Consider the following 72,089-nt stretch of genomic DNA (forward strand, 5'->3'; position numbering starts at 1 on the left):
TTGTGCTGCTCGGAAGTTTCACCTTGAGGGGCGTCAGTTGTAGACTCATCTTCGTAGATGTTGTCGATTTGTGCTAATCTCCTAGGGGTTCTGTTCTGGCTAGTACCCGGGTTGTTATTCTGAGTAATAACAAGTATCTCCCTATCCGGGTAGTAGCTTCCGGAGCTTGATGTTGCAATCTCTGTGTAACTTTCTTCGCGGTTGGAAGTGAGTGGAACGCCTTCTTGATATGGTAGGTTGTCTATATGGGCGACAAGGCGTGAGTCATAGTCGCGGTCGAGAACAGAGGGTCGCAATCCCAGCCAGTGGATGAATCTACCTTGAGATGTCGAAGTTATTAACAACCCTTGGGATGGACCAGATAATGGTATCTCTGGTGAGTAGGATAAGTCGGAGTTGACATCTTCGTCATGCCCGAGTTCGACTCGGGTTTGAGCAAGAAAACCTTGGTGGACTTTGGTTGCATTGCGGAGTCCGTACGGGAACCGCTTTGAAGTCGAAACCGATTTGGATGTTGACTGGGGCCGTCGAATCCGAAGCGAGTCTGACCCTGAGACCTGGGGTCGGCTAAGCCTGACCCTTTGGAGGAGTAGCTCCGCCTCGCCCGACCCCGAGTGAAGCTCCGCCTCGCCCGACCTTGAGTCCTAGGGTCGGGAGTGCCCGACCTCTGAGCGGAAGGTTGGAGTAGTCCGAGGCGAAGTCGAATCCGACGTGTAGTCGAACTCGAGCTCGTTGACTTTGAAATATTGATTTTTTCTACTCATCTTCTGGTTTCTTTTCCTGAACATCGATGATCTGGCGTCGGAACGATCCTGAGTATTCAGCGACACAAAGCCAGGATCCAAAAACGAAGGTGGCGCCGGCTTCGATGAAGAAGACAGGCCTGATGATGATCTTTGCCATTGAGTTCACGCTGAGAAACTCAATGAGCTCCCCTACCTGGCACGCCAGCTGTCGGTGTTTTAGACCGGCAACCTGCCTAGGGGGTACCCTAGGTGGTCTTTTATGTGGTAAGGGTCATCGAGAATCAAGGAATCAATGGTGACGCAAGGAACACGATTTAGACAGGTTCGGGCCACTAGATCGCGTAATACCCTACGTCCTGTGTGTTGGTTTGTATTGATGTTTGCTTTGATCTTGAGAGAGATGTCTTAAGGGGGGTCCCTGCCCAGGCTTATATACACGGGAGGGCAGGGTTACAAGTCTGATTCCTAGTCGAGTACTATTACAGAGTTCTACTCGGTATTGGCCCGAGTAGTTTTCCATAAACATACAAGATTAATCCGAGAAGGATACGCCCATCCTTGTTCTGATCTTGTCTGAGTACGTCCCTTGGTGGGCTGTCCTTTCCTCACCACTCCTCCCATCATGACAGCCCCAGCCAACCAAGAAACTCTATACCTCTATATCTATGCAACGATGCATGTTGTCAGCACTGTGCTAGTTGTGGAGCACCAAGAGCCCGGCCGTGCTTACATGGTGCAATGACTGGTGTATTACGTCAGCGAAGTCCTCAGTGATTCCAAGACCCGCTACACACAAGTTTAGAGATTGCTCTACGCAGTTCTGATAACATCAAGAAAGCTGCACCATTACTTCCAAGTGCACAAGATTTGTGTAGTATCCTCATTTCCTATCAGCGAAATCCTTCATAACAAGGATGTCAACGGCCGAGTTGTCAACTGGTCCATGGAACTCGGCGAGTTCGACCTCAACTTCTGCCCGCGTCATGCGATCAAGTCGCAGATCCTAGCCGACTTTGTGGCCGAGTGGATGGAGATTCAGAATCCACCTTCCCTGGAGAGGCCAGAACACTGGACCATGTACTTTGATGGCACCCTTAACCTTGAAGGAGTCGGCGCAGGGGTCCTCTTCATATCCCCCAAAGGCTAGCAGCTTAAGTATGTGCTCCAGATCCACTACAAGGCCACTAATAATAGTGCCAAGTATGAAGCTCTCATCCATGGCCTATGCATCGTTGTTTCTCTGAGAATCAAACGCATCCTTGCTTATGTCGACTCCAAGGTTGTCATCGAGCAAATTAATAAAAACTTGGATTGCACCAAGGAATCCATGGACACTTACTGCACGGAAATCCACAAGCTTGAGGCCCACTTTGATGGTCTTGAGTTCCATCATGTCCCTAGGGACCACAACGTCAACACCAATATTCTGTCTAAGCTCGGCTCCAAACGAGTGTAGGTTCCGGCCAGCGTATTCGTACAAGATCTTTGGAAACCTCCCATCAAAATCCTAGACCCAGACCAGGACAATGATGCTGGCGCTCAGGCTCCAGCCGACCCAAAATCCACTAACGTCATGATGATTGAGGAAGAAGAAGACTGGCGTGCCACGTTTGTAGCCTTGATCACCGACCAGATGGCGCCAGAGGACAAGATAAAGCATGAAAAATTAGCTCGGCGTAGTGCAAACTACGTCGTCATCGGCAAGGAGCTCTATAGGAAAGTTGCATCCATAGGGATACTGATGAAGTGCATTCTACATAGCGAGGGCATTGAACTCCTACATTGGGATTATGTGGCAATCACGCCGCTTCAAGTACTTTGGTCAATAAAGCCTTCCGCTCTAGTTTCTACTAGCCAACATCGGTAGCTAACGCAAAGGAACTCATCTAAAGGTGCAAAGGGTGTCAATTCTTCTCGAAGCAACAACACCTTTCGACTCAGGCCCTGCGCACCATCCCACTATCCTGGCCTTTCTCATGCTAGGGGATGGACATGGTCAGACCCATCAAGACTGCTCCAGGCGGCTATACACACATCTTCGTGGCAGTCGACAAATTCAATAAGTGGATTGACGTCAAGGCTGTTACCAGCATTAAGTCGGCTAAAGCCTCTCAGTTTGTGGAGAAAACTATGCACCGCTTTGGAGTGCCAAACAGGATCATAACCGACCTTGGCATGCAACTCATAGGCTCTGAGTTTTGGGATTTCTGCTAGGACAATCTCATTGACGTGTACTACTCCTCAATAGCCCACCCTCGTTGCAATGGTCAGGTTGAACGTGCAAACGGGATGGTCCTCCAGTCCCTCAAGTCACGCATCTTCGATGATGCATACACCACCAAGTGGCTACGCGAGCTACGCGATGTCATCTAGGGCCTACGAACATAGAAGAGCCGGGCTACCTGCTACACCCCTTTCTTTATGGTATACGGCTCAAAGGCTGTCCTACCATCCAACGTGGCCTTTGGCAGCCCGCGCATCCAGTACTACGAGGAAGGGCGAGGTAGAAAAAAGTCAGCAGGTCGACATTGATAGCCTTGAAGAGCATCGCGTGGCGGCCCTCATCCAGCATGCATGCCACGAGCAGCAGATACGACACTACCACGATCGGAATGTTAGGGAACGCTCCTTCAACATTGGTGACTTCGTGGGTCCAGTCCACCAAGGACATGCACAAGTTGGCTGTTGCCTGGAAGGGCCCCTTCATCATCAAAGAAGTCATCCAGCCACGCACTTACCGACTCCAATGGTCAGACGGCTCCAATGTCCCCAATTCGTGGAACATCGAGCATCTACGGCGCTACCTCTATATCTAAAAAGCTACACACTCTATTTGCCCTCTATATTGAATAAATAAAACCTCTATGGTCCTTTTGTGTACCTACTGCCTTACTGTTCTCCTTCCTGAGCTATCCCTGATGCTTGGGGGCTATCTGACCTCTTCAAACAGCTCGCTCACTCACAAGCTCAGGGGCTTCCTCCAGGCGCCGACCTTTGGGTCCCACATCTCTCTCCTTCCCCTCTCAAGGCTATACGACTAACTCGTGTGGTCGGTGTCCTAGCTCGCAAAACCTAGACAACCTTGTGTTCACACCTCCTACAAGCTTGAGATCCGATCTCAGCAGGACACTAGTCAGGCAAGGCTAGGTGCTTAGTGGCTATAGGCCTCAGCTACACACTGTCTCGTCGTATACACCAAGGGAGGGATGGAGTTTTCTTTCACCACATATGATTAAGAATATTACATTAAATGTTTCATCGCACAATTTGATACATCTTAAAGTTTTTTCCTACAGGTCCAAGTCATTCACAATGCCCTCTACAACATCGTGGTACTAGTTAGCCACCTTTGGAATCAAGTCTGCGTTGAAGTCGGTCGCGACTCCTGTCGCAGCGCGCTCCAAGCCTAGCTTCGGGAAGCGCGATGCCACCAGAGCGAAGGCGTTCTTGATGCATTCTACTGCAGTATCCTTCAGCAGTGCCTTAAGTTGACATGGTGTGGCCTTGAGGCAATCCAGCAGTGGCATTGTCATGGCTAGGTTGGCGTTTGGTTGGACCATGTCCATCACATAGCCGGCCACCTTTCACAGCTCCTCCAACTCTACCTCCAGCCCTGCAATTACATGTTGGTCATTCTGAAGATTACTTATAGCAGCTTCTAAGCAGAACTCAGTTTCCTTGTGCACTTTGGCTTCATATGTTAGCTTCTGTGATACCACATACTCACACTTGACCGTTGTGTCATACTCTTGCTAAAGGCGAGCATTGGAGTTCTCGCACTAGTTGAGGTACCGCTGGAGTCTCTGCTCCTTCATCGCGGCATCTGCGTACTCAAATAGGCTCATATCAGCATCAAGGTTGCAAAGACAAAACTGATTAAAACAGGTCGACATAGCATACCTTTCATGTGCGCAGCCAGCACATCCTTCTCTAGGTTCCACTACAGAAGCTGGTCGGTGGCATCCTCTTTGGCCTTCTTGAGCTTGGCCCCAAGGCGCTCCGACTTTAGACGGCAATACTCAGCCCGCCGAGTCCCTTTCACCCTCTTCCACGCGCGGCCCGTCAAATTCTATTTACACTTCAACATTTAGAGTTCTGCAAGAAAACTTAAATTTAAACTCAAGTTGGCAAATGCACTTACAAACAATAGCTCACCAGCGTTTAGGGACATTTTTCGCAGCTTGTAAAGGTCTTTCTTATCGCGCGCCACGTCCTCTACCAAATCCTCATCGGAGAAGTCCTTAGGGTCAGACTCTTCATGAACCACACCAAGGTCAACCCCCTCGGTGGACCTCTCTGGTAGCAGGTCATCCCTGGGCAGCTCCCCTTGCTGAGGCTCGGTTCTAGCCTCCTCATCAACCTTCTTCTCGACCTTGGGGTCGACCATGGCGACGTGTGCAGCCCTGGAGCCAGCTTCACCCTATTGCGGCGTTGGAGTCAATGCAACTTCTCCGGTGTGACCATCTTCACCAGCTTTGACTTCCATGGGCAGTGGCTACTCCTTAGTGCGACTACTGGTCACCTCGGTCTTGAGCAAGCAGCTGGTCATCTGCACACCACCATCATTGGATAGAACGGCAGTCCTGCATTGAAAGCACAACAAGCAATTCATACAAGTTAGTCAGCAACCATGATTGCAACATGGACAGTATAAGCAGGCGGCACTTACAGGGTGCTCTTCTTCTTCACTTGGTACTTGGGGCGCAATGGTGGAGGCGGATCTTCACCTTCAGCGCCTCCTTGATGCGCGCCGCATCGGCCATGGTGGTCTCCTAGAGCTCCAACTTGCTCTTCTTCACCAGTGGGCTTGGTGTGTTGGACTCTGCTTCACTGACCGACCTGGGAGTGGAGGTCATGCTCGAGGTAGCCTTCTCCTTCTCCTTCTCCTTCCCCTTCTCCTTCTTCTCCTTGCTAACCATCTTCCTCTTCGTGAACCTCAGCTTTTGCAATTTGGAGGTGGGCTGCTTGCGCAGGCTTGCCATGTCTGACATCCAGCCAGCTCGGAACCTTGGACTTGGCCAGTTCACCCCGTTACGCCCTCCTCCGACCCAAAGGAAGAATTCGAATCCCACTAAAGGTCGGTGGGCGGCGCAACAGGTTCGTCGATCCGGCAGATCTTGGTTCTTCTCGCTTCGACCCCTCTGGGCAGTGGCGCCGGGCAAAAGTATACAAATGCATCATCCTGGTCAATTGGCTTCTTTACTCAGAAACATTACAAATAAATATGCGATACATAAAATCAATGCTGAGGACAATCTTACTGGTTGGATGGCGACCTCTTCAATGAGAAAGCCTTGGGGACATTCCTGTTGCTAATCAAGCCCTTGAAGAACTCGGCCACCCTCTTGGCGATCTCCTCGTGCACCTCGCACTGGACCTCTTGGGTCGGATCTTCTGGCCCCGAGTATTCATACCCTAGGTGCACTCGATGCTTAATCGGTTGAGTCATCCTCTTACAGAAGTTGACACTAATGGCCCCAGTTGTCAATCCCTGTGCTTTTAAGTTGGCAATCTTTGTCAAAAGCTCATCCACCTGGACCTGCTCCTCCGAGGTTGGCTGGTTTGACCACTTAGGCATCGCCACTAGCCTATACCCTATGCGTGGTAGCAGCGTGGCAGCAGCTTGGGCTGCTGATTGGCAATAATGAACCACTCACTGTGCCAACCTTTGTTGGACTCCTTCAACTACCGATCAAAATATTCTTGGAATTTTTTGGGCCGCAATACGAATCCACAAGCCCCAACAACCCGACCCTATTTACCCTTACTAATCACGAGCTTCAGATGGTACAGATACCTCCAGAGGTCAAAATGTGGGGGGATGCTCAAGTATGCCTCACACAGATGGTTGAACATAGCAATATCCAAGATTGAGTTTGGATTCAGATGTACTAGTTCAATCTTGTAGTAGTGCAGAAGACCCCCGAAGAAGTCTCCACACGGGATCCCGAATCTGTGCTTGAAGAACGGTGCGAAGACCACCGCCTCCACCGTGCCCTCCGACGGGAAATCTTGGCCAGTGGTGGGCTTCCACTCCAGCAACACCTGCGGCCCGAGGGGGCCTCAGTCGACGAGGGCTTGGATGCATTCTTGCATCATCATGGACTTCATTCAGATGGAAGATGGATCCAGGGCGTTTGCCTACAGCATTTCTTCAAGCTCCACACCTTGAGATTTAGATCTAATGGTGATTAGGGTTTTGATGCACATACGGCGGTGCGGCGCCTTAGGCGGAGGTGGCGAAGTGTGCGCGAGCGGAATGAGGATCGCAGTAGCGCAGCCTAGGGTTTGCAAGCATGGCAATAAAATGCTCAGTGGGCTCGAGGCGGCGGCGCTGAGAGTGTTCAAGATAGAAGTGAAATGGCTTTGTGACCCCTCGTGCTTTTGAGGGGGGTGACGGTGTAACCTACGGATGAAAATTGCGGGCCTCCCGTTATCGTGGCGCAACATGCCAGGCAGAATCTACGAGTTCTACGTTGTGCTTTTAATGGTGCACTTCCATAGCTCTGCCAGTCCTCGTCCTTGGGGGTTGGGCGCCTAATTCAAGTTGACGTGCCTCCGCGGCTCCGCCAATCCTCGTCCTCAAGGGCTGGGAGCCTAATTCTACTCGAAGTGCCTCCGTGGATCTAACAGTCCTAGACCTCGGGGACTGGGCAGCTAATTCTACTCGGTGCACCTCCATGGCTCCGCCGGTCCTCATCCTCAGGAGCTGCACGCCTAATTCTGGTCGGCGTCCCTCCGCGGCTTCGCTAGTCCTCATCCTTAGGGGCTAGGCGCCTAATTCTGGTCGGCGTTCCTCCGTGGCTTTGCCAATCCTTGATGATGACATCACCTGCTTGGATATAACCACATTAGTACTTTTGATTCATAGGTGGAACAATTCTTTACCATGATTGTATTTGATACATTTAATGAATTGATGTTGCACCATGATGTGTGTTCGTTGTCAATTTCAGAAATACATATGTGGATCAAAAATAGTATTAAACACACATGGAAGGTATGGAGGACTAAAGAAGTAGATTGGGAGCTAATTCCAAGTATTCCCAACGTTCTCCACAAGGCCACCACGTCACTTTTGGAGCAAGGAAAGAAAGAGATCCAATCCAACACGTTTTGGCGCTGGATTTAGACTGCAGCTCTACCCCAACTTGCAATAGCCGCCACGACCTCATCCAGACTCCGTATTGGGTGTTTAAATACTCCTTGGAATCCTTATGAAGTCTATTTTCATATGGATCTAGACTCATATCCATATCTGTTCTGAGACGGCCGCAATCACCAAAATACTACTGAGAGGTTTTCTGTCCACAGGTGCTGCGTCGCCTTATTTTGACCCAATGGGCCGTGTATAAGGTTGGGTCCATTAGGGACATGTCCTAGAGTTGGAGCATGACCCCAAAACCACCTAGTTATCCTCCTAGGTATTAATAAGGATTAGAGCTGCCAAAAATAGATTGGGTTTTGTTTAGATCAAGTTTAGCTCTTGCTACTTGCTTGTAAGCGCGCATGCTGGATCAGCCGCCCATCTTCCTATCTTCGGAACCCCAACTTATTGAGATTGAGTTGGAAACCTTCATCTTTATCTAGTAAATTCAGTACTTGTTATACTTGTTCTTGCTAGTTCTTCAATTGCTTGAAGGACGAATGCCCTAGTGGCCGGGTGACGCGCTCCACAAGATCGCAGCAGCCATTGGAGGTGGTGTATTGATTGCTAAGGCGCAGCTTGGAAGGCTGTAGTCGGGCTGTGAACATCATCTCCATTAACCAATCGAGTTATCCCATGCCTCTCATCGAAAGATCGGGAATCAACCCAGCGGGTTCATATCAGTCCTCGACCTCGAGGGCTGCATGCCTAATCTTGGTCGGCGTGCCTCCATGGCTCCACTAGTCCTCGACCTTGGGATCTAGGCATCTAATCCTGGTCCACGTGCCTCCGTAGCTCCACCAGTCCTCATCCTTAGGGGCTGGGTGCCTAATTATGGTTGGCGTGCCTCCGTGGCTCCGCCAGTTCTCTTCCTTGGGGGCTGGGCACCTAATTCTGGTTGTCATGCCTCCGTGGCTCCGCCAGTCCTCATCCTCAGGGGCTGGGTGCCTAATTCTACTCGGCGTGCCTCTGCGGTTCTACCAATCCTCACCCTCGGGGGCTGGGTGTCTAATTCTGCTCACGTGCCTTCATGGCTCTGCCGGTCCTCATCCTCGGGGGCTGGGCGACTAATTCTGCTTGGCGTGCCTACGTGGCTCTGCCAGTCCTCATCCTCAGGGACTAGACGTCTAGTTTCAAGTCAGTATGCCTCCGTGGCCCCATAAATCCCCAAAACCAGATGGAGGAACATATTTTTTCTTAGCTACAATTCCTTTCCCTAGAAATATTACTAGCATTACATATTACAAGCGACTATGAATAGCTCTGGGATAGCTGACATCCTAGGATAAGAAGCTACAATGCAGAAAAAGAAAAAAGCTCAATACAAGAAAGCTGCACAAAACACTTCCCCTAGTGGTGTCCTGAACAAAATGGCAGGGTTCACGATACAGCCTCCTCATGAGGATTCTTCTAGCATCGTTACCTCCCAGCTTCATCGAATAGACTGCGAAGGGAAGGAGCATCTAGGTTTTCTTCACGAGAATTCTTCTAGCATCAGGCTTTCGAGCGGGTGTTACTCCTATTAAAAACAACAAGCTTCAAGCCTATGAGTGCTATTATTTGGGCCATGACTCTCCACGCTGAACGCTGGTCTATTTATAGCCGGATCGCAAGATAACATCCAAAGTGCTATAGTGGACTCGTGAGGGTGCACGACAAGGCTTTCCCATGCCAATATGGCTCTACAGTATTCACATGATGCTCGGACTAGTCTTCAAGTACTAATGAGAATCCTAACGTTGCTTAGACGGCGCAGTACTCCCGTGAGTATACATTTTTGTCACTTATCTATCATTGCATGAGTCCTTATCTCCAGAAATTTGGACGTGTATTTTTAGTTGGCAGGCCTTCGTGGCTACGCCTATCCTCATGCTTGGACACTGGGATCTGCTTCAAGGGAGAACTTCTTCTTCTTTGACCATTGGATTGATTATCCTAATCACTTCTATGCTTAGGGGCTACTCCTATGGAGTGCATCTTGCGACGCCCTCCGTAACCTTCGCTTTGACTTGCCAGGTGCTAGCATCAATCAACTTGGCACTTGTCTTCGCTCTATGCGTTGGCTCTGCATTCGCTCGGATTTTCTTCTTTTTTGAGCACTGCGTAGCCTCTCCGTCACTATTATGCCATTGCAGCTTCAGCCGACATCATCTCAAGCTTTGCTGTGATGACCTCAAAATTCCTGTTCGCCTACACATCGCTCGGGGGATTGAGGGATATGGGTACCCCATGGGTCCCCACCGACTAGGATACTGGCCAAACCTGACAAGTGGGCCCACCTGATCGGGGCGTGCGGGCCAAGTACATGAAGTTACTTGGAGTAAATGTCAAGGCAACAAGACAGTCCAAATCTACTCGAATATTACAGAACACATATTGTAGTCTGACTCAGATTACCTTCCATGTAACTACCGAGTAGATTAGATTCAAAATGACTTGTAGCTCTTGGTCACCAGCCTTTATAAGGCGGCCAAGGGAGCCTCCGAGGGCAATCGAATCCTAGATCCGAACATCAGATCAACCCCAAGCAATACAATCCACGCACACAAGACATAGGGTATTACTCTCTGGAGGTCCGAACCTATCTAAAACCCTCATGTCCCCTTTGTGTCCTCGCAATCACCTTCGAGTTCTTGGTTTTGCAATCGCCCTCACTTACAAATCAACCACTTGGGTAACCACCAGGTGGACTGCCGGGCTACTAAATCCAATAGGCTTTATTTACTTTTGCATAGCCGTTGTCTCTTTTGCAAGGATACTTTTGGAGAGACAGGTCACACCACATATGGAGCTTTATTTTGTGGATGGATCGATGTGATGTTACTACCTTCTAGTGTAGAAGTCTAGTATGCGGAAGTGAAGTGTACGTGATCTTAATCATGATAGTATGAAAAATATTCCACAAGGGTCACAACAATTTGGCAAAGCTCGACATGATAGCAAGCAGCATATGTGTATAGGTTTTTCAATAAGATCAACATATGGCTTGGGAAGGACGAAGGCATATCATTGAGGAGCTAGCTAGGTCATTATTTTTCAAGATAAATTTCCCAAGTACTTTGGACAGAATAGAGCAAGGTTCATTTTATCATGCCATATCTCAAACACCAATAACCTAGGTAGCATGCTTTCCTAATGATATAGGTTCACAAGCAGACAGGTGCAAGCAAGGAACATAGAACATGTATGCCAACCATAAGGAGCATGTTTCCTGACAAGGTTCATTTTAATTCTCATTTTAATTTTAATGATCAGGGATGAGACTCATTTAAACTCATGAACGATGGAGTAAAGAGGTAGAGTGCACATACCATCGCTTCTCGAAGAAGAAGGGGATTGAGGTGGACTAGTGGTGACTTGGCCAAACCACGGGGGTGGTCGACTAATTCTGGTGCCCTCGCCTTGTCCCTTGTCATGTTGGTGCAGTCGATGTTGTGCGACACCTTTGTGGGAGATCTCGAGTGTGTGTGTATTGATGAGGTTGAGAGATCTCCCCCACACTTGTGCCTGTACCTATTTCTTTATTCAAACAAAAGATGGAAACAAAAGAGGGACTCTACTGGTTCGAGAACCAGGGAGCATTACTTTATTCTAACTCAAATATTTTTTGGGGATTTTTTTATTTTATTTTCACCATAAGACCTAAATCAAATAAGGTTGAATTAAAACTACATCAACATAAGTAAAAGAGGGTATACTCATGGTGTACTTTCTTTGTATGTGGTGCAACATGACTACGATGTCTTGGTATGTCTTCCCATTTGAATCAACCTCAACGACTTACCCGTTTGGATTTGAAGACTTTCCTGCAGGGGTTAGTCCACATATATAACCAAGATCTATGAAAGTATTAACTCCTAGGTTCATCAATCATACTCGACACCATGTGTTGTTTGACTGAAGAAGACATTTTAACCTAAGCGCCATGCTTAATTTAAAAGGCCTATGGATGTATGCTGTAGCATAAATTCAAACAAGAGCAGCGAGCATAGATAAAGGAAGCATGAAAGCATGATCAAGCTATATTCAAAGGTAGATATAAACATGAGTATAAGACTGGTGAACATTGTGCAACCTCCCGGAAGGGCTTTGTTTAAAGTCAAAAGCAGGACATACCTGAAGGTACTTACCATGGTGTCTGGGTGATGAAGATTTCTGAATCGCCGCCGTGGTAATTCCTCTTTTTATTTTTATTTTATTTCTCTTTTTTTTAGTGGGGCAAGATGCAAGAACCAACACCATCTCCAAACCAAGATAAGATTTAGTGAGAAAGGAACTTTACTCGGGATACTCACATACCTTCCCCACACTTGGAGTTTGGATTGCTAAGCAACATGACTCAAGTGTGTAGAGTTCAAGGTTCCTTTCATAATCGTTTCCTCACCAAGACTTACCAAGGTGTTGTAGTTGGTGTAGCTCCCATGTTCTAAGGCATCACCTGTCCGTCGTTCTTTTTAATCTCCACCTGAAATGGTTAGCAACCAAAAATACCCAAAGGAAAATTTATCCTAAGTCATGCTCTTGATTTTATTTGAACGGGAAAAATCTATGATAATCCGGGCTATTTCCCGGCAGTGCTTTGTTTATGGTCAAAAGCTCGACCATGGGAACTTCCTCTTGCAGCTATCATTGGCGATGCTGTTCCCTTCTCACCACCAATTGTTGATGTGTCATTGAATCTCTAGCTGCAAAGATAGCGCCACAATGCATCCATGAAATTTGCAATGTTTATGATAAACATATGCATCTACAACCAACCTTCTAAACTTTTTGCAAGAGAGGACATTAAGGTGTTTGTAGTCCTCGTACATGCTCGGGGCACAAAGCGTGGCTGACTCTAGGGAGGCATTAGATGAGCATGGTTCTTTGGTATTTCAAGAATGAAGCACCCATGCTCATCTATGGAATCCTTTCCTTTGGACTCCAGAGTCAACGCCTCACAAATTCCATGGCCCATGAATTCTCCATCTCAAGAGATTCATCATGAGAGATCAATGTTGATTCTCTATCATGGTCAAAAACAACATAGTACGGGCTGGCGGGAAGAGGCTCAAACTCGATCGAGGGTGATGATGATCATTTTGTTGAGATACGAGGTAGGCTACACTAGCGCAAATCAAACTTTTCTACCGCGTAAACCAGGAAAACTGTCGTATAAGGATCACGGGATTACCACTCGACGCACTACTGGTGCAGAAGATGTAGATTCGCGTCGATGCAGCGAAGTCGATCAACGTAGTCGTACGTAGTCAATCACGTCGACGTCCAGCAGCTCCTCAGCAGCTCGTCCACATGCAGCAAGATCGCCCTCATGCCGCGGCTCGTCGTCGGCTCGTCGTGGCTCGTCGGCGGCTCGTCGTGGCTCGTCGGCGGCTCGTCCAAGTGCTGCAGGCACAACACCTCCAAGGTATCCACACATGCAGGGAGGAAGCGTCGCAAGCCAGACTGCTAGATCTGTGAGTTGCAACAGGCAAGGGCGTGGGAGGCACGGCAGATGTGTTTCGCCAAAAGGTGTAAACCCTAGGGCACCTTGACCCCTCTATTTATAGAGGTTCCTAACGGGCCTCTGGGTCTGAGGCCCATTAGTACTTCTAAACCTAATCCAACTCAGATCACATCCGAATTGGGCTTCCAGCCCCTTAAGTGTGTGACCCTATGGGTTCAGATACATATGGACATGGCCCGAGTACTCCTACTCGACCCAATAGTCGGTAGCGGCCTCTAGCAAGACATGCCAACTCCTATATGCACACGAAGATCATATCAGACGAACCATCACAACATTATATACATGCTATTCCCTTTGCCTCACGATATTTGGTCTAGCTTCAAGCTGACCGCTCTTTCTCGATCCTGTGATTCGGAATCCCTTTGTAGGTCAACTCTTAACCGTACGTAGCATGGCCATGCATTTTCGAATCCGATCACTCGAGGGGCCCAGAGATATCACTCTCAATCAAAGAGGGGCAAATCCCATCTTGATTAACCATGTCTCACAGCATGCTTCTTGACAAACCCGAAAGCTACCTTTATAACTACCCTGTTACGGCGTAGCGTTTGATAGTCCCTAAGTAGGTCGATCCACATCTTGAATACATGCTACAATCTCAGGTCTAAGGACAAAGCGTATATGTTGTTTAAAGAGAGAACTACTTCTCGTGTTGGGTCAATCCAAGCACATGTCTCCACATGTGCCCACATTATTAGTTCAACATCTCCATGTCCATGACTTGTGAAACATAGTCATCAACTAATACATGTGCTAGTCTAATATTCATGTGTGTCCTCACATGAACTCCGACTAGGGACAACTTTAGAATAACCATACAAGTAAAGAGTTTCACACACAATTCACATAATTGCAAATCAATTCAAGTAGCCTTTAATGGATATTCAAGGAACACAATATAAATCATGGATACAAATGGAATATCATCATCTCTATGATTGCCTCTAGGGCATACCTCCAACACATTTGTCTTCACAAAGGTGAAGGGTTTCTTCCGATGAGATGAATAGAGATGCACCCATCACCTTCTTGAGCGGGTTTTTCTCAGGAAGAGGCTTCGCCATAGGATTTTCTAAATAAGAGGTAGAAGTGGCAAAAGCAGTTTCCCTAAGGTTTTCATCTAGGCTCCCTTGAGAAGCATCTAGAAGTTTTTCTAGTGGGTAGCCTAGGAGGAGATCAAAATCGATGATGGCATAGATATGGAAATCTAAGTTCACCTTAATTTTTTCTATGATGATCGGCATGTCCCTCGCCATCCCGCGACATTCAAAGAACAGTCCCGAAGGAATTCTGAAGTATTTGTCGATCGGAGTTAAAGGCTTGTAACCCACAAGAATGTCCAAGAGATACTCGGATATGATACAAGCCTCGGCAGTAGGGTCATGAAGGGCTTCTATGGCATTTTCCCTCATAGAACACGGGATGGTCATGGATGAGCTATCTGAATTGGTTCAAAAGTACGCTTTACCTCGTTCAACCCATCCACTATAGTTGCATGGTGGAAAACTTCATCGAGGGCCTCATAAGGACACAATGATGTCGTAGGCTTCTCGTGCCCAAGATAATCTTGAGGTGTTTCTAATGTTTTGAGAAGGGTCATCCTCGAATCGGAAAGAGAACTTGGAAGGTTAAAATTCTTCTTCCTTCGATATTCGTGGTTCGGGAGAGGGCTCAACAGATGAATCTTGGGATGTAGAAGGTATAAGCTCGGATTTGGCTGTGGAGGGACTCTCATGGCTCGACTCGGATTCCTGTTGGTGAGGTTCGTTATGGTCGGTAGGGAAGGAAGAGTTTTCTAAGAGGCAATCTAGGATCTCTCTTCCTTCCATCGGATCTTTGTGTGCAAACAAACCTCCGGCAGCAATTTCAAGGTCTAGGGCTGATTTCTTGTCTAAAGACAAGCAAAACATGTTCAATGATACACCATTGGGTATAGACAAGTCTAGGCTAGATGCCAAAAGGCATAAGAATCTAGCCTATGCTGCACCTATGGACTCCTTCTCTACTTGCTCAAAGCCGAGGACGTCAACCAGAAGGGAGTCTATCCGTTCCGTAAGGGAGAATGAGTAACAAAAGTCAACTCGAAGTTCTTCCCAATTATCGCTCACACTCCCTATCGTGCGGGTGTACCATTGCTCCGCCCTCTCTGTGAGAGAGAAAGGAAACAACTTCCACCTCAAGGGAGGCTTTGACAGGAAGGCTTCACCATGGGTAGTGGGGGTAAAGGTAGAAGGAAAGAAAAGCAAAAGATACAAGGATGACGAGGTATGAAGAAAGATACACCAACCATTCCCCAACAATGGCGACAGAAAGCTTATTGGTATAATTAGCGATGTGGAATAAATCCGCAAGTGCACGGATATCGTTGTAGCTTTCACCTCAGAGTATTCCAAGGGTATCGAATCAAAGGGAACGTGTGTGCACTAACTTTTATTCTAGTCGGTCTAAGGACACACCAAGATAGGTGCGTCAGGGTAGAGAGGATTCCTAAGGATAGCACTTAAGATAAGTTACAGGTCGATGTCTCGAGTCAAATACTCGCTTCGAGCACCGGCTTACCTTGAATTAGTCAGGTGCCTCCGACCAATGGCTCTACGCTATATCTGAATGTGGAGGATTATGAAGGACCAATAGGGCCATCACCACCTATGGGCTACCTCTGCGGCCTGTGGGATATAAGGCAAATGAAAGATAACTCTTAGTCTAGACACCACGACTACACTAATGATTACTACTACAGTCTAACTACATCTAAGCTCCTATAGCAGACATACAACACTCTATATAAATACAGAGTGATGGACCCGCAAGTAAGACAACTGATCTCACTAATATAAGTCCTACTAGTGTATATTGTATCTAGGTCTCAAGGCATACATAAGAGCATACAAGCCTATACTATGATAGCAAGGGTATATGACTAACATACGAGCATATAAGCCAAGCATATAAACATAGCAAGGATCATATACTACTCATGCATATAAGAACCAAGTATAACACTATAAGAAGGAATCATGAATACGAACTTACTTTACTGAAAGGAAGCCAGCATCCGTAGAGGTACAAGCTTGGAGGAGAGTACCAACACCCTAGCACTCCTCCCAAACCGCCCCTCACTCTCTCCCTATTCTAAGCACAAGCTAGGCAAGGCTTTGCCTTTGGAGTGGAGCTCTACTTCCCCCTTGGATGGTGTGTCCTCAAGTAAGGACCTCCCCCTCTAGTATTTATAGAGTGGAGGTGCCTTGGGAGAGTGGAGATGCTCCAAGCATCTCAAGGAAATATTCTTCATCCAACCTCTCTCCTTGTGCCACCTAGGAGGATCCGAGGCTTTGAGGCGGTAACTCCCGGGACAACAGCCATAACCGCCTTTAGGAAGTCATCAGGAGTTGACACGTGGAAGATGGACTCGAGGGGTGCCAGGGCTAGTTCGACCAAACCCTGGGCACCGCCTCTCACGCCGCCCTTTTTCTGGGACGCTGCTTGGTGGGCCCTCAAGTCAGTTCTAGGGTGTGCTTTCTCCTAATTGGCCGGAGTTGTGTTTCTTTGCCTCTTGGGTGTGCTTTCTCCTCCTTTCTAAGGATAAGTCACCTTCATACAAATACTCATCAACACTTATGGAAATGGTCAGTAATAAACTCCTAATACTAGGTTGATGCTCATCTTTCTTGTGTTTATTCAAGAGTTGACGGCTAGAATTGGCACTTAAGAGCTGTCAATACTAAGGAAGGAACCGACTTGTAAAGTAAACCCTAGGAAGGAAAGGGGGGCCGATATTTATAATCCTAGGGGGACCCAGGCAGTTGCGCAAGGACCTGAGTGGTAGGCAGGACCAAGGCGACCTGACCACATGGACCAACAGGGGAATGACGTGTGTCCACTAACTCACGCAGCGCTACCAATAGGCACCCGCCCCCTCGCATGCTGCGCCCAGTGTGGTTCCTCAGGTTTCACCCACCTCGACCCCCGTGCCCGCACCAGGTGGCCTGTGGGAAAACGAGAATGCACCACCCAAGTAGGTTGCGAGCTCAGGAGTAGGTAAGAGAAACTGTTCCACCCCTCCAGATCGCTCTTCTATCCTATTCCTCCACCGGCTGTCTTCCCAACCAGCCGGAAAGGTCTCAGAGCCCATCGTCTGGAAGCTCGGATGACGATCCCCAAGAAAGGGCTGTTGTTGGGGAAGTGGTCCAAGATTGCGGGCTAGAGGGATCGTCCCTGCCAAAGCACTTCCGAAGATTTGGAAGCTCCGATTTCCCCCGCGGAGAGCTCATACCTTTTCTCCCTTATCCTCCCCGGCTGTAAGGAATCGAAGGGCGAGGAGCCAGGCAGGGGAGAGGGGGCCCCGAAGTCTTCGGAGGTCCTCTGAAGCTGGTGTCCAAGAGATTGTCGCCAGCTCCAGAGTCCCCAATGGAACGCAATGGAAACAGGATAATCGGCACTACCGTAGGGAGGGTAAAGAACACAGACGAACGTTTCGGGACCCCTCCAGAGGTCTTCGACTCCTCTGGGAGCACCACCCTTCCGGGAAGAGTAGATGGGGGGGCTCTTAGGAAGAATGTGGCAGAACCACCCAAATTAACCTGGCTAAAGTGCTCTTAACTCTACCTCACATGCGAATCAATACTTTAATCAAGTTAACCCGGTAGTCTGTCAAATCATACCCGATAAACCACTTAACTTGGATTGCCATAAAGCATACTCACTCGACGGTGAGTCCAGAGATCACAACATTCCAGTTGAATTAAACATAGGTCTCACTTTAATTTATTACAACACAAGTTTGAAAAACAAACATAGTTTTAAGAGTGTTCTTGCAGCGGAAAAGTTCATGTGGAAGCTACTCGTCGATACAAAATATCATGGTGAAGCCAACCATGATATTAATAACCGCAATCCTCGTCGTCCGAGGATGGGTCTCACTTGACCGTCCAACTCGGAGGGAGCTGGGTCGGCCAAGTCAAGCTAGCAGCACAATTATTAACATCTATCATAATACCTGAAAAGATAAGCCACAAGCAAGGCTGAGTATACTAATACTCAGCAAGACTTAACCATTGGGTGATAACTACTCTACCAACTTCTAGACATGCAAGGCTTTTTGGCTGAGGGGTTTGTTTTGCCAAACGCATCTAGGTGGGTCCTTACTTTCAAGTTTTAGCATCAGGTTCTAGTTGATTATCCATTCTAGGTAAGCACCTATTCTAAGCAATCATGTGATCAAGCAATTTAATTCAAGCATCAGTATTATTCATCACCATTTGTTCCTCTTCTTACTCGGTGCAGAAGTGCAGTCAAGTAGTCTCAAACTATGAGCGGCAGACGATTCAAATCGAGATTTAAAAACCTTGCAAGGTGAACCTAACCCCATGACATCCGCGTACCACGACGGGTTCGGTTCGCTTCAATTGTCATCCATCCCCATCAATCCCCAAGCACGTGGTCGGGCCCACTTCCCTTGGATATAAGGCCCCACGATCCCGGACGATGTCGTACCATGGTAGCACTTGTACCCACATGTGGTCGCAGGGGAGTAGTTTTCTTCTAGACAAACGGGGCAATCCACCATCCACCAAAATAGAACATATAGCCCAGCCCCGCCTATCAATCCTTATGGTTGCAACATAAATAAACAGGCAACTCCTATAGCTCGTGAGTGATAGGAAATCACTCAACTTTTACCGTATCCCTATTTAGCATTGCAACTACTTGCCTTAACATACTAGTATTCAACACATAGGTACCTAGGATCATGCAACTAGGGTTTCAAGCAACTCCTATGAACGTAAATGCACAAATATAATTAACATAGATATTGCATGAATTTAGAAAACTAGGTTATGCTCCGGGGCTTGCCTTCCTGGACTAGGTTAGTAAGCGGGTCATTGGAAGCTTCAGGAATCTCCTGCTCGGCCTCGGTGTGGTGCAGCTCAGCAGATCCTTCCTCCTCAGCAGGCATCAGCTCGTACGTTCCGTCTGCAAGGTTCGTTTCTACACGAGATGCATATGCAATGTTCAAGTTTCATGAGTTTATGAGCAAGATGCATTTCAAGTTAAATAGACGCATTAAGTGCAATGACCACTACACTTGGATAAACATTAAACTTTATATACTAGATGAGTAATTTCGTGTTTTAATCCTCGGGTGTATTTGATGGTGGTTGTGTACACATATATTAGGTTTGTTATTACTAACTGCCAAAGAGAAAAGGTACCAGCCTAGGATTGATCAAGCTTAGATCGGAAAGTTATCCTATTTCTGAATGTTTTTCTGTACCTCTTCCTATATTTCCCATATTACCCTTATTATTACATAATTTGTTTTCATTCATTTCTTTTGGGTTTAACTTCCATAATTTGTTTCTACATGCAAACAGTGAGATATGGCAATGAAAATTTAATAGGAACTTAACCATGTCAATGCTAAGCTACTGTAAAAAGTTGGTGCTCGGTAGACTTCTACAAAAATAATTAAAATTAATTTAAGATCCTATGGTTGATTGCACTTAACCATTTTTATCTCCAGTTTCATGGAGAGTTTGGCTCTAAAATTTTAACAGTGAGTTATAGTGAGTTATACTAGTGCAATAGATGTTCCTGAAATGTTTCCATGATTTACAGTGAAGGACATCTATTTCCCATATTTTTCCTTCATTTAAACTTGTACAAAATGTTAAGCATGTTTCATCAAGTTTCATACAGTGACCCTTATTTTTTCTAGTGAGTGTTTTGCATCCATGATCAAACAAAAGCGGTTTCATATTTTCTCTGTCTTATTTAGTTTATTATGCAAAAAGTCAAATTCCACCTAAGGTTTCAAAGTTTATTCTCAAACAGTGTGTTAAACATCTAACTAGGGTTACAACTATTTTATTTAGCACAAGCTTAACATAATAGAGCTATCAGAAGTGGATTTGTCATTTTACCATTTTTAAGTGATTTATGGTGCATTTATTGGCTTGAACACAAAATAAATCCTAGAGAAATAAATACTACAGTGACATGCACAAAATTATTTTTCTATGAAACTATTCAGCTCAGAGAGTCTAACAAAGTTGGTTTTGTGTTTTTCCCATTTGTATATGATTTTCTACACATTTTCAAAATTTGCAGCCATTGAATCTAGGAAATAAAAGAAAACTATGACCAACTTGCAAAACAGCCCCCAGATCTAAAGTTTCTTCGCATATAAGTCCCTAAAATATTCCCCATACCCCCTACTCTTCTTTTCCTTCTCCCTTTAACACCCTCACGCATCATATTCAGGAAGACAGAAACACAGCACAGTAGACTTGGCATGGCCATGGCCAGGGGGATGGCACGGCTGGGAGGGGGATAGCGGCGCAACGGCGCCTTGGGGACCAGGAGCTTCACCAGCAGGGGCACAGCACAGGGAGGAGGCAGGCAGCGCAGGTTCCAGGAGGCTTCACGACAACTATAAAGGGGACGGATGGGCTCACCGTGGGGAGGACCGTCCGGCGAGGGAGAGAGCTCGGGAAGCGGCAAAACGGATGCACGGCGGCTTGAGGAAGGTGTGGCTGCGAGGAATCGAGCCAAGGCTCGCTCACGGTGACGAATTTTGCTGGTGAAGGATGGGAAAAGATGGAGCTCGGGTCACTGGTAACGGAGGTGTGGGGTGTGGGGGAAGCCAGCGCTTGGCTTTATACGCGGGGAGCGGCAAGGATAAGGTCAGCATGAAGATAAGGATGCCACGGCGATGCAGGATGGCCATTGGTGGCGAGGCGAGCACCGGTGTTGGCCGCGTGGCGGTGGTGGCGTTCTCAGCGGCAAGGGCGCAGGGTGGCCGTTGGCCGGCTGGGATGTGCTGCAATGGGCGGAGACGTGCTCGCGAGGGGTTTGGGTAGCGCAGGAGCTCGTGTTGACCTGTCGACAGCGGGGGTTGGTCGGCGCGAACGGTGGCGTGGTGCACGCGGTGACCGTGCACCGGGCAGGAAGGCGAGAACGCGACGGCACGTGAGGTAGCTAGGTTTAGGCGTATTTTACTCACATTTTTCAAATGGAACTTGAAAATATTTTAAACTAAAGGTTGTAGTCGTAACTCCAAACTACAAACTCTAGACATACCATAGGCTCAAATCTGTGGTAATTTTGAAGTTAAGCTCGAGCCAAATTTGCTGGAACACCACTTCCAACACTTAGCAGAAGATTTGAAATGAAGTCATATTTAAAGCTTTTGCTGAACTTTAACTCAAGTTTTGAAAGGGTTTTGCTCTGATTTAGACCAAGGTCAAATGGACAATATTGTTGTACACACTTCACACTCAAACTCTTAGAAAAGGATTAGGTCCAAAAGAGTTTTAAATTTTGTAATAATCACACGCCAAATTGGAAGACACTCACGTCTTTTAAAATTTAGAGCAGTGTGCTGAATTTGGAGTTGGAGCTGATTTTGGACTTCAATTTGGAAGGTTCTAGTGCGAATTGGTCAATGCTCAAATTAACAAAGTTGTTGTCTAAAGTTCATTATACAAATTCTATAAAGGCTTTAGCTTCAAACCAGGTCTAGATATAGAGATAATAGGTTTTAAACTTCCCTAACAGACATGTTCTTAAGGACTTAGTGAATTTGACAAGGTGTTTGAATTAATATTGAACTTCAAACTAATTTTTGAATGTCTTCCTCTCCAAACTAGCAAAAGTTCAACTAAGCAAAGTTGTTTTTTAATAAGTTTTACAACTCTTATATTGGTAAAAATTGAAGTTGTTATGTAAAATATGAATTTGTGATCTACCCCTAATTTAAGCTTTTAAAGGGCATTTTGGTCAAGTGCTAGATTAACTTCTAAACACTCTACTTAAGCTTTGACAAGACTAATTAAAACTAGGGTTGTTACAGGGAAGGAACTTTAGCTTTGTGCATCACCTAAAGGGAAAAGGAGTGCGCCTGTGTCAGCCCTAGGCACAGGGGCTGCCACGCCCACCCCCCCCCCCCCGAGCAATAAGTCCCCGTATGGGGCCACCATGTTAGCCTTTGGTACGGAGGACCTCCGTACCTGGAGGAAGCTTTTGACCTCGCTACCCCCAACACTGCATCCCAGTGGGTCCGGCTCCGCGGGAGTCGTATCGGGGGCACAAGGGTCCTTTGCCCAGAAAGGCCCTGCCCCCTAAGGCTATAAATAGAAGGGCTATAGGTTCAATCAGGACACAACATTCTAGCCACTCGATCCCCTAGAAGCTCTTTGGTTATTCTAGAGCCACCCTTTATTGTTTAGGCATTTGGTAACCACCAACAGGTATATCAATTAGTTTGTTGCTTTTTATTTCCTTGAAAACAAGTCAAGAAACCTATTTTCCCCTCCAAAAATGAAGTTTAGAAATCACAGGTATTCCATGAGTAGTAGTTGCTTTTGACTTCTGTCTCATGTACTGTTATACTTCAGGGGCAGGGGGTAATGTCACCGCAGGTCTTACCTTCATCAGAAAGAAGCCTTAGTTGTTGCAAAAGAGTACTTACTTGCAACAGTGAAGGCTGATCCTAAAGCTGCATCAGTTTCGGTTAATCTTGCATATGCATATTATATGGCTGGTGAGCATAAAAATTCAAAGAAGTGCTTGGAGCAGGTAACAGCTGTTGTTACATTTCAATTTCCTTTTATTGACATTATTGCCAAGACACGTATTGCTAATTAACTGTCACAAAATTTGATAATACCGAGTTCATAGCACCAGAACCGTCGGCCAACACTACTAGAGAAATAACCTTTCATCCGATATCTTTGTACCGGTCACTTTTTGACCTGGTACTAATGTTAATCTTCACTTTAGTACTGGGCCTAACGGCTAGTTCCCCACGGTGGCTCCGTGACCCCCTTTAGTACCGGTTGGGGGCACCAACCGGTACTAAAGGGTGCACATTGCCTGGTACTACTGTGACACCCCCCATTAATATTGGGTGGGAGCACCAACCGGTACTAATGTGGACCATTTAGTACTGGTTGGTGATCCCAACCGGTACTAAATTGCCTTCTATAAATCTGCCTCCTTCTTCCTCCTGCTCAAGCCATTCACCACAGCTCGAGCTTCACCCTATCCATGGCACCATAGGGGAGGTGCTGCCGGATTGAAGACCATTTCTTGGGAATTTCACTCATTCAAATGTAGTAAAGGTTAGAAACTTTATCCTACCTTGATACATGGTTAGTATACTAAGTTTTATACTTTAGAGATAGAGTAATTTGTGATTTTTAGAATAAGGTACAATGCAGTTTTTCATGCTTATATTTGTGATTTTTTTAAATATATGCACCATTTTGTATAGGAAATTATAGGAAACCTTAGGAAATTGTAGGAAATAAGTGAAAATTACGTCATGTTAATTTAGCAATTACATCATAAAATTGTAGGTTGTTATTGTGAGACTAGTTATGATGTTAGTTTTATTTGCTCAATGTGGATTTACTTCTACTTCTTAATATAATCAGTGTACTGCTCCGTCAGCTGAGAAATTGTCAGTTAAAAAAGAAAGAAATAGTGCTATGTGTTTATTTTTTTCCCAAGCACCGGACTAACCGAGGAGTGAAGGGTCATGACTCACGGGCTCGCTGGCCACCGGTCGCCCCGTCCCGCACCATCAGACCTGACGGATGCGTGCTGTTGCTACCTTTGCCCGCTTGGTTTGTTTCATTCAACACCATCCATCACCGGACGCGCGACTTTCTTTTCTCCGCCGAACAGCGTACCGTGCCGTACCATGTGGTTCCTCGGGCTCACCGACAATATTTGAGTTTGTCGCAATGTATCATGTTGTTTGAGTCTGAAATTTAAATTTTTGTATTTCTATCTAAACTTTTAGGAACATTTCAGTTTAATGGTATTTGTTTCATGTTTTTTTATGTTTCATTTATAATTGTATGGATGATTAAAATATCTTTGGTTTGGTAATATTTTGTAGATGGATCGGCAATGGATGTACAATGCAGACAAATATTCCATGGAGTACATTAATGGCTTGCGTGATTTTCTCAATCAGGCAGAATCCAACAAACCGTCATCCGGTTTCATTTGTTGTTCATGCAGAAATTGCAAAAATAAGAAGGATTACTCATTTAGAAAGACTATTCACGCCCACATATACAGTTCTGGATTCATGCCTAACTATTTTGTTTGGACCAGGTACGGGGAAACAGGAGTTATGATGGATGATGGTGAAGAAGAAGAAGATGACAACATTTTTGACTGGATTTAAGGAAGTGCCTTTGCAGATGCTCCAAAGTGAACAAAGTGACAATATTCTAAGAGATAAACCAAATCAGACATTGAAAAATATATATAAGTTTCTCAACAGGCAACATTATTACAAGAAGGACATACTACTACCGTACAACTTCAAGTAAGTGTGTTTCCTATCTCTTTCTTTTCCAAACTACCAATTAAACATAAGACTAACTATCTTTAATTTGGTTGTACAGATACCATTGGATACTCATTATTGTCGTGCCTGATATGAGATTTGTATATGTATTCGACTCTTTGAGGAAATCAAAACAAGAATACAATGATATCATAGACGTTTTGAATAAAGCATGGGCTCGATTCCGTCGAAATCACGTGGTGAATTCAAGGAGGAACTTTATTGGAAGACTAATTTCCTAGTATATGTTGAATTTTCACATCTCGTGATATTTCCTTTAACACAACAAATACTTCATAACTTTTTTTCCATATATATAGTGTTGGAGACAGGAGCCGGGTAACAATTTATACGGATACTATGTATGTGAGTTCATCCATAGCTTTGTAGGTCCGAAGCGTATAGCCGACCACGAGTTAACCGTAGGTATACAAAATTCTTAACAATAAATTAAGATGATGTCAGGAAGGATAGAGTCCTCGACACGGACTGATGCAGGGCAGTTCAAGAACAACTCTGTGGATTTCTTCGTCCAGAGTCCTCGACACGGATTGCATCAGGGCAATTCAAGAACAACTCTGTGGATTTCTTCTGGACGAGGTAGTAAATCCAGCGAGAGAGTTCATAATGATGGATCAAATCTACATCACCGTCAGGACTTGGGTTCAGAATAGTAGATACGAAATGTTGAACTTGGAAAGTTGAGGCAACGTAATATTATTCATATATGTCTATGCACAATATGTCTATATATATATAATAGTATCTCAAATGTAATATTAAAGATAAATCCAATTTTATATATATTAGCGTATTAGAACTGGTATACATAAAGGAAACAAATACGAAATACGAATATATAATAAATAAATAGAAAAGAAAATGAGAAAAGAAAAAAGAATAATTAGTACCGGTTGGTCTCCCCAACTGTTATTAAAGGGTCCCTTTAGTACTAGTTGAAACAACCGATTAGTACCGAACTAGTAGTACCGGTTGCGAAACCGGTACTAAAGGGGTTCCCGACTGGTGTTTTCTCTAGTAATGCAAAATGAGTAGCCACCCCTTTTGCATGTCAAAACGAGCAACCCACCACTTCTATTTGGTACCCATGCACGCCCTGGAGCTGCTCGGGCACATTTGATGTTCGCTAGGGATGGCCACTATTGGAGCTCGGCGATGCAGCCACGGTTGATGTCGGATGCGAGAAGATTGACCTCGGGAGCTCAGTAGCTAGGGAGCCGCTTATCTAACTCTGTGCAGCACAGATTGGATGGCAGAGGAGGGCAACTAAGTGCTTGATAGTGGAGGAAGGCGGTGCAGCATAGAAGGATGCTAGCTGGGTGCATGCCGCGTAGGAGAGGCATTGAGCCCAACTACATTTAGGGGCCTCCTTCCCCACCTGCAAGAGAAGGGGCTAGGCGGGAAGAAGCAGGGGCCTTCATACTCTAGGTAACCGAATAGGTTTGCTATTACAACTGGATTTTTTGAATAGAGGTCCTATGAGTTGCTGACATAGTTAGCATAAGAAGAAAAAAATTGGTACTAAGCATGTCTGAACGGAAGCACATCTCTAATATAAATGCTAAAATGGGAGTATTGTAGCAATTGGACGACACATTGGTCGTTGGCTTGCTCACGCTCATCCAACCAACCGAAATAGGGTTAAGAGCATCTGCTTTAGATTCCATTTATGAACCAATAATCCATTTAAACTCACCCAAATAGAGAGAGAATTATGACTCTTCCATTATGGTAGTTGGATTGTGATAAGATTATTGTGAAACCGTAAAAGTAACGCTACCAATAATCTTGAAATAATATCGGAGCATCTCCATTATCTAAAAGATTTATTAGAAAAATTCTAGAGATGCTCTATAACGTAGAAAATACACGTTGGGGGTTTATTTATAGCAAAGTTATTCAGCAATTTTGAACAAGGTTAGATTTGTTGGAGAACAGAAAAAAGGGAATCATGGGACGTGACAGCCGGAGTGGGAGTCATCGGAGAGAGAAATAGAGGTAGCCAGTGGATCGGTGCATTTGTGAGTTGTGTCCAGACATAATATTCAATATTAAATTAAAAGTGATCTATAGTGCGGTTTTGACCAAGACACCTTTCTTTTAGTGTTAAACGGTGCCCCGCAGCTAATTTTTCGTTAATTTTTAAAACCAAACAGAAACAGGCCGTGAACGAAAGATGTTTGCAAGGTTGCTGCAGTAAGAGTCAAACTCAACGCAAACTTTTTCAGTTCGCCACCAATCTGGCCAATCGCACCGGCAGGAAACCTAAATCAAGAAAACCGCAGCAAGGAGAAGACGATGGGCAACTTCCGGAGCAGAGGCGGCGCTCCTCCTCCACCGCCTCCGCCGCCTGCTCTGCAGGCCCATCTGCACGGGGTGCGCCCTCCGTACTACCACCGGTACCCCGGTTGGCCCCCGGGCACCGCTCCGGTGCCTCCGCCTTTGGGGGTGCCCGCGTCGGTGGAGCGGCACAGGACCGTCGCGGTGCACGCAGGCGTCAACATCAAGGGGGACTCCCTGCGGCTGGAGCCCGATGATGACGGCCGTGGCCTCCTACTCGCCTTCTCTTTCGACGCCGACGCCCCCGGAAGGTCCCTCTGTTTCTTTTCTTTCCCTTTTCGCCCGCCTCGGTCTGTCCTAGGTTAGTTCTTGGAATTTCGGTTTCTTGGTTAGTTCAAAGTATTGAAATGGCGATGCCGTGACCAGTCGTTTGGCTCTTCATGCCCTGAGGTGCCAATAGAACCTGTAGACTGAAAATTGGCCCAGATTTTCATTGTTTTTTTGGCAAATTTTGGTTGACATTTGAAAAAAAAAATGAATGGATTTTATCTGAACGAAAACTAAAGTTGCCTATTTTTATTTATTTAACCCCACAGAACTGAAAATCACTGATTTTCAGCTGAAATTCTGAACATTGATTAGAACCATTGCACTTTTGATCATGTGCTCCTGTTTGATTGAGCAACAGGATGTGGTTGCTTCTAAATGATCAAATTACACCTATTCCTTGAATATATTTTAATTTTCATTATGTTGGGTTCTTAGCACATAGCAGCTTTGTGTTGACTGTTGGGCAATTTGAAAAAGAAAGTTGAACAAAGTAACACGAGGTTAGTGATTTGCACTAGGTATCGAGGTTGAACTTACAATGTGATAGGTTTGGTTGAGCTGTAATGCTCTCAGAATCTCCGTGATTGTTGGCCATGCGCTTTTGTTTGTGGAGTTGCCTTCTCAAAACATACAGTTATATTGTACCTATCAGATTCCTGTGTCTTTTTTTTTGTTACCTTTTGAGGTTATGCATTTATTTCTTCATTTCTTTGTATCCTTTCAGAGGCCCCTGGTTTTGTTGCCACAATGCCACCTATTATTCGTATTGATTTATAATTATCTGTAGAACTTTCATGCCATCTTTAATTACGAGACTGATTCTTGATTATTCATCCTTTGAACAGCATAACTGTCTATTTCTTTGCGCAAGAAGACGAAGAGCTTATCTTGAAGGCTACTAAGGAAAACTTGCTCAAACCTGTGACAACAGCTTTCGACAAAGGTCATGATCAGGAGTTCAAGCAACCAAGTGGAACAGGAATCGACATCTCTCAGTTTGAAGAATCTGAGCTAACTAAGGTTGGTGAAGGTGGTATATTCCCAGTTGCATTCAAAGTGGATGTGGCTGTGTCAAACAACCAAGAATTAGAAGGGGTACATGAGGATGAGGCATCAAAGTGTCTGGTTAAATTTGCTATACTTGCAAAGAAAGACAATGCAGAATATGGTGTTCGTATTGTGCAGCAGATGTTGTGGGTAAATGGTACGCGATATGTCTTGCAGGAGATATATGGTATTGGCAACACAGCTGATGAGAACAATCATGAAGACGAATCTGGGAAAGAATGTGTTATTTGTCTTTCAGAACCAAGAGATACAACTGTTCTTCCGTGCAGGCATATGGTAAGCTATTCTATCATACTCAGTATCCTCTTTATGAATCAAGATTCATTTATAATATTTAGGCCTATTAATTACCACTCCCCCTTGCCCTACTCGGAACTGGACTAGACACTACAATGGCATGAAAATGGACAAAATCATTTTTTGCCCTGAAGGAGACATGCTCTGGTGTCTTGCACCTTTAGATGTGCATTGAGATTCATGCACTGTAGGAAATCAGATGGAATCATTGTCTCTTACCCACAGTGTATGAATCTCAATGCACACCTAGCAGGTATAGGAACAGTACATGCCTGTAAAGACAATAAAACTGTGTTCATTGAAAATGCATTAGTTGCTTGATGATTTGTTGGTAGTTGTTGTAGTAGGAGAGTATAGTAATTGGGAGGAAGGAAGTCTCTCATGTTAATGGTCCCATGTGCATTGTAAGATCACAATTAAACCCTTAAAACTTGTCATTATGGTAATTGTTGTATTCTTTCCAAATTTCTGATGACTATTGATTATGAGGAAAGATTCTTCATGTTCCTTTCTCTTAGCATTGAAGCAAAAACTTGAGAATCCAATGTGGCTTGTAATATGATACGTGCTGCATTATTACAATTATTTTCATTCTTCTCCAGATGCAATACTAGTTTTACTTTTCTAGTGTATAGGAATTTGTACGAAAATGACTCATTTTGTACTCAGTGCAGTTGATAAAAGGAGGATCAAACATGAAACTAGTCTAACTGCAGTGCCATCTTTGCAACTCTAACATTTGAGAGAATATAATGATATCTGTTGCTTTTTTCGCAGTGTCTCTGCTGGGAGTGTGCTCAACTTCTAAGACTCCAGAGCAACAAATGCCCCATATGCAGGCAACCTGTTGGGGGACTTCTGGAGATCAAGGTTGATACAGAATCTGGTGGTCATCAAAAGGAGCTCAGTAGTTAGGAGACCATGAAAAGAGTCCATTTTAGTCACTAGCAATCATCCTGAATATATTGCTCGTGTATGAAACTACCTTGGAATAGGATGAACATGAAGGGATTTAAGAGTACATATCTCCGTAGTCTTGAGCTTTTAATCTTGAACTTTTACTTGAAACACAATCGGTACTGTCACTAACAATACAAGCCTGTTGCAGGTTTGCATAACACAACAGAGATGGTTGCCTTAATTCGGTTACTCAGATTGCTTGAAGTGTTGTGTACTATGAGCCTGTTTGAAGTTTGAACATCCCCTGCTTTTCGATTAGTGGATGTTTGTGTCTCAGGAGGCCTACAATGAAACTATGGGTGCTACTCTACATGGCAGATTGGAAGCAACTCTTCCAATATTTTGTTGTACACATTTGTCAACGGATACTATAACCTATGTCATGGTTGGCTAACCATCGAATTACCTGAGTAATTCGGAAGAAGGAAGTTTCGAAGCAAATTGAAGGGGCAGAACAAGAGAACGCAACGCTGAATTCGTTCCGACAGTCTTAGGAAGTTGCAAGCAAGTGAATTATAGTGAGTGAAAATTAGGTCCTTTTACGCAAACTAGTTGCTTGTGAAAATCAAGATTCTTTTTGTGCAAACCCTAGTACAGGTTATTGCTACGATGATTGATGAATGAAGTTGATAACACCGAACTAGTATGTGTGGTAATTTTTGTTTTACAGGTTTTTTTTTTGTAAGAGGTTAGAAAGCCGCACATGACCCGGACGTACTACACTCGAACCTTGGGTGCACGAACGCAGACATGCGCGCGTCCTTTTGCACGTAGCACCATTCAACGCAAATTACAGGAGTCGAACCCACACGACGTTCGGGAGCAACACCGTAGGCCCTAAATATCCGTTGGACAAGTAGAGCCTGTCTTGACGAGTTAGGCAATGTAGAGATCTATAAAAAGGCATACATTAGCAATTAACACAAACCGAAAGAATGCCTAACTGCACAAGATTACCATGACAAAACCTTCAGCGCAACTAGGTCCCTGCAGCATCATCGGGTCAACAGCACCATAAACAAAATAGATACTGCTAAATTTACAGTATGATGTTTCTCTGGTCAACATGATCCTGAAGCTCATAATAAATAACGCGGAGCTGTTTTGCAGCACATCATAGAGAAGGCAGCCGCTCCTCGGCTGCAGATAACACTACCAGTCTACCAAATAGAATTATCACAGTTTCATAGGCATCAACATTAGAGATACAAATTTTACTCTGCCTACAAGACGAAGGATGCCACACTTGCCCGGTGCACAGACATCCCGAAGCGCATACAACTGATCACCGCTTCAATTAACGTGAAGGAATTTAGTCTTCCTTCTGAGCAGCCGAATTCGGCCTCCGCAAGTCAGTGCCTCAGTGGGTACCCCCAGAGAGGTAAGGATCAGGAATAGAAGCTGGATCCAGCTCATAGAAGCCACGGAGCTTGCCACCCTTTTCTTTTGTCAGGCGGAAAGAAGGTATCTGATGAGAAAACCGCAAATCATCCTTTGTTGGCACCTCCAGAATACTCCTTTCATTGTCTGGCTTGAATACAGTTTTATAGCCCTCTACCTGAGTGAGAAATAAGACTTTTGTGCTACCTTCAGTGCGCTCAGTAATTTCACCAATGGCATATTCACAAGCATCTTTGCTGGAAGGAACCCAGCCAGGTGACCAATTGCAGTAAATTGCCCAGATCTCCCCTACTTGTGGGTGAATTTCAAAGCACTGTTTCGAACCAACTTGGGTTTCTACTACATGAGAGAATGCATCATTTGTGTCATACTTGATCCTCCAGTTGTGGATTTTAAATGTCCCGCAGCTCACAGGTAGTTCTTGCTCTAACCACATATTCTCCTGCTCCGATTGAGGGCGAGCTTCCAGCCAAGTCAGATGCACTCCAAATGGATCCAGATCAACTTTGGTAACCCAACCATAGTATTTGGGAAGTTTATCAAAATCACTGTAAAGAGCCCATATCTGGCCTCGTTCAAACTTATTATATGACCGGCCTTCTTCAAAGTTGTAGAATACTGTTTCTGGATACGTAAAAATAGTGGGGGAGGGGCAGCCTTGCTGGGTGGAATAACTGGACATACTAACACGACATGCATTATGCTGCTGAGTAGGAGTTACAAGGGAATGATTTTTCCACCTTCCTGCATGTCTCTGATTTCCCTTTTGTGCACTTTGTTCATTTCCAGGGCCAGGTGTAGTATTGCCAGTCAAATCAACAAATTCATTCATTGTGTTGTTGATTGGCACACAAGAATCAAGAGTAACTGGCGGAAATGCTACGTCCAGGTTGCTAGGAAGCGATACAGTATCTAGTTCAAGAAATCCACATGGGACACCGACCTTCTCATTTCCCTTTGTTCGGAAAAATGGGATATTGTGGGAAAATCGAAGTAGTTCACTTGATGGTATAGCAAATGATGATTTGTCCTTTGTTCTTGCAAACAAACTCACGAAACCTTCAACCTTAACCAAGGGGATAACAGTGACACCAGCTTCCATCGTGAAGTTTGAAAGAACCTCCACAACTTCATACTCATAGGATCTATGATTGTCTGCATCTGAGATCCACTGCATACACCAGCCCTTATAAAGGGCCCATACCTGACCCTTAATTGGATGTATTACATAAGAACCCCTTTTTCTGCCTTTCGCCCATGAAACAATGTGAGAAAACATGAGGGGATCTTCTGACACCTCTGTATCTCCTAATTTGAAGTTCCCACAAGCCACAGGCAGTTTATTATCAGTCCATTCATCCTCCTCATCGTTTGCTGCATCATGCTCCAGCCAAGTGAACTGAACTCTGAAGTTGGTAGTATCAAGACTTCTTATTCTAGCATAATATCTTGGCATGGCATCAAGGTCGTCATAAAGTACCCATATCTGATCAACTGCAAACAGATTGACATCCCTGCGCTCATCAAAGTTAAAAAATTCTGGGTCAGGGTATGTGAAGCTCCCAGCATTGCAAGGCTTCTCAGCAGTTGCATCACAAGCTTCTTTGTTGTTTCTTAGATTGCCTTCGCTAACAGTACAATCTTTCCCTTCTTTATTTGTGTTGCTAGGGACATGAGGTTCACTAGCCCTTCCATCAGCATGGGCAACATTATCATCAAACACTTTATTAGAACTGAAGGCAGCATTTGAGAACCAATCTTTGAGTTTCCGACTCTTTTTATTTGGAGAATTCAGGATGTTGTTGCCATCATCACATGCCTTTCTCCTAGAAGATCTCCGTGGATTAGGGGTCCCTGCAGCACCTGGCTCTCCTGATGTGTCCACCCCACTACCTAGGTTTTGCCCATCACCAAAACCTTGTCCGATAGCGTCAGATGCCATCCTATCATCTGCCCTATCATTTCCATTTGCTGCAGATGCTTTAGATGGATTCCTTGCAGAAAAATCAACTCCTTTTCCACTTGTCTCTGTATGATTAACCATACCCTCACCACTTGGTTTTGAACCCCTCTTCATTTGTTCACCAGATTGTGCTCCATTCATCACGTGCCTTGCCTGTTTGTTCTCTTTCGAAGAGAAATTTGTTGAACAGCCTTGTTGAGTGGGAACACAGCCCTGTTGCCCAGCACCATTGGCTGCTTTTGACGAGAACACAGAAGGCACATCTTCTTCGCCTATCTTGTATGCAAAGAAATTTTGCTTGCAGTTCTGACAGCGAGTCTGACGATTCAGTACGTCACCATAGTACTTATATTTTGTTTCACAGTGGATGCACACTGTCCAGAATGTCCACCCATCTGTGGGTGGTGAACCTGATGGTCCATATCCTGCTGTGCTACTTCTATTGGCATCATTTTTGTTACTTCGCTCTGTAGTCTTCACTGGTTCTGTAGCCTGCTTCGGCTGATTGGTTTGCTTTAGTTCTGTAGCCTGCATTGGCCGTGTAGCCTGTTCTGGTTCCTTAGCCGTATTAGGTTGTGTAGCCTGTTTTGGTTTTGCAGTCTGCTTTGGTCTTGCAGCCTGCTTTGTTTTTGCAGCCTGTTTTGGTTGTGTAGCCTGATTTGGTTGTGCAGCCCGTGTTGGTTCTGCAGCCTGTGTCGGTTGTTTAGCCTGCTTTGGTGCAATTTTAGAAGCAACCTTATATTTGATGTCATATGCATATCGTTTTGCTCGATCAGACAATGTTGAGTATGCTTCTGCAACAAACTTGAAAGCAGATTCTGCACCAGCATAACTGTTTTTATCAGGGTGGAGTGAGAGAACAAGCTTACGATATTGCTTCTTTATGGTCATCTCATCCGCTGTCCCTTCCGCTTGGAGAATTCCATAAAAGTCCAACATTCCATTTATCTTTGCTTCTGCTGCACAATGTACTTCACAGACAGTTAACAGCTGGAGTATGTTCTCAACCTCTGGAAAAATTCTCTGTGCTTTAAGGGCAATCCTTTTAGCACCAACAAAATCTTTGTTTTCCAACTTCTTGGCAGCAATTTCTCTGGCCTTCAAGGCCTCTTCTCTGTTGCACTCCATTGTACTGATTTCCAAATTGGTTCCCTAAATCTTCCTTAATATAAAATGTTATCCACGCAAGGCTTACAACCCTTCCTTAAACCATCCAAAAGCATAGCACCTTGAACCAGTTCGCTTCCCTCAGAAGCAAATAGAGCCTATGGCATGTCAGGTCCTGCCTGCAAGTTATGGAAGAATAAAACAAACGCATTAATGGACTCTAATCTAATTATTCGAATGCCATTTTAGCACTTTCATAATGATCAAATTGACAAAACCGTGCAAGAAGCACCTTTAACAAACAGCAAGCATTGTGAAATTTCCCATAAAATGGAAAATCTGTAAAAAAAAGGGTATGATTACAACCTTAAACATTTGGTCCTATCTTGTGTCAGAATCAGTATTTAATGGATTTTTCATCTTGCTCAGTAAGACCGCAATAGAACAATGAAGCCCATGGTATTTTGTTTTGATTTTGGCTATCCCAAGTACATAGGCACAACACTTCTGGCTTTTGCTCCTTTGACTGAATTCACCTACAAATGTATAGTGGGCTGCAAATTGGTTTGTGTTTTTTTTACTGTTCCCAAATGTGTGGTCGAGCAAGGAATGTTCTGTTTGCAATCTGGACAACAATAAATTGGTTTGTGTTTTTTACTGTTCCCAAATCTGTGGTCGAGCAAGGAACGTTCTGCTTGCAATCTGGACAACAATAAGCAAAGAGAAAATTTCAAAACCCTACAACTATATTGACACTTAGTTGTAAAAAACTAAAACTTTCTAACCATGGACCAACCCAAGATGTCAGCCTTAGGTCTGGTGAGAAAGTCGTAGGTTTTTGCAACAGAGTGTCAAAATGGATATAGGTTTTTCCAATAGGCATCAGTAGTTTTATGCCACAGTCTCAAAATAGTCGTATGTTTTTTTAAAAAAGTACTCATAAACAAATGACACTGCGGCCAAATGCAATACCAGCATGGTGAGGATGTGATTTGAGCATGGTGAGGAGGTGATTTGAGCAAGAGGCCCTCTGGTGAAGAAGACGGCAAAATGAACAGATATGAGTATGGATGGATAGAAAATATGACAGAGTAGTAAATTTCTAAACAGAGGGATCCTTCAGTAGTACTAAAGTGAACCAAGATTGTTGGGTGGTATATTTCTAAACCCAGTTCTTTTGGTGTCACAGAATCAATTTCCCTCAATGCAGTTCATAGACTGTAGTCCTGTAGTAAAGGAAAACAAAACACTTCGTGTTTATGAAGACAAGGTTGATTTGTTCACATGGGCCCTCAACCAAAATGCTCTTGATGTATCATTTTTAAAATCTAACATCAGGACTCCCAAACTAGCTCTAAAAGATCCAGAATATCACAATGTTCTGCAGCTTAAAGCCGCACATGGTTGTTTACAAATCGCAATTTCAGTAATAGCTTTCCATGACACGCAAACAGATGATATCGAGGTGAACAGACATGACGGAACGGATAATTCAATTCGATGGCTTACAATGCTGCATAGAAACTAGAAAGGGAAGACAAAACAAATTGACTCTTAGAATTATCACTCCAGGAGAGATAGGGCTTCCTTACCCACAGAAGAGGAGACCAGTTCAAGTCCGGATGGATCTGCACCTCTGGCACCACCGCACCAGTAGAGGGGAGGTGGGCGCCAACGACAAAAGCGCAGAATTTGAGGTGGCCTCTGACGGTGGAAGGCCTGAAAATGTGTTTCTGCGGCGGTCGCGCAATCTGGTATGAGGCCTGCGGTGCGAGGTATTCGACGAGGTCTGCGAGGTAAATCAGGGATGAGAGGAAAAGAAGCGGGAGAACAAGAACATGGACGGGCAGCGAGGCAGTGGCACAATAGAGGGAGCTAACTTACTGCGTGAGATATCCTATCGCCGGGAGCCCGTGCGCTAGCTGCGGCGCCGGCGATGACGGAGCCTCCGGTGGCGGAGGCGAGGAATAAGAAGAGTGCGGGGGGTGAGTGGGCTTCCCGGACTTTAGAGGTTGGTCGCGGCAAAATTTGCCACCGCGCCGTTTGAAATTTTCAACTCTGCCATAACGTTTGCCCCTGGCTTTGCTAATATTTATTAGATTGCCATCAAGGTTGTCCTTGGCTGAACCACCTATCACAATACTGCCATTAGATCTAGGTTTTTGGGTTGGAGGGGGTGAAATGACATATTTGCCCATCCCAAGGGTATGGTAACTCTTGTGTTTCTTTGCAAAAGACTCTAATACTATGGGTGCAAATTAGTCTAACAACTTGTAAAATGCTCAATTTAGTACCATATAACTTGAAGTAGGTCCACCAACTTATAAAATACACAATTTATTGCAATAACTTGACAAATTGGTGCACCTATAATCCGAACGTTACAATGAGAATGTATTAAGCAAATTAGATGGACATGTGAATTTTCTTTCAGCCAAATTCATAATTTTTATCCAAAAAAGTTGTTGATGGTGAGTTGGTGACCAGGTTGTAGCTTCTCAACTACGTACATTACTTATTATGAAATTATTTTTTAATAAGCTCAAATTGAATAATATTTTAGAATTACACCATTAGCATTAGCAAAAGACAAAATTCCATAACAGAGGTCCTGTGGCTCTAGGTTTTTTCTGTGCTTCTGCTCGTGCATTCATCAACTATATACAAGTATGTATGTCTCTATTCTTTTAACTCATTTTCCCTTTCTAAACAAGTACTTGAGGCTTTAAAAAAATATTTATGCCAGATTCCTAAAAGGTATTGCTAGTAAGTATTACCATATTGATTTTTGAGCAAAGTGCATGGCCGATCCTTAAACTTTTTTGGGTGTGTTATCCCGGTCCATGAACTTTCAAAATGCATTTGTATCCCCCTAAACACTTTTCGGGTCGCAATGTGGGCCAAAAGGGTATTGATGTGACCGTGCCACGGTGGAGCTTACGTGGATAGGTGGAGGCGATGCGACGGATATTTTTATAAAATCCCCCTCCTTTCTCTCCCATTGTTTTTTTCGTGGCCATTCCTTTCTATTCGAGTCCATCATCGCTGCCGACGATGGAGGCAACGAGGAGAGGTGATCGGTGGCAAGAAGACTCATCAAGAAGAAGAGGAGAGGCGCCCATGCAAGCAAAGCTGGACAAAAGTCCCGCAAGGACGGGGAAGGATGGTGGCGAGATTAGGTTGAAAAGTGGAATCAGCCCCAATCTATGGTGAGTCCTTTGCAACCTAGCCTTCTAATCTGCATCGATTCCTTCCATTAGGTAGTAACAGATAGTAGTAGGACAAGGAGAAGATGGTAATACTAGTTAGTATATCTGGAATTTGATGAAATTTTGGAAGGTTTAGGGTTTTGGGCGAGATGTGGTGTGCCTGATTGTTGTGATTTTTCTTCGCATAATGTAGGTGATGGTAGAGATGAGTTCACGGTGGAGCTTCACCATGGAGGGTTCTTTGTTTGTTATGGACAGCTCCATTCATATGTGGATGAAAAAAGTAGTCTGATTTGATAATGTTGAGATAGATACTTGGTCACTTTTGTGGTTTGATGATTTTTCTGGAGAAGCTAGGATACAATAGTTAGCTAAATGCCAAGATGTACTGGTTGTTACCTGGGAAGACTCTTGCAGATAGCCTAAGAGTTATTGCTGGGGATCATGGCACAAATGTGATGGCATCAGTGGTTGTGAAACACAAGAATTTGGTTGTTTATGTTGATCATGATGATAACATCGGAGGCCTGTCAAGGGATGACATAGTAACCAATCTAGTTATTGAATTGCCGAAGGTTTTTAGCCCCAAGTACGTTTCTGTGCTGGAGAAGAAGCAAGGTGAGAAGCTGCCAGTTTTCTACACTAATTTGGAGAACAAAACGGTTCGGCAAAATATGAATGTAACATCTGATGCTGATGAACTAAGTGGAAGTGAGGATAATGACATAGAAGATGAGGACTTTGTGGACAGTGACAATGAGATAGAGGATGGTGATGATGAGTTGTTTGAAGATAATGTAGATGGTGATATGTAGAGGAAGGACATGCCAAAGATAATAACAAAGCAAAAGGTAGCAATTTGGAGGTCTCAAACAATATTTGTTTCCCTATTCCTACTAAGCATCTCATATGCTTCAACTCATTTCATCTCCTCGTTACAGCAAAACCATTCCATGAAAATCCAAACACAAAAACAACCAAAATACACTTCAGTAACACAACTATTTTGTTGCCCTATTCCTACTAAGCATCTCATATGCTTGACCGAATCCTCAGTCTTCAGTTCTTCCTTTCCCGTGTTCTCTTTCTTCACTTCCATCTCCTTCATAGCCACATATTCGAGCTCCAACCTACCTCTCACAAGCTCGTTGCTATGTATACTTTTAAGTTATTTTGAGAATAGATTGCTACCTAAAGATATTATTATAATTAGGAACCATGGAGAGGACCATGAAGTACTTGAAGAGAGGTACGAAGGTAGAGAGGACCAGCAAGGGACGTCCAAGCCAAGTTAGAGGCCCAAACTATATCGAGTTCGAGTCCACCTCGGAGTCTAGGAGCAGTACAGCTTAGAATTGACGCCCAGATCTCATATGGACATTCTATATATGCATGGAAAGCTGAGAAGACACACTTTCCAATGGCACCAGTCTCATGTTAAAATTCCATCTGAGTTAACAGGAATCATCAAAATAATTGGACATACAGAATCTGCTAGGGAGCTGTGTCACCTTTTGTCGGGCCTCAGGCCTTGTAAGTTTGCTTGGGACATAGGCCCAAGTTGGTGTGCACCCCAACTAGGAGGAGAACGCCCCAAAGGTACCCTAGGTCATCCTCCTCCTTGGCCTCCACCTCTTCGATGTATAAAACTCCGCCTTTAACACTTGAGTTTTGCTTAGATTCAATCTGTCATTGACAGTCGCCGTTCATCGGTTTGTGAGACTCCAACTTTGTGTGCTTAATCCAAGGTTTCTGCAATTGAGTTGTGTTCTTCCTTGCTCTTGCTTGTGTTCTTGATTTGCTTGCAGGAGGTAGCCTTCGTGGCGGTCAACCAGGCTGCGCACGGCTGATAACCAGAGGAGAAGTGGTACATCAATTGCGGGGTTCGGATCTTACTGATTAGAAGCCGGCTCGAGTGTATTGCTACTCCACCAAATGAAGAGTTATCCTTACTTGGCAGAAGATAGGGTATCCTAGTTCCCATCAAATACCAAAATGGGCATCTAGAACCATCCTGCTGCCATCCATAGCACAAAATGAGATTAGAGACACCCAAATCAAATTAGCTCAAATCCAGCCAAAACAACAACAGTAGGCCAAATGCAAACTCAAACAACAACTTACTCACCTTGTGATTAGGGCATTTATAAAAGATGCGCCCACGGTTGCCTTTTTCGTCAGTCTGAACCTTGAACTCAAGGATTGTGCGTCGCTTGCAATAAGTACATGATATGAGTGGGAGCTCCAGCCTTTTCCGCCTACTAGCCACCGAGGAAGACGACTGAGCTTCCATGGAACTCTCGATGGTGAATCTGGGTCCAAAGGCGACGGCGACGGTTGCAAGCGTCGGGTGGAAGAGAGAAGAAATAGGGAATTTTGAGGTAGTTAGGGATTTATAATGGCATTGTACAGATTTGTGATGGGTGAGGGTTTTCAAGGGTTCTATGCAAATATGCACCAACAAAACAGCGGCAAAACTCCCACCTTCCACATCAAAGTGTCACGTCAACTACCAGGCACGGGTTTGTACCCATTAATACCTTCTATGTTACAATAATAGTGTTTGGGGGATAAAAATGCATTTCGAAAGTTGATGGACCAGGATGACACACTCGAAAAAGTTTAAGGACTGGTCATGCACTTTGCTCTTGATTTTTTTATGTAGCTGAACAATGCATATAATCAAACATATAAAAAATATCAATTATTGAATATGAAATTAAACATTACTAATAAAATTAAATCTATATAAAAGATAATTAAGGCGGAGATATAATATTAAGTTCTTAAATACTAAACGTTCTAATCTTTGTCAAATACTTTGCCATTATGACGCGAATATCAATAGTCAAACAATACTCAATAATTTGTTTTGACGCGATTATATATATCCTAAGCCGACATTAACAAATATGTTGCTTGTTATAAGATTTTTGGATTAAAGGTGCACTAATTTATCAAGTTATTGTACTAAATTGAACATGTAGGGAATTATATGCTTAACATGCATGCTTAGAACAATGAAGGCTTTATTTGGTGCACTGCAAAGCTCAAATTTTAGTTGGTCAAATTTTAGTTTAGGCACCTAAATATTTTATGTTCAAAGATCTTTCCCAACCTACAACAACTTAAGGCCAATCCATCTTGTAACTAGCATCAACTTTTCCAACAATCGAAACCCAAACCACCAAACCATCCATCTAACCATGTGAGGGTTCAGGCCGCTCATGACCATGAGCATGGTTATTATAACAGGTTTACACTCTGCAAAGGTTGTACACTTTACTACCCACGAGTCATGATACCCGGTTGTCAGGGCTCATGAATTCCATATCACATTCCTGAGATGTGTGGCTGTGTCTCACTATGAGGCCTTTACAAAGGATCCACTAGTAGGTGTTGGCACACTCCTTGTTGAGTATTGGGCCTCGCCCTCATCAGCGCTATCTAGCCACACCCATTACTAATTTTTCCTAATAAATTGGCCAAGCCAAGATCCCTTTAGGTCTCGTGGTTGCACTAACTTCTTGCATGGTCACTGCACAGACCGGTCCTTGAAGATTAACTCAGACAAGACCATCAAGTCAGAACAAAACCTTACATCCATATTTCATCACCATAAACCATCATAACCAACACTTGCCATAATGAATTGCCTAGGGTTCCATGTTGCTAAAAGATTAACCCAAACCATATGTTGCATAGTTCCATTAGTCAATATTATTTAAGAACCCAAACCATGTTGAGCAACCTAAGCAAAGAACTACCCATCATAGGTGACCTCTAAGGGCTTCAAGGAATGATCATAAAAATATAGTAAACAAGCTACATAGGCTTCCCATCAAGTTTGACAACTAATGCAGAAAGTATAAATAAAAGGTGATATAATATTCAAAAGTAAGGGTACAAAATAGCAAGATGTTCAAGGACACTTGCCCGTTTCCTAATGTTCCACTTCACGGATACGTTCCTTATTGCAAAGCAATCAACTGAAATAATAGTTTTGGAAAAGAGTAATATTAACTAGCACTAGCTACTACGAACGTGGGAGTGCAAGAAATATTGAAAATAGAGCTATGACTGAAAAGATACAACTATCGGTAGATTTATGTTATAAAGGAAGGTAAAACACTATATGCTGGATTTTTTAATTAGTAAAAATATTTTAGGAAAAATATACTTGGTTTGAATTAATCAATATTAAATTTGAATTTAAATGAAGGGGTAAATCTATGTCAAAATGTATTTATAATTGTTTCATATAAATTATGCGATTTAATATTTTATTTTTAAAGTAAAATATGTGAGGGCATCTAATGTATTATTTTGTGTGTCGTGTTGAAGTTAACAATTTATAAGTAAAATATGTTTATGTTGATACTAACCATATTAGTAGTTGATTATGAAAAGCCCATGTATAAACCTATTTGGATTTTTATTTAAGAAAATACATTAACTAAGCATTAAAAAATTAATATTGAATTTAACTTTCAAAAGTAAGTGACATGATAAATGTCACTGCTAACATGTAAAACATGTCGCAATGAATCTAACATAGAAAGAACGGGCTAATACGGAGCTAGGACCGTTAAACGACAAAGGTTCAAAGGTTATAGGGGCTGACTGGTAAGTTGCGCAAGGCTTAGAGAATAGTGATCCCAGAAGGGTTAAAGAAGAGGGTTATTTGTGCAAAAGAAGTACAGCTGGGCTTATTTACAGGTTGACCAATACGTCTCGGTCAACGGCTGATCTAGACCATTTGTGACACTTTGAACGACTGGTCATGCACCACCCGGCTTTAGTCGCCGAAGTAGATGGAGGATGGCGGCACAGGTCGCATGGCAGTGGTGGATCGCCGGCATTGCATCAACCTTGCTCTATGGGCCACCATTCTCTACAAGATTTGGAAGGGGAGGATGAGGATAACAATGTGAGGCTCACCAGAGGGTAAACGACGGTGATTCCATGACAGAGGTAATTGATGCAGCGAGTAGTGGACGGTGCTTTAGGGCGTTCATGGGAAGGAGGTTGGGGCCTTTTGGTTGTGATTCTAGGTGGCAGGGAGTTCTTCTGGGTGAGAGGGATCCTGCACAACCACTAGAGGAGGAGAGAGCGGGGTGAGAGGGATCCTCGCAGCGGGGAGAGACGACGGTGGGGATTGGATTACCGGGAGGTTTCAACTTCGATTAGTGTTGGGGGGAAATATTAACGACCTCCTTATACCCCTTAAAACAACAATCATGAAGGCCCAGGCCCACCTGCGGTAATGACGACCACCGCCGACCCGGCATGGGCAGGGAGCATCCCACTCCGTCTTGCCCGACCCAGGGCCCCGAGGTCGGCCACGCCCGACCCCTCGCTGGCAAAACTCCGTCTCGCCCGACCCACGGTCCCAGGGTCGGGTGCGCCCGACCCCTCGCCGCAAGGCTCCGCCTCGCCCGACCTCGGGCGTAGTGGGTCAGACTCATCTGGGCCCACAAGACGAGGGTTCGCCTCAGGTGCAGACCGGCAGATGAGAGTGCGAATCTTGTGGGCCCCCCCACCGATCTTGCCATAAATGCGCTGCGGCTCTTGCGCACAGAAAGGCGCTCGCGCCCCTCGATGTGACCCGCCACAAGTACCCGGGCGGAACACTGTAGCCATGACCGCACAGGCTACAGTGGCCGTGGCTCCCCCTGATTCACCATAGGGCATTCATTGCATGTGTCGCCTAGCACAGGAGGGAGCGCCGCTCATTCTCGAGCTCGGCCTATACGGCAACAGGGACGCGACGTCCATGTTCCACGGGCGGTAAGCATGACTATTGGAGTCAGCCATCTCCCCCAACATGCACGGTTATGGTGGCCGGACATCATCATCATGCTCGGTGGCAACGGTCGCCCGGAGGATCGGCGACAGGATCCGACGACAGCCGCCCTCCTCCGGTGGCCGCGCTGACAGGAGTCAAAGGCCGGAGCAGGAGGTGGCGATCCGGGGACTTGGTCCTTCTCCTTGTATTCTATTTTACTTAGCTTATCTCTTTTACTTCTCCACACACCCGGCTCACTTGTAACCCTGAGCCCTCCTTGCGCTATAAAAGGAGAACTAGGGGCCCCAAGGCTGGGGGACTCTCAAGCCAACAGAACCCACACACTCACCTCACGAGCATCAGTGCACACCCAAGAGACTTGGGACCGGCTCCCTCTCTCGCCTTTTTGTAACCCCTACTACAGACCACGCATGAGTAACATGAGCAGCTCCTCATACTGGACGTAGGGCTTTCCTTGCCCGAACCAGTCTAACCCCCTGTCTTCTCACGCCACCATCCGAATCCTTACACGCATAAAAGAAATTTAATTGTCATAGTCTTGATCTTGTAATCTCGACAACGACAGTTGGCGCACCAGGTAGGGGACCTTTGCGCGTACATCACCGGCTTCAGATGGCCAGCCGCGACACCAGCTTTGCTCCTGGCTCCCTCGTCCGCTTCGGGAGCTTGGATTTCCTCACCATGGGGGAGGGAATCAAGTTGATCCCTCTCCTTGTCCTGCCCGCTCACCCCGTCGTCCCCGACTCCACTGTCGGGATAGTGGTGAGCGGCCTGGCGCGCGCCACAGGGCCCCCTTGGGAGGAGTGGCCCTTCAGGCTGCGCAATGCCGCGGCGACCCACGGTCGCCTCCTGGCGCGGGCCATGACCGTGCCACCCACGAGCAACAAGCTCGTGGGCGTAGCGAGGACAGCCTCCGACGCCGGCTCCGACAACAGGAGCCACCACCCCTCGCGCGAGTGCTTCATGGCCGACGTACACTCCGAGGGGTCCAACGACAACGGCACCGAGGGAAGGCAGCGCACTCCTCCACCGTGTGCCGCAGCTACGACTGGGGTCCTTGCCAGGGTCCCGGTGCAGCCACGACAGCCAGAGGCGCGCGCGGCGCCCCACTAGGAGGTCGAGCGCCCCCGCAACAAAGGTAGGGCACGACAACGGGCGCGTGACGTCCAGCGACGCATTTGCGCGGACGAAGATCACCCTCAGCTCTTCACCCGCGCCAGCCAGAACATCGCTGCAGTAGTAGCCCTACTCCGACGACTCCCCGAGCCGGCAATGCCTGAGTAGCGACAGGCCCACCAAGAGGTACGCGACCTGCTTGAGTGTGCAGCAGTCCAGCAAGCAGAGAGCTCCGCGTCCCGGCGACGCAAACACGACGCCAGCAGGGTCACACTCTCCGCACCTCTCGAGAGGCGTGGAGGGTCTGTCCATCAACCTTCCTCCCAAGGGGCAAACCGGGCCTCGCCCATTCGACAGACTCCACCACACGCGGGCGGCGGGGCTTCGTTCGTCCACCGCCGCGCTGGCCCCATCCGTGACGCCCGTGATGCCTTGGATGCGCAGAGACGCTCCCGTGCGGACAGGAAGGATAGAGCCGACCGTGGCTACCACGTACACCGCAGTGGTCGCCACGACGGCGGAGAAGATTGGAGCCCGAGCTCTGACCCAGCGGGGCCCAGGGCCTTCTCCGCGCGCATCCTGAATGCGCCGTTCCCAGCACGCTTTAGACAGCCCACCAACATGGGCAAATACTCTGGGGAGATGAACCCCGGGCTTTGGCTCAGCGACTACCGGCTTGCCTGTCAGGCCGGTGGAGTAGATGACGACCTGTTCATCATTCGTAACCTCCCGCTGTTCTTGGCCGACTCGGCACGAGCCTAGCTGAAACACATTCCGTCAGGTCGAATCCGTAACTGGAACGACCTGAAAGAAATCTTTGTAGGGAACTTCCAGGGCATGTACATGCACCCCGGGAACTCCTGGGACCTCCGGAGCTGCCGCCAGGGGTCGGGAGAGACTCTCCGAGAGTACATCCGGCGCTTCTCCAGGAAGCGCACCAACCTCTCCAATGTCGCCGACGCTGACGTCATTGGAGCCTTCTTGGCGGCGACCTCCTGTAGGTCTCTGGTCCACGAACTGGGACGTGTAGGCCCACGGACCACCAAGGAGCTCCTCGACATCGCCGCCAACTTCGCCTCGGGCGAGGAGGCTGTCGGGGCGATATTCGATTGCTCCAAGGGCAAGGCAAAGCGGGAGGAGGATGTCGACGAAGGCGCCTCCAATCGCCAGAAGAAGAAAAAGGCCGCGGCGGGACCCCGAAGGCTGTGGAGGGGCTCAAGCACGACAACCGATGAAAAAGATGATGATGATGATGAGGATGATGATGAAGAAAGCTCTTTCGCTTTATAAGGAGCGCGCGGCAAACAAAATACAAACTGACTGCATCTATTGCAACGTCAGGTACATCCCATCACCTCCACCTTTCTCTGGAAACCGTACGCATGATCTCTTTTTGACCGCAGGGAACACCGCGCCTCCTTACCCGACGAGCCCGGTGTTTTCTGCCGCTTCGCCTCCCGGAGGTCATACGCACAACTTCCTCTGCAAGCGGACCAGGGCCCGCTTCAGGTAAAAAAGGGATACAGAGTTGAAAATGCTCTTACAGCCCATTACGGTCCAGGGGTTCGAAGGCTGGCCCTCCAGAGGGTTCGACAGCCGCCCCAGGACATCCCCCGAGCAAGGGGTGAGAAGGGACGGGTCCGCTAGCGGCCACCACCCAGGCGAGCAAAAGTCAAGGGCGTCCCAACCTCACGTTCGAGTCCGGACCAGCATCAAAGTTCATGGTTTTTCCCCGAAGAAAGGCAACGAGCCCCCGGATCCGATCGAATGGACTCAGGAACTATATGAACTGGCCGGCCGGAATCTGAGTACGCCACCAGCTTGGCCCGAGCTGGACCCCCCAGAATGGGGACCGGGACCCCACTCAAATTGACCTGTTCGCAGCTCAACGAGCACCACGGCTCGTCCGGCGAGGATAGCGTGGCACAGCTCACCCCCTCCGTCTCAGCGAACGGACGCTTGAGGGGTAGCGATCAAAAGTCGATGTAGCCTCCCGACCGGTCTCCTGCAACGCGCAGGGGTACGGGGGCTAGCATTGCAACCAATGACCACGCGTGTGGTCGCGATTTGAGGTCTCGAGGCGGGAGTGCCCTACGAAACAATAAGGAATCCTCCCGCGCCAAGTCATCCACAGGACACCCCGCCTGATCAAACTCCCCGGCCAAGCCGAACATACAACACTCCCTATCCCTGATCAACTGCAGCTTGCAGGAAGAGTAGAGATCCCCGATGAACGATGAAAGCAGCCTCTGGAGGAGCATCCTCGCTCCACCACAGGCTCGGGGGCTACTGTTGGGGGGAAATATTAACGACCTCCTTATGCCCCTTAAAACAACAATCATGAAGGCCTAGGCCCACCTGCGGTAATGACGACCATCGCCGACCTGGCATGGGCAGAGAGCATCCCACTCCATCTCGCCTAACCCACGGTCCCAGGGTCGGGTGCGCCCGACCCCTCGTCGCAGGGCTCCGCCTCGCCCGACCCCAGGCGTAGGGGTCGGACTCATCCGGGCCAACAAGATGAGGGTCCGCCTCGGGCGCAGACCGGCAGATGAGGGTGCGGATCTCGTGGGCCCCCCACCGATCTTGCCATAAATGCGCCGCGGCTCTAACGTGCAGAAAGGCGCCCGCACCCCTTGACGTGACCCACCACAAGTACCTGGGCGGAACACTGTTGCCATGACCGCACAGGCTACAGTGGTCGCGGCTCCCCCTGATTCGCCATAGGGCACTCATTGCATGTGTCGCCTGGCATAGGAGGGAGCACCGCCCGTTCTCATGCTCAGCCTATCCAGCAATAGGGACGCGACGTCCGTGTTCCACGGGCGGTAAGCAGGACTACAGGAGTCAGCCGTCTCCCCCAACGTGCACGGTTATGGCGGCCGGACATCATCATCATGCTCAGTGGCAACGGTCGCCCGAAGGATCGGTGACAGGATCCGACAACAGCCGTCCTCCTCCGGTGGCCGCGCTGATAGGAGCCGAAGGCCAGAGCAGGAGGCGGCGATCCGGGGACTTGGTCCCTCTCCTTGTATTCTATTTTACGTAGCTTATCTCTTTTACTTCTCCAAACACCCGGCTCACCTGTAACCCTGAGCCCTCTTTGCGCTATAAAAGGAGAACCAGGGGCCTCGAGATCGGGGGACTTTTAAGCCAACAAAACCCACACACTCACCTCATGAGCTTCAGTGCACACCCAAGAGACTTGGGATTGGCTCCCTCTCTCGCCTGTTTATAACCCCTACTACAGACCACGCGTGAGTAACATGAGAAGCTCCTCATACTGGATGTAGGGCTTTCCTTTCCCGAACCAATCTAACCCCCTATCTTCTCACGCCACCATCCGAAGCCTTACACGCATAAAAGAAATTTACTTGCCGTAGTCTTGATCTACTAATCTCGACAACGACAATTAGTCATCGACTTGGGCAACCAGTGGGCTGAGTTTGGTGGAGAGGCAAAAGGTATGGGCGAGGCTCGACCTCACGACTTTATAAGTGAAGGAAGGGTCTGGAGGGGAGGGGGATCGGAAGGTAGCCTCCATAGCCGTGATTGCTACGAGCGGAGCTGGTGCCTATCATTTCTGCTACGGGATGGACCTGGATAGGAATATGGTGGATGACGGAGGAGAGGCAGGGGTAGGGAGCAGGTCCACATTGCTGGGACCGGGTGGAGAAGGTGCCTATTTAGCGGGAGAGGCCTGGGATTTGAATGATGCGGTAGTGCTACACAAGATCAGGTGAAGACGATTGAGCAGGTGTGGCTAGAGGTGGTGGATGATTGGGTAGGGCTTGGCTGGTAGCGAGGCGGGACGTCATCGCGGAGGGGGCGGGGAGGGGCTAGGCTAGTGACCGGACTAAGGAGGAGGTGCTGTATTCGGCTGGAGTGAATTTGGCCAAAGAGGAGAGAGGGTGGGGCCGGTTTAGGTCCTGGTGGGAAGGTTTTTAGGGGCACAATTGTCCTGGGTTCCAAAGGGGATGTGAGCTAGGTTAAAGAAGAGCATGGAGAGGGTGTGGGCTCAGTTAGAAACAGGTTTAGAGATCAAAGTGGTTTAAAGGGTTTAGAGTTTTTATGAAAATGACATATAAACCTAAGAGAAACCTATTCGAGTCCTAAAACTCAAACTCATTTTCCACTCAATAAACATTGTGCATTTCCACATGAATGGTTTATAACCTATATTTTTGAAATTGTATTTAGAAATTAATTTTTGTTTCAAAATATTATACAGTCTTCCTAATTGATTCTAACAATTTTTAGAAAATTTTAAATTGTAGAAAAATTAGAACTACGGTTTGCAGCTCCCACATGGAATAGATCCGCATATGCATAGCAACTCTCTTACACTTTCGTCCGCACTTAATGTAAAAGGGTTAAGTTAGAGGTGCTACATTTGAAATACAAAGACTTATAAACTGGCTCGAATCTACTTAGACTTCCACTCGAAGATGACACTTGGGCCACAACGGGCTGAAACTGGAACACTAGTGGGCCAAGTATTACATTCTCCCTTCCTTCAGGGCTGACACTCTCAGCAGCTTACCGCTTTCATGGTAGACAAATATCCAAGATCTCCCCTCGATGCCATAGTCATGCCATGTCCCCTCCACAGGCCGACACGCATGCACTCATACAAGGAGAGTACTAACTCCGATACCATCTGTAATATCTTGCCCAAAAGTCTTCTTACAGCCCAAATCCCACATGGAACGAGTCTGCATATGCATAGAACCTCCCTTAAATTTTCATCCTCACTTCGTGTAGAAGGGTTAACCCGGAGGTGTTACTTTTGGAACACAAAGGCTTATAAGCTAGCTCGAACCTACTTAGACTACCAAGGTGGGATTAATTCCACCATAATATGACACTTGGGCTACAACAGGCCAAAATCAGGACACTAATGGGCTGGGGTATTACAATTACTGCAAGCTCTACTAAGAACATATGTTGATTATAATAGTGCACTTACATATGTAAATAAGCATTGGAATGACATAAACCATGAAGCACTAATGGGTATAATGTACATGTAGCCATTACATAGCGAGGATCTAATCAATCTTAGAAAAGAATGAAGGCTTTACCCATAATCTTACATACAAAACTTGATGCACAAAGGGGTCATGGAGACTCTGGAGAACTCATCACCGAAGATAGCGGCAACCCTAGATCAATTGGCTTGAGTTGTTTTTCCACCTCCTCGATGTTTGATGGTGTTCCTACTCGTGCTCTGATCTAATCTCCATTCGTTATCTTGCGGCATCAGTGGTATGTCTAGAATGCGATGAATGTTTATCCCTTCATGTACCTATTTAGGGGGGGTTTTATACTAAAAATCCATGTCGGTTGGTATGCCTTCTAGATGAAATATCTACGTGAAAACCCTAGAATCATCAAGGGCATTCATCAGGAGGAATCTGGTGATATTTGGGGCCAAATTGGCCAAGGCTGATTGCCCAAGACCCCCAAACCGATCGGCCTCGACCCAAGCCCTAATCGACCTGGCCGCTATAGGCCTCAAACGTTTGGGCAATCCATATGGAAAATGTAGATGTTTTGGAGCTATGCAGTTTTGACACAAAATTCACCCTAATCGGACTTCGGATGATAATGATATGATCCGTGCAAGTTCTGCTACTCTTGCAAGATTGCAGCCCAATGTTCATGTTTGTCTGGGCCTAAATTCAACTTGTCCAAAAATGCTTTGTTTATGTTGTATTTTTTTGAGACTTTGCAACATAGTTTAAAGCACAACACATATGCAATATATGGGATTATTTCAAATACCAATTGGCGGGTTAGTGTAAGAGTTAGTCCAATAATCCTTATTAAATAGTGCCAAAACGGTGTCATTAACGAGCGTTAACAAAATAATTAATCTACACTCACAAGTATTATGTACAAAGAGCATCATGGGGTGTTGGATTCCCTTGAAATCAGCACACATGATGCTAAGGTCCTCTTTGGGCGGGCTTTGGCCAGCTCCGGCTCCACTTGATGCATCACTGTAAATGTACTATGTAATATTGTGCAGCACTATAGTAGGGAAATGGAACACAAAACAAGGCACAAAAAGAACTAGAAAAGTGGCTCCCCTACCTACGGCTTCACCTTGCTACAGTACCTCAATAGTAGTGCTACAGGTCACGGAGCCAGTAGCTGCACCAAACTGGCCCTAACTACTGGTGGCCGCTTCTCCATCCTGGGTCCTAATGGCAAAATTCATGGGTGTGTGTTGTCTGGCATGAGTCCATCTTGCACCGCAAATCCATATAAACTCACATGAGTCCGTCTTGCACCACAGATCCATATAAATATTGGTGCTCATTATTGATACACTTTTACCTCTATTTATATTCAATATTAGCATACAAATAACACCATTTACATTGATCATACTTAACAATCAGGCCATTGAGGGATATGGGTACCCCATAGGTCCCCACTGACTAGGATACTGGCCGGTCTTGACAAGTGGGCTCGCCCGACCAAAATGTGCGGGTCAAGGACATGAAGATACTTGGAGTACATGTCAAGGAGGTCGGGCGATTCAAATCAGCGCGGATATTGTGGGATATGTATTGTAATCCAACTCAGATTACCTTCCATGTAACTACCAAGTAGATTAGATTCAAACCGACTTGTAACCATAGGTAGTCAACCTATATAAGGCGGCCAAGGGCGCCTCCCGAGGGCATCCAACCTAACGCATCAAAATTCTCAAGCAATACAAGCCACCAAGCACACAGGACGTAGGGTATTACTCTCCAGAGGCCCAAACCTGTCTAAAATCATCGTGTCCCTTGTGTTCTTGCGATCACCTTCGAGTTCTTAGTTTCAAAATCGTCTCCACCTACAAATCAACCACTTGGGTAACCCCCTGGTGGACTGCCGAGCTTATAAATCCAACAGTTGGCACGTCAGGTAGGGGAGATTGTGAGATCCTCCCCAGCGAGCTTGATGGCATCTCGCCCTAGCGTCATCCTCCCCGAGAGCATGAAGGATTTCCTCGCAAGCACCCACCCACCCACACCCTCCAACCTAACCGGATCCGATCAGCATGGACCGGCATATTACCTGACATCATCATCAAGAGGTACTCGGCGCATGGCGGTTGCAGCAGCTCGACTTTCTCTGCGTTAAGGGTGGAATCCAAAATTCCAACGAAACTGTTTTTCTCGAAACTCTTGACCGATTTGGAGTAGAAGACGCTGTCAATGTGGTCCATGGACCAGCTACAGGATTTCGAGTCCGAAGCCAAAGAATTTATTTCTGTATTCAAATCCAAAGCAAAGCAAATAAGTACTCGGTATCATAGAGTTTTCCACCTACACCACTGCACCTGCTAACCTGCTGCACCGTTGAAGACCTCTTGTCTTGTGTTGCTGCTGATCTAGAAAAGATAAAAAGCAAAGCAAACCATGAGAATCCAGAAGAACCAGAGAAGCTTGCTGTTCCATGCAGTGGATTGATTCCTGTCCAATTAAAGTACCACTGCTAAGTGCACACGGAAGATGTACCTAAAAGCGTTAAGCTCCTAGGTATTCGACGAGCTCACGACCTACGACTGCTTTTACTTTGTGAGAACACTCGGTGAATCATCGATAACAACCTCGACTACTCGTCTTGACTAGAAACTAGTCGAGGACAGACGTCGCATCGTCGACAACTACTCAGAATTGACTCTGATTAGTCAGCTTCATCAACAACCATCGCAGCTTCATTGACAACCGCCACCGCTTCATCGACAATAGTTCATGAATCAAGCTAAGTCTTATTTACAATTAAATATTTTTACAGCTTCCGTATACCTTCATATGCCTCAGCTCCTCCATGTCTCCATGACTTTTGCTGACTGCCTCGGCTTCTCTGTGTCTCCGTGACTTTCGCCAACCACCTTGGTCGCACCCCGACTGCTTATACAGCTTGGTTTGTCCACTACACGGGCGGTCGGGGGCTACACCCCACGGGTGCCCAGCTCATGTTGGTGCTTTTTCGCACAGTTCTGACTACTTTGCGACTTGTCCATCTTCTCTTAATGGTTGCTAAAGTTCTTGGGTAGCACACACCTTAATTCTTGAAACCTTGACTCATCCTGCGCGTCTCCTATATGCGAGCATCAAGTCAAACCTAGAGCTATAGCCTGAGATAAGTCTTCCTCTCCGTGAGCAGTGGTCAGCAGGGCTAGGTACTTAAACGTAACAGGCTAACTACTCGGGAAAATTACATGACCTACAAGAGCAGGATGTGCAAGAATTTACTTCTACAGCGAATTCAACTTCCGAGTTGTTCAATTATTCAATGATCTACACTATACTACATAATGTTTGTATTGTCCTTTTACAACTCACAACTACTTAGCGTGCCTCCCGTTGCCCAGTCGACCTCTCCGGCAGGGAGGAAACTCGGCATACTTCTATGACTCGTCCGGCTCCCAGGCTCGGGGGTTGGGCGCCGCTGACGACTCGAGGTACCTTCCCTCACCCGACCAACCTCTCAGGCTCGGGGTGGGAGGCGACTCGACGTACTTATGTGGCTCGTTCAGCTCCCAAGCTCGGGGGTTGGGTACTACAGATGACTCGGCATGCCTCCCGTCGCCCGGCCGACCTCTCTGGCTCGATGTGGGAGGTGACTCGACGTACTTCCACGACTCGTTCGGCTCCCAGGCTCGGGGGCTAGGCATCACGGATGACTCGGCATGCCTCCCGTCGCCCGGCCGACCTCTCAGGCTCGAGGCAAGGCGACTCGATGTGCTTCCGTGACTTGTCTAGCTCTCTGGCTCGGTGCAGGATGCGACTTGGCGTGCCTCTGTGGCTCCGCTAGTCCTCATCCTCGGGGGCTGGGTGCCTACTTCAAGTCGGCGTGCCTCCGCGGCGCCGCTAGTCCTAGTCCTTGGGCTGGGCGCCTACTTCAAGTTGGTGTGCCTCCGCAGCTCTGCCAATCCTCGTACTCCTACTTCAGGTCAGCATGGCTCCATGGCGCCGCTTTGCCAATCCTCGTACGCCTACTTCAGGTCAGCATGGCTCCATGGCTCCGCTAGTCCTTGTCCTGGGGGGCTGGGCACCTATTTCAGGTCAGCATGCCTCCGTGGCTTCGCCAGTCCTCGTCCTCGGGGGCGGGCGCTTACTTCTGGTCGATGTACCTCCATGGCGCTTACTTGTTTCTGGATCAATTTTTTCATCTTTTTTGACCATTGGACCAATTATGCTAATCGCTTCAATGCTCGGGGGCTACTCCTATTGAGTGCATCTTGCGACACCCTCAATGTTCTTCACTTCGACCTACTGGATGTACGGCATCCAAAAAGTTGGCACTCGACTTCACTCTACGCGTATGGCTCTGTGTTCACTCGGATTTTTTTCTTTTTTGAGCACTGCACAGCCTCTCCATCATTATGATGCCATAGCAACTTAAGCCGACTACATTCCAAGCTTCGCTGTGATGAGCTCAGGTTCCTGTTCGGCTACACATCGCTCGGCGGCTTAAGGGATATGGGTACCCCATGGGTCCCCACCAACCAGGATACTGGCCGGTCCTAACAAGTGGGCCCACCCGACCAGAACGTACGGGCTAAGGACATGAAGATACTTTGAGTACACGTCAAGGAGGCCGGGCGATTCAAATCAGCCCGGATATTGCAGCATACGTATTCTAATCTGACTCAGATTACCTTCCATGTAACTACCAAGTAGATTAGATTCAACCGACTTGTAACCCTAGGTCGTCAGCCTATATAAGGCAGCCAAGGGTGCCATCCAAGGGTATCCAACCCAACGCATCAAAATTCTCAAGCAATACAAGCCACCAAGCACACAGGACAGAGGGTATTACTCTCCGGAGGCCCGAACCTATCTAAACTCCTCGTGTCCCTTATGTTCTCACGATCACCTTCGAGTTCTTGGTTTCACAATGGCCTCTACCTACAAATCAACCACTTGGATAACCCTCTAGTCGACTGCCGGGCTTATAAATCCGACAACCATTTTTTCATGTTCCTTGCATTCGAGAGGTTGTTCTATTTTTTCAAGAAATTGGACTATATTGGAGCATAATTGGACAGGATCCAGAATGAACAACAACCCAAAGAAAGACAAAGGCATGAGGGCTGTTGGTATATTTAATGATCACAAGTAAATTCACAAGTGCTCAGATATACCATTGTAGAACTTTACCCAAGAGTATTTGCAAGGGTATCGTATTTCCCAAAGGAAGGCAGGTAGGTCAAAAGAGTTTACTATGCATATGAGTTACCATAGATGGATAGAGACAATACTCAAGGCAGGGGTAAGATAATCATAGATATGTAGTGTGACACACACATGAATCATCTCAAGATAACTAAGCTAGGGCGAAGGACTAAAAGTTAGCTCTAGGTTCATATGTACTCATATATACTGCACAAATCATACAAGCATAACATACATACACATTGTATAGGACTCAGGCCTATGCACCCAAGCACACATGGGGAGACAGTACGTACCGGTTCCGCCTAGCAAAGTTACTGCTAATTTCTAAACTCCTACGGCGTACCCGAACGTGGGGGGTTACAGAGGACAGACAAGGTTGTCACCACCTGCCGCCTACCCCTAGCAATCCATGGGGCAAACTCATATCCAATGAAGCTAAGCAATCCAAGCACCACGCTTGCATTGTTAACAACACTCCAGCCATTCCAAGCTATTGTGACTATGTCTGAAGCCACCATAAAAACATGGCCATTGAACCGATGCCGTAGCATAGATCAACCCAGCTATAAAAGGTATATACGCACATAGAGTATGTACTTAAGTATGGTCTCAAGGCATACATGAGAATATATAAGCCTGTACTATAGCAAGGGTAGACGACTAGCATATGAGCATATAAGCTGAGCACATCAACATAGTAAGGGTATAAATCTAACTTATGCATATAGGAACCAAGCACAACACTATATAAAGAAGATGAATACTTTGAATAGAATAAAGTCAACCTAGAAATGTAAGATACAAGAGCTGTACCCTAGACTCCAAGAAGACCTGGAACCTGAAGGAGAGCTACTCTAACCTAACTCCACTAACTTGGAAACTAAGAGGGAGAGAATGATTCACTTGTGGTGTGTGTCATAGAATGGAGCCCCTACCCTTATATTTATAGGCTCATAGAGGCGGTTTATAGGAGGAATATTCGGGGAATCTCCTATAACCGACATAGGGAAGCTGTCAACCGTTGCCACGTGGAAGTAGATCACGAGGGGAGCTAGAGGCAGTTTGGCCGATCCAAGGGTTCAGCTGAATCCCTGGTGGCCGCTCTTGCTTCCGCCTTCGGGTGGTAGTCTGACATGTGGGTCCCAATCGCGGTTGTGTGTGTTATCCGGTGGATTGATGCAGTTGTGGTAGTTTGTGGGCCCTTTAATCCATGGGATGCACACGTGGTGAACTCTTATTGGTTGGAGTTGTGTTTCTTTGTCATGGGATTGTGCTTTCTCCATCCTTTTGTGTTATTTCACCTACAACCAAATATTCTCCAAGTACAAGTGGAACTACATTATTCCAAACTAAATATGCGTGTAAGAAATACCAATCCTCCTTTATTCCTGAGTATATTGACGGTTATGTTTGGTACTTAACAACCGTCAACAACTCCCCCAAGCTAGCCCTTTGCTCGTCTCGAGCAAATGCTAAGACTTAGGTTGGTTGATTAGGAGTTGCTATGATGTTGTATTCCTAACTTATGTCAATCCTACAACAAAATATTCTACCAAGAATTCAACAAAGTTGGCATCGATATTACCTCTTACTTTACTTCTATGGGGCATGTAGTTTCACCTTGTCTTGGGTGGTTGACAGATAGAATGGTTTTGTAGAGCACCATTCACTCATCCCATGATCAGCTATTAATCCGAAGGTTTTGCAAAGTTTTTCAAAAAGAAATCAAAGTTCCTCAAATGGTACTCTCGGATTGCTCAATGTGTATGATTCCTCACCAAGGCATAGGATTGCCTTTCTTTCACAACCTACTTCTAATAGGCTTATATGTGGAGCTATAGTTAGGGAAGATAAAGGCATACCTGTCTCTCATGCATTGCTGAGTGAAAGACCAGATCGTTTGGAGAAGCAAGTCATATAACCTAATCAAGATGTGCATGTGTGTGGATGGTGGATATGGTGGATGGTATATAGACTCCTTTTTTTGCATGATTCATATCTCTCCTTTGCCTTTTCTCTTGAGGCATGGGCTATCTATTCTTTTTCTCTTTTTTTTCATCATGTTTTCATGAGCATGTACTTTAGTCTTTTTGCATAGCCCAAGTCTCTTTTGTAAGGATAACTTTGGAGAGAGAGATTATAAAATAACATGGAGCTTTATTTTGTGGATCGATGAAATGATGATTGCTAACTTCCAGTGTAGAAGTTTAGCAAATGGTGGTGGCGTGTACATGATCTTGATCATGGGAGTATGACAAGTTTCTCATTAAGGGTAACAACAATTTGACAAAGCTCAATGAGAGAACAAGCTGCATATGTGGAGGCTATGTAATAGGATCAACATATGGCCTTGGATAGGATTTTTCTCATCATTGAGGAACTTATCATTTTAGCATTTCAAAAATAAAAAAATCCAGATTTCAAGCATCACGTAGAACAAGATCATAGCAGCTATCTCACAACAACCGAGACTTGGATCATGCTTTTTGCTACCCACAAATTTCAAGCTAAGGTTTGATCATGCAAGCCACCAAACTCAAAAAAATGGGTAGGATACTAAGTTGTAATAAGACATATGAGAGGAAATAAATAGAGCAACTATTCATCATTTCAACTATGGGGAATTAAAATATTCTTACGGCGCATAGGAAAGCAGTAAATATTTTTGGTCTTTTTAGCTTTTTTCAGATTTTTATTTGTTTTTATCATGCAAATTTTGAAAACAGTAAGGATACAAGATACCTCTCTTGTGGGGTCCTCTCCCAAGCTAGCTTCCTCTTGTGGAACAAGAGGCATGGTCAGTGACCGGCAATTATACAAACGAAGCCTCGGGTTAGGTAACAGGATTTCATTTGTATAGTCAGGAAAGAACAAAACCAAAGAATCATCCGGGCCCTTCTTGAGTGCGTGGCCATAAATCAATACATGTGACATCCGTAGTAATTAAGAGCAAAATCAAGAGAAATTAAGAAATAAATCAAAGCAAAGCCAAAATGGTTAAGAGTTAAGCACCTTTGTAGTGATGCACTTGGGGAGCAAATAAAAACAAATTCGTATAAGAACTCAATTTTTAGCCAATATAAAAGTCTTCAAATGGAGCAACTTTTATAATTGGCACTTTTCTTGATTTTGAGTGGGAGGTATTAAAAAACTGAGTTGAAGTTTGGCCGAAATTCAAATAATTTTCAAAACCAGTTTTGGCTAGCGTTCTACCAAAGTTCTCCCAAGTTTATCTCCAAATCCAGCGAGTTTTTCCGATGTTGGCTTTTACAAAAGTTGTATCCTATACTTTGAACTCCAACTTTTACTTTTGGAAATTCAAATGCCCAGTTCAACAATTTGGAGAAAACTAGCGTTGAAGTCAGCCTCTTTGCGCGCCACACACGCACGCGACGCACCCTAGGCGTGGTCACCGCGTTCATGGCGTGCTCGCCGGCGCCACGCGGCGCAAGATGCCTGCCACCGCGCTGTGCTAAGCCAATTGCCGGCGGCGAGGTGACAGCACAGTGCATGCAGCCACAGTGCCCAAGCCCCCCGTGAGCTATCTCCCTTCCCCGCACGCCAAATCCTCCCCGGCCAATCTGCTGCCGCGACACACCCCGGCGCACCGGCGCACGCCACAGCCTTCCGGCCACTCCCGCATGCCTGGCCACCGCCCCCCCTAGGCAATGCACTAAGATCCTCGCCTGGATGACTCACCCCTCCCCTCCCCTTTGCCTGCTATAAAAAGGGCCCCTGCCCATTCCTCGCCGACCGCCCGCACACCCGCCGCTCCGCCATTGCCAACGCTGACGAGCCCCTACTCCCGACCATCCCCGTCGCCACCCAAGCACCTCAGAACCTTCCCCTACCACCTCACCACCTCCCCAGCCCCACGAACCACCACCACCACCGCCACCCTCACCGGAGCTCGAACCAAAGCGGTTGCGCCACCACTGCTCTGCCGCAAGCCGTCACCGGCCCTCCTCTGACCCCAAGCCCTACACAAAACCGGTCACCGGTGAGTCCCTCGTCACCCTAATGCCCTTAGCCCATGACCTAGCAGCCCCACATCGCCGGAATCGTGCTACCCAAGCCATTGGCCGGCCTAGGGACCCAATTGCAATCGAAGTTTTGGTTTCAAGGTCCTTAGTGCAAAACGCAGGGGCTAGTTCGTAAACAAAAGGGTGTATCTGTTGAGACAACTTGTTTCAGAGGGTTTTCTTGCAAAACATGTTTTCTTTTTCGGATTTAATTTTAGATAAAATGGCTGAAACTTTGGTAATCCATACAAAATCATAGAAACAGGAAAAAATACGAAATAAATTTTTTTAGTTTGTTGATACTCATATCTCACTAATAAAAATACTTGTTCTTGTGAAATATGTGTTTTTGTTGCTTAATAAAATGCATGTTGTTTAATCTCCTTATTTTGGAATAAATAGTTTTGTACTTATACAATCCTGATAAATTCACAGTAGTATCTCATAGTGTTGAAAACCATTCTGTAAAATTTGTAGAGCTAAACTGATGATAGAACCCTAGTTATAAAACTGTAGTTATAAATCATTCTTCAAATCTGCAGTATAACCCTGTTTGATTTTTAGTAAATTCTGTAATTGTCAAATCCATCTCAAATTTTTAGAGTAGATTTCTTGCGTAAGGGCAAAGCTCCTGTAAATCATTCATGTTCAAATACTAGCAGATGCTTCCTGAACATTTATTCATGTTAAAAGCTAGTTTATTTAGTAAAGATAATTGTTACTAGGATTTGTAGGCTCACAAATGATTATTTATGCTCTTCATTAGTAGCATGATCATCCCTAAAAAGTTTGCTAAACAATACCAAAATAGCACCATCTGTTGCCGCTTGAATACTAAATTTCTAAGAATTTTATATCTGTACACAATCACCATCAAAATAAAATATATGTTTTATTTCTAATGAAGCTTGTTTTGTGAAGAAAAGAAATGCTTATAAACTTGTCTAGGCGAATGTGGCCAAAGGAAAAGAAATGTTTATAAACTTGTCTAGGTGAATGTGGCCAGAAGAAAATACACCCCATGCTTTTATGGTTAACGAAATAAAAACCTACGTCATGAAAGATCATAAAAGAAATCTTATGCATATGCATCTCGTGTAGAAGCTAACCTCACCAACGGAACGTGCGAGCTCATCCCGAAATGCAAAGAAGGACACCCTCGTGCTGAGTTGAACGTGATCGAGGCAAACAAAGGCCCGAACCAAACTTCGGAAGAGCCCAAGGCTGATTTAGGGTAGGAAGGCAAGCCCCGGAGCATAATCCTAGTTTCCAAATGTGTGCAATATTCTTGTTGCTTATTGTTGACGCAAAAATCGGGCAGTGACTTCCATGTGCTAACACACGAAACCCGAGAGAATCTGCTTCGCTCTTGCACGGGTTGTAAATTAGCGCGCGTGGTGAACGCGGACGTACCAGTTAATCTGACTTGCTAATTGTCAAGGAATCGTGATGGCTAGGCAGCCGATACGAATAGATATGATCAGCTAGATCAGCCGATGTATGCGTAATCAATGCAAAGGAAATGCTGAGAATGTAACCTGAACAGTGCTATGCGAACAACACTTGAAACAGATCCGATCGGCTGTACGATAATCTCTTGACAGAAGAACATGATAAAAAGCCAATAGAAACTACTTCAAGCTGGATAATGGTGATAAAAGCTAAAACGACAAGATGAACTTGCAGATCTAGCAGATATCGATAATTTGGTGAATAAATCTAGATGAAACCACAACGATGCGCCCGGAAGTTAAAGCCTAGAAATTACTCGGTAGACGCGGAACTCACAATCCAGTCGGAGATCAAGTTGATGCAGCCCCACTAGCTTGGAAGAACTTGTTGAAGAAAAATATAACTTTGGCGAAGTCGCCGACTTGAAAGTAAATTCCGAGTAAAGTATATTTGTCTTGATGTGTGTACATGTCCTTTCTACACCTCGCAGAGCCTCTATTTATATCCTAAAATCCCAAACTCTTAGTCCTAGTTGATTACGATGAAATACAAGATTTATCTCAAAGAAACAAACTATTTAAATAAAATGACTCGTGCAAGAGTTGGACACGAGTTTAACCTTTATTAACTAACTCTATACTTACTATCTAGAAAGATCTTCAGCCGAATCTCCGAAATCCCCGATCGGATAGAATCTCCTTTCTTGTATTGGCCAAGCCCTTCTATCTCCATCGACTGGGTCTTCATCGGCTGGGTCTCCATCGCCTTCCATCGGCTGAATCCCTCTGTCCTCATCGGCCGATCCCTTGTGACGTCATCGGCTGGACCACTATGACTCCATCGGCTAGGCTACCGTGACTCTGTCGGTTGGACTGTTGTGACTCCATGGGTCGATTCCACCAGCCATTGTTCCTTCGCCCTGTACCAGCACCTTCGCTACCTTTTGACGCCAATTTCGACATGTGTCAAAAAATGGTGTCAACACATGCCCCCCAATTTCAAAATGAAATATATATTTTGTTTCAAAATTGTCTTGGCCTCATTGTCAGGTAACACTTGCTTTGCCTCCGATATTTCACTATGATCGGCTGGAGCCATGAACTCCCTCAGCAGGATGAAGACCATGTTGACATCTACAGCCGATTTATAATTCACCCTTATCATCGGATTTCTCTTTGACGCACCATACTTGGGATTTGACCCTTCTCCTCTCCAGGACACGCCCTTCTTCTTCTTGTTGTTGTTCCCATTGTCGCAAGCGCTGGACCCTCCTCTTCTAGGATTTGATCAAAACTTCATGGACCACCTGGAGTACTTCGCATCATCATCGTACTGAGGTGCACACTATCGTTCCGCCTTGCGATACATCGGTTCTTCATCAAAAACTCTTTCACCACCACTTTTCTCCAACCGATCATGTGCATCAACTCTGTCCTTCAGCCGATTATGCACGTTGACTCTGCCCCCCAGCCGATCAAGCACTAGAGCACGTTTGTCACCATAATTAGATTTATCTCTGACAATTGGCTTCCGATTCTTGTCATCAAGACGTGTCCTCTTGAACGATCGGCTATCTGGATGCAACCTATTGCACTCAAGACAGTTATCAGCCGATGGTAATCTGATACCTTCCTCCCAGCAGTACATGAAGAACGGGCACCTCTAATGATCTTCATGGCGCTGCATTATCGCTTCCTTGTGCCTCATTTTCTCTTTCTACCTTTGGAACTTGTTGAGCAAATCTTGAGAAGTAATCGGCCGGTTTCTCCTTCTTCTAATTGGCCCTTCCCCTTGATGTCATCAGCCGATACCTAAACTTTAGGATCCACAGATTCCCTCTTCTTGGCCGATTCTGATGTCAACACTTTAGCACGGAGTGCATCCTTACCATCACCTTCGACCATATTGGTTGGGAAAGAACGCCGGGCAATCCTCACCGGCTTTGCTAACTTTGTAGGGATTTCAAACATAAGTCTCCTTTGTTCAATAGCCGATTGGATTTGCTGGCGGAAGACCTTGCACTCGTTTGTATCATGAGACGTTGCATTGTGCCATTTGCAATACTTGATCTTCTTGAGTTCCTCAACCGATGGGACAATATGACAGGGTGAAAGCTTGATTTGCCCTTCTTGCAACCATACATCAAAGATTTGATCAGTCTTGGAAGTATCGAACCCAAACTTTTCAGGCTCTTCCTTGTCAACTGGACATGAAATCGGCACCTTGTTTTTGACCCATTCAATCGAGATGGTTTCCACTTCTTCAACTGAATCAGAGCATTCTGTATGCACAATCCTTTCCTGGAAATCACTTGTTTGCTCATATGGACGCACTTCTTGGTGTGACACCCGATGTACAAGTTGACATAAACTTTCGAACTCCTGCGATGCGTATTTATATTTGAGCTGCAGCAAAAGTCCTTGAAAGGCTGTTTCAGCTAGCTGGCTATCACTCAAGACCAAACTGTAGCATTTGTTTTTGGTCTCTCTGAATCTTTGTATAAAGCCAACCACTGACTCATCACTTCCTTGCCTCAAACTAGTCAGATCTGTGAGCTTCATCTCGAGAATTTCAGCAAAGAAGTATTTATGAAACCCCTCCTCTAGATCGGCCTAGGAAATAATGGAATTAGCCGGAAGTGACGTGAACCACGCAAAAGCTGATCCACACAAAGACAATGGGAATAACCAAACCTTCAATGCATCATGCGTAGCTACTTCCCCACATTGAATGATGAATCGGTTGACATGCTCCACCGTAGAAGTATCATCTCGTCCAAAAAACTTGGTGAAGCCAGGTATTTTATACCGATTGGGAAAAGGAAGCAGATCATAGGCTGGTGGATATGGTGTCATGTACTCGTAGCTCTGCTCCTTAGGTTCTAATCCGAACTAATTTCGCATCATCTCGGTTATTTTCGCAGCCCAATCTTCTTGTTGATGTGCAACCCGCGGCTGTTGTGGACTGGCTGGCTGAATTATCTACTGAAAACCCAATGCTTGTTGTTGTAGTCATGGCACAATTATCGGCTGAGCAGCCGAGGCTTGTTGCTGCAGTTGTGGCTGAATTATCGGATGAGAAGCTGATGTTTGCTGTTGAGGCTATAGTTGAACTATCGGCTGATAAGCCGATGCTTGCCACTAAGGCTGCGGTTGAACTATCGGCCGATAGGCTGATGCCTGCTGCTGGAGCTAAACTATCGAATGACAGGCCGATACCCACTACTGAGCTTGAACCATCGGCTGATAGGCTAATACCCACTGCTGAGGTTGAGTTATCGGTTCATAGGCCAAGGTATGCTGTTGAGATTGAACTATCGGCTGATAGGCCGATACCTGCTGCTGATGAAGGTTAATGTGTTGCACCATGTTTGACCCTTCACCATATACAACCCTAGCACTAATCCACCCTGATGAGGAATCAAAGTGTTGGCTCCCCCATTGATCTCTGAAGCAGCTTAAAGTTGATACTGAGTCATTATCTGAGGAGTCAATCTCTGTGGTACTTGTACCATAGATGTGTATGATCCTAGAGGCATCCCAAACCTAGTGATCGGGTTCCATCTGACTGGCATCCCTATTGCCCCCCATGGCGCCGATGCTGGCAACAGTGATGGCATGGAGTATGCTGGAGCAGGTTGATTTGTCGTCTGAGAAAGTGAGGATGGCGCAATGTTGGTGTTCTGAAGCAGTGCAGCACTGTAACCCCCACTTGACATCTGGATCAGCTGAGAAGCCGATTGACCGAAAATAGGCGCAGTCACCATGGTTCCGACCGGTACGCTCCTAGGTGGCTCGTATGCTGGGCCATGAAACCCCTGAGAGCTTCCACCATAGACAGTGCTGAGGATAGCGTTGTGCACGGTGTTGGTCATTACTGCAGCTTGGTTAATCAGCGCGTGATTGAGAGCCTGATCGATCATCTCCTGCATCCTCCCTGGATTTTCAGCAATGATGATCTGGTGAGGAGTTGGAAGGGCGTGCTTCTTGATAGGTTCCCTTTTCCTAGTATGGCTAAAGGACCTCAGGCACAGCAATCTGAACTCTTCCACAGCCTTTGCCACTTCGCCCTTCTGATCGTCCTGGAGCTCATCCTCAGTAACCTCATTGATGTTGTCATCCAAAACTTCGGCAGTCTTCGGCGCAGACATGTTGAGGCTTTGTATGGTCCCACTGGGCGTGCTAAAAGTGTGTTGACGCAAAAATCGGGCGGTGATTTCCACGTGCTAACACATGAAACCCGAGAGAATCAACTTCGCTCTTGTACGGGTTGTAAATCAGCGCGCGTGGTTAACGCGGGCGTGCCCATCAATCTGACCTGCTAATTGATAAGGAATCATGATGGCTTGGCAGTCGATACGAATAGATATGATCGGCTAGATCAGCCGATGTATGCGTAATCAATGCAGAGGAAACACTGACAACATAACCTGAACAGTGCTATGCGAACAACACTTGAAACAGATCTGATCAGTTATACGATAATCTCTTGACAGAAGAACAGGATAAAAAGCGGATAGAAACTACTTCAAGCTGGATAATGGTGATAAAAGCTAAAATGACAATATGAACTTGCAGATCTAGCAGATATCGATAACTTGGTGAATAAATCTAGACAAAACCACAGCGATGCACCCAAAAGCCTAGAAATTACTCGGTAGACACGGAACTCACAATCCAGCCGGAGATCAAGTTGATGCAGCCCCGCTAGCTTGGAAGAACTCGTTGAAAAAAAAGATAACTTTGGCGAAGTCACCGACTTGAAAGTAAATTGCGAGTAAAGTAGATTTGTATTGCTGTGTGTACATGTGCTTTCTAAACCTCGTAGGGCCTCGATTTATATCCTAAAATCCCAAACTCCTAGTCCTGGTCGATTACGATGAAATACAGGATTTATCTCTAAGAAACAAACTATTTAAATAAAACAACTTGTGCAAGAGTCGGACACGAGTTTAACGTTTATTTATTAACTCTATACTTAGAAAGACCTTCAGCCGAATCTCCGAAATCCCCGATCGAATAGAATCTCCTTTCTTGTATTGGCCAGGCCCTTCTGTCTCCATCGGCTGGGTCTTCATCGGCTGGGTCTCCATCGCCTTCCATCGGCTGAATCCCTCTATTCTCATCAGTCGATCCCTTGTGACTTCATCGGCTGGACCACTGTGACTCCATCGGCTGGGTTATCGTGATTCCGTCAGCTAGACTGTTGTGACTCCATCGGTCGATTCCACCAGCCGTTGTTCCTTTGCCTTGTACTAGCACCTTCGCTACCTTTTGACGCTAATTTCGACATGTGTCAAAAAAAAGTGTCAACACTTATGTGGGTGCATTAAGTCCATAGGAGTTATATTGAAACCCTAGTTGCATGATCCTAGTACCCATGTTTTGAATACTAGCATGTGAAGTCGCTTAGTTGCTATGCTAAATTGGGGCACGGTAAAAGTCAACTGATTTCCTGTCACTCGCGAGCTATAGGAGTTGCCTGCTTACTTATGTTGGAATCATAAGGTCGACGGGTGGGGCTTTGTACAATGTTCCTGAATTTGTTGATGCCCCGTCTGTATAGAGAAAATTGCTAAGATCGAAACATGTCGGTGTTCGTGGTCAAGTTTTTGAACGTACTAAACACATGCTGAGAATATGGTAATCGTAAGCCTAGTACCTGATTGAACCAGGGTGTGCACCTTTTCCCCACTCTCTCTGGAAACGGTTTCCCTTAATGCATCATGTGGGTACAAGTGCGGCCACAGCACAATGTCGTTCCGGGGAGCGGTGGGGCCTTGTATCCAAAGGAAGTGGACCTACTTTAGAAGCTTTTGGCAAAAATAACCCCTCAGCCAGAAGCCTTGGATGTCTAGAAGTTGGTGGATTAGATACCACCTGCTGGGTAAGCCTTACGGAGTATTAGTATACTCAACCTTGCTTGTGGCTTTGTTTTTAGGTAATGAAATTGATGAAATGGTTGCTAGTTTAACTTGGCCGTACCAGCTCCCTTCGGGATGGACGGTTGAGTGGGACACGTCCTTAGTGGGCAAGAACCGTGGTGAGTGATGTCATGGACGGCTTCACCATGATATCATGTATCATCGTTAGATTATTGTTTCTTTCCGCTGCACTTGAACTCCGAACCACTTTATGAATTTCAATTGGGTTTGCAATAAATAAGTATGGACCTCTGTGATGTTTGTATCTAGATTGTTGTAATCTCTAGGCTCATCTTCGTACAAGTATTTGTATGCTTGTTTCGATCTCAAATATGTGGTTGTATCAGATGAAACATGACAGACTGTCATCTTGATCTGATTTAAGTGTCTGATCGCATTTAAGGTGATGTTTAGTACACTTAAGCCGGATTAATTTGGGTGGTTCTGCCACAACTACTTCAGAGCGAAAAGCATTCACCAGAGAAAGCAACAAGCCTTAAAAACTTATTTTGATAAAACTTGCCCAAAAAAATCACGTTTGAAAAGTGTGTTAGTTCATTAAGGATGAAATGTAGTCCGTGAAGCCCTAGGGGATTATGGGTTGATCAGGTGGCTAACTAACTTATGGTTATATGATTCTGACTTCCAGCACATTACTTTCAGTCAAAACGTACTTTCTTGCACAATGGTTGGCGTAGGGGTACGACGATTGCTGTAACGTACCCACAGCACTATATGAAAATATGGTGGCGGTACATAAAATAGATGGTTGGCGCAGGGGTACGGTGATTGTTGTAACATACCCATGGCATCATATGAAAGTATGATGGTGGCACATGAAAAGTGAATACACTATTTCAGCGTATGAACGTTGTCCGTATAGCGAAAATCGTGCGGATGTTATTTCTATAGTGAACGGTAATGAATGGGGACGCTTTCATGAGTGCTAGCACAAAAGGTTCAATTTATACTCTAGATGATTTTCTGCAGGTACACTAACCACGATTACATTAAGTTAAAGAATGGTTAGAAATTTGGTTAGATATTATAGGGAGAGCCATAATTTATGCCATGCCACCGGCACTAACCCCGTAAGTCCTAGCTATTGGCAATTCTTTGAATTTTGTGAGGACGTTTAGGACGTGCACACATCATGTTAAAAACCTACAAATTGGTTATGGGTAGCACATCAACCTAATGCAACTCTCACAAAAACTATTGCCAATCACCTAAGGATTTTCTAGCTATCAACAAACTGTAACCATCAACTATTAGAATTTTTTGGGCTACAGATAATCTTTACTCTAGAAATGTTCTATACAAAAGTTGTTCCAAATTTAGCATGAGTTATGCTTTAAAAATCTCATAAAATTTGGCAAATTAGAACTCAAGTTATACCCGAATTGGTAACCCGCTGTTAACTGAGGATGAATTTTTTGACTACCTTGGGATCAGTTTTGGTCAAGTGTCATAAAATAAAAGTTGTGTATAACATAGTAGAGAATATTTTGGTAAAATCAAGATTTTTGGATGAGTAGATTATGAGTTATGGTCAGTTTAGTGGTGCTTAGTTACTGAAAAAATTCAGATTTGACAGTGGTAGAATGACAACAGATTTCTGAGCTTCTTGTCATTTTGGATAAGTAGTTTTCCTAACTCACACACTCCCTCATTTTTGTTTTCATCCAGATGGCTGACCCTGTTTATGTCATGATGGACATGGACGGGCATGTTCACTCCGAGTGCCTACACTGGGAGGACTTTCCTTCCATTTTGTGGGGCGTTCTGAGATCGGTGGGCTACACTACCCCTCGCCGCTACGTGGGACAAGAGTTCGAGTAGCACAGAGTGCCTCGTTGTCATGTGCACCTCACACTTCTCCCCCACCCGGCACACCCTGAGTGGCCTACTTTGGAGGTCGAGACTTTTGGGTACCGCCTCGATGACACGTGGGAGGCGACTGCTCTGCAGGCGCTCACTACCTTCTGTAGTCAGCACCCGGAGGAGATTGTTGCCACCCCCATGGGTCTGTTCCCGGTAGCACAGGAGGACGACCCCATGTGGCTTGATAGAGTAGACCACATGGATCTTCTGGGGTACATTTGTCCTTAGGAGACAATCCTTACTTCCGCGCGGTGCATGAATGCAATGTACCATCTTCAGGCTCTCCAGAGCAAGATGATGGCTCAGTTGTCTGATTTGGCACAGGCAAATCAAATGATGGTTGATGATAGGAGCAGCCAGATTGTTGAACTCTCAATTGAGCTAGTTGATAAGGACATGAGGATCGACCAGTTGGAGGTTCAGGTGGAAGAGCTCAAGATGGAGCTGAGTGATAGAGTGGCTACTGTTGACCACTTGGAAGATCAGATTCACGACCTAAACATGGAGTTAGAGGATGCAAACGATCACATCGAGATGCACCACAAGCAGGAGGCAGCTCTACAGGCCCTTCCGGCCGACATGGAGGAGGATGAGGAGGACCTAGAGGAGATAGAGGGTATCTCCAGTATGGACCCGGAGAGCGAAGTGCCACAGCCACCACCTAGGGGAGCCTACTCCCCGATGCTCAGTGTGTCTTCCGTCAACAACTTGGATGACTTCTAGATGCTTAGGATACCTTTTGTGTATACTCCTCAGTGTAGCCTAAATTCTAGACCATGGAAGTAGTAGGCAAACTTAGAGTTCAGTATTCTTTTGCATAGCAGATGCTACAATTATGACACCTTGATGATGGGGGCAGGTCCCAAAAACTTGGCACTTGATGTAATCGACGTGTGACTGCTGACTTTCTGCAGCAGAAACATATTTAAATTTTTAACCTAGTTTCGTTCATCTCTGGGCCATTTGATGAATACCAAAGTTGTTGGGAATTTCATAACCTAAAAGCTCGCAAAATTTCAGTACCATTGGATTTCCCTAACTCAAGTCATGAGTAAAACATTGCAGCTCAGCCTGCTGAAAAACAGCCAGAACAGAGAGGCAAAGATGAAATTTTTCGGCCTATATAACCCTTGAATTGGTCTCTGAGTTGAATACTAAAGTTGTATCATACTAAATTTCCTACTCACTGACCAAAGATGAGAACTTATGGGTGCTTGGGTCAGGAGATATGAATTTTCTCCTAGTTACAGTTTTCTGCCCACATTATTTAACTGCATCTTGAACTTTAACATTCCGCACATATTCTACCTTGTTTCATCTTTTTGCGAGCAAGTTTGAGAATTATGTGACTAATGGATAGGTTCACCACTGCAGATGGTGAATGGGACACGTCAAAACCCCGGTGGTTTTGGAGGTAGTGGTAGCGGGCAACAGCCACCACCACCCCCGCCTTCCATGGAGGCAATTTTGGCTGCCCAAACCGAGTTGTTGCGACAACTTGTCCAAGGACAGCAGAAAAATCAGCAGCACTAGGGGGGGCGAAACATCCATCTGCCCCAGGTTGCAAGCTACTAGGATTACCTAGGCACTTAGCCCCCTTTGTTTGTCAAAACAGAGGAGCCTTTAGACGCGGATGTTTGGGTTCGTACCATTGAATCCAAGTTATCTCTACTCGCGATAGTTTGTCCTGATGAGAACAAGGCGAAGTTTTTGCTGCATAGCAACTTTAAGGCTCGGCTTGTTTATGGTGGGATCATTACCTTGCCATATTGTGGCGGATCCACCTCGGATTAGCCTGATTAAGGTACGGTTAAGTCGCCTAATATGCGACACTCATGCCTTAGTCAAGTTAACACGAAGTGCCGTTGGATTTCATCCGATTTGACCACTTAACAGGACCAAATTAGCAAACTCACACGAAGGTGAGCGGTTCCAGAGAATACAGCAGGTCCACCAAAGATTAACAAGTTGATACACACTTGGTTGCAAATCAGAGTTTAACAAGTTCTGAAAGAAAACAACAGAAGGTAAAACGAGCGGAAACTACTTCGCCGGGGTCGGACGTCCTTGGTGAGGCCAGCCAAGACATCAATGATCCCCTTCCTCGCCGTCCGAGGAGGGATCCCACTTGACCGTCCAACCCGGAGGGAGCTGGGGCAGCCAAGTGCCAACAGGAACAAGCTCGGGAGTGGCGACTTCACCTGAAAATAAGCCACAAACAAGGCTGAGCTGCTAAGCTCAACAAGACTTAACCGACCGGTGGTAAACAACTTCACCACAACTAGACATGCAAGGCTCTCTGGCCGAGGGGCTGGTTTGCCAAAAGCGCTACAGTGGGTCCTTGCTTTCAAGTTTTAGCTCAAGTTCTAAGTTCATTAACCGGTCTATGTTGGCAACTTACTCTAAACAACCACAGTTTTTCAACAACAAAGTATAGAACCAGCATCAGGTTCATAGCATCATCATGTTCCATCTTTTTACTCAGAGTAGCATAGCGATCAAGCAATCTCAAACTGTGAGAGGCAGACGAATCGATTCGAGTTTCTTAACCATGCATGGCGAACCTAATCTCACGACATCCGCGCACCACAAAGGTCGCTTCCTGTGTCGGTCGTCCCCATCAATTCCCAGGCGCGTGTCAGGTCCAAACTTCCCTTGGCATGCAATGCTCCACAGTCCCGGTCTCTACCGTACTGTGACCGCACTTGCACCCACATGATGCAGCATGGGAACCTTGTTCTAGGGACAGCAGGGGTATAAGCCACGCCCTAGTTCAATCAGGTACTAGGCTTCCCCATCCCATACTAGGTATGAGATTAGTACCTTCAAACACTTGATCACGAACACCAACACTTTCCGACCTTAGCAACTTCAAATAGATAGACAGGGCAATCCACCGACCACCAAAAGGATTCAACATGCCCTGCCCCGTCCATCGTCCTTATAGTTGTAACCAGAAGAAGAACAACCAACTCCTATAACTCGCGAGTGACAGGAAATCACTCGACTTTTACCGAGTCATATTAAGCAATACCACTACTTGGACTCATCGGCTAGTGTTCAGATCAAGGGAAACCAAGTCATGCATCTATAGTTTCACACAACTCCTGCACTTAAATGCACATACAACAAGGAAGGCATGTGTAAGTTTAGAGAAAACAGGTTCATGCTCCGGGGCTTGCCTTCAAGCGGAGGGGAGGGAAACTGGTCCTCAAAGGGCTCTGCTACAGCTCCTGCGGTCGGCGGCTCAGCTACTGCTCCGTCTTCTTGCACCGGGTGCAATTCGTAGACGCCGTCGGCGAGATTCAACTCTACACAAATGCAAATGCAAGAGTTAGCACTTAGACGGTTATTTTAACAGCAACACTTGCAAGCTTTTAGCCCAGAAACTGGTAGCAAAAGCTACGGAAAAAGTGTGAAGGTTCAAGCTTCAGTGGATAGAGAACAAGACCAGGGGTCGGACAAATAGAGGGGTCGGACGAGACGGAAAAGGGGTCGGAGGAACAGAGGGGTCGGACGAGATGGAAAAAGGGTCGGGCGAACAGAGGGGTCGGATGAGACCAAAAAGGGGTCGGATGAACAGAGGGGTCGGACGAGACGGAAAAGGGGTCGGATGAACAGAGGGGTCGGACGAGACGGAAAAGGGGTCGGACGAACAGAGGGGTCGGCAGCTTACCTTCGGTTTATAGGTGAAGCTTTGGGATCGGGAAGGAGCGGACTTGGGTAGCGGCGAAGTCCAGCGGTACTCCAGCGGCGGCGGTGCTTCTTGCGGACAGCAAGCAAGCTCCAGCACAGCGCGGAGGAGCAAGCGGCTGGGTGGATTGGGGAAGGCGGTGTTAAGCGAAGAGGAGAGTTCCTCAGGAACTTAAGCTGTAGCGCTTTGAGCACGAAACAGAGAGCAAGGAAGAAGGGCAGCGATGGCGAAGGGGAACTCCGGCGGGGCTCCGGCATTCCCTTTTATAGCCGCGCGGAAGAGAGAAGGTTGGAGCGGCGCGAAGACCGGGAAGAAACGATGGAGTGCGCTGCCGGGGTGGCGATTGAGCAATGAGGGTGGTGGAGCAGGACTTCGGGGATGACACCAGCGGTCATTGGGCACCAGCGACAGGGCGGTGCAGGCGCGGTTCTGCCGGTGGTTGAGATTTGGCGGAGATGGGCGTTGTCGTGTGGTGCATCTGATGGAAGTGACCGGGGAAACGGCGCTAGAAGCAAGGTTGGTCAGGTGAGAAGACAGGCGGCTGCGGCTGCACGGGCGAGCACGAAGCAACAGACTGTCGGGGCGCTGTTCTG

General features: G+C 46.0%; 2 protein-coding genes across 3 annotated transcripts; one reads left to right on the forward strand and one right to left on the reverse strand.

The window, feature by feature from the left end:
- The first annotated feature begins 26,931 nt into the window (after positions 1 to 26,931).
- Positions 26,932 to 29,930, forward strand: LOC101769769 (probable E3 ubiquitin-protein ligase LUL1). 2 transcript variants are annotated; one of them, XM_004968712.2, is made up of 4 exons: positions 26,932 to 27,382; positions 28,247 to 28,421; positions 28,626 to 28,745; positions 29,544 to 29,930. In XM_004968712.2, the coding sequence occupies exons 1-4, from the start codon at positions 27,090 to 27,092 to the stop codon at positions 29,679 to 29,681; spliced, it is 726 nt and encodes a 241-aa protein (XP_004968769.1). In that variant the 5' UTR covers positions 26,932 to 27,089; the 3' UTR covers positions 29,682 to 29,930. The 2 variants fall into 2 exon arrangements, with proteins under 2 accessions (XP_004968769.1, XP_004968768.1); XM_004968711.2 differs by having other exon boundaries at positions 26,933 to 27,382; positions 28,247 to 28,745.
- An 811-nt stretch (positions 29,931 to 30,741) lies between these two features.
- LOC101770440 lies at positions 30,742 to 36,213 on the reverse strand. Its single transcript, XM_004968713.3, has 3 exons — positions 36,082 to 36,213; positions 35,790 to 35,986; positions 30,742 to 34,376 (listed from the first exon to the last, which is right to left on the reverse strand). The coding sequence occupies exon 3, from the start codon at positions 34,216 to 34,218 to the stop codon at positions 31,087 to 31,089; it is 3,132 nt and encodes a 1,043-aa protein (XP_004968770.1). The 5' UTR covers positions 34,219 to 34,376; positions 35,790 to 35,986; positions 36,082 to 36,213; the 3' UTR covers positions 30,742 to 31,086.
- Between the last annotated feature and the right edge of the window lie 35,876 nt (positions 36,214 to 72,089).

The sequence above is a fragment of the Setaria italica genome, chromosome V (assembly GCF_000263155.2).
Source record: "Setaria italica strain Yugu1 chromosome V, Setaria_italica_v2.0, whole genome shotgun sequence".
Lineage (NCBI taxonomy): Eukaryota > Viridiplantae > Streptophyta > Magnoliopsida > Poales > Poaceae > Setaria > Setaria italica.

What these genes read in the sequence shown, in the direction of transcription:
- LOC101769769 (XM_004968711.2), top strand. Translation starts at nt 27,090, where the DNA reads ATGGGCAACTTCCGGAGCAGAGGCGGCGCTCCTCCTCCACCGCCTCCG. An exon ending in GACGCCGACGCCCCCGGAAG is followed by an intron (nt 27,383 to 28,246) that starts GTCCCTCTGTTT and finishes TCCTTTGAACAG; the next exon opens with CATAACTGTCTATTTCTTTG. An exon ending in TTCTTCCGTGCAGGCATATG is followed by an intron (nt 28,746 to 29,543) that starts GTAAGCTATTCT and finishes CTTTTTTCGCAG; the next exon opens with TGTCTCTGCTGGGAGTGTGC.
- LOC101770440 (XM_004968713.3), bottom strand. Translation starts at nt 34,218, where the DNA reads ATGGAGTGCAACAGAGAAGAGGCCTTGAAGGCCAGAGAAATTGCTGCC.